The 55895-nt window shown below is 41.6% G+C and overlaps 5 protein-coding genes across 5 annotated transcripts; 4 read left to right on the forward strand and 1 right to left on the reverse strand.

The window, feature by feature from the left end:
• The first annotated feature begins 6980 nt into the window (after positions 1–6980).
• cnn1b (calponin 1, basic, smooth muscle, b) lies at positions 6981–17400 on the forward strand. The gene is made up of 7 exons (XM_075454274.1): positions 6981–7261; positions 11423–11544; positions 11654–11720; positions 12167–12304; positions 14045–14161; positions 14368–14514; positions 15096–17400. Exons 1-7 carry the CDS (start codon positions 7202–7204, stop codon positions 15339–15341), a joined length of 897 nt encoding a protein of 298 aa, XP_075310389.1. The 5' UTR covers positions 6981–7201; the 3' UTR covers positions 15342–17400.
• On the reverse strand, positions 17395–19822 carry elof1 (elongation factor 1). Its single transcript, XM_075454275.1, has 4 exons — positions 19747–19822; positions 18929–19051; positions 18780–18850; positions 17395–18062 (listed from the first exon to the last, which is right to left on the reverse strand). The coding sequence occupies exons 2-4, from the start codon at positions 19042–19044 to the stop codon at positions 17998–18000; spliced, it is 252 nt and encodes an 83-aa protein (XP_075310390.1). The 5' UTR covers positions 19045–19051; positions 19747–19822; the 3' UTR covers positions 17395–17997.
• An 897-nt stretch (positions 19823–20719) lies between these two features.
• On the forward strand, positions 20720–24071 carry tmem205 (transmembrane protein 205). The gene is made up of 4 exons (XM_075454317.1): positions 20720–20836; positions 22084–22190; positions 22285–22448; positions 22604–24071. The coding sequence occupies exons 2-4, from the start codon at positions 22091–22093 to the stop codon at positions 22904–22906; spliced, it is 567 nt and encodes a 188-aa protein (XP_075310432.1). The 5' UTR covers positions 20720–20836; positions 22084–22090; the 3' UTR covers positions 22907–24071.
• Positions 24072–30269: 6198 nt separating this feature from the next.
• On the forward strand, positions 30270–45960 carry rab3db (RAB3D, member RAS oncogene family, b). The gene is made up of 5 exons (XM_075454316.1): positions 30270–30631; positions 36706–36942; positions 42167–42285; positions 42658–42782; positions 42879–45960. Exons 2-5 carry the CDS (start codon positions 36706–36708, stop codon positions 43064–43066), a joined length of 669 nt encoding a protein of 222 aa, XP_075310431.1. The 5' UTR covers positions 30270–30631; the 3' UTR covers positions 43067–45960.
• Positions 45961–47830: 1870 nt separating this feature from the next.
• Positions 47831–53159, forward strand: epor (erythropoietin receptor). Its single transcript, XM_075453587.1, has 8 exons — positions 47831–48111; positions 48347–48482; positions 48633–48799; positions 49545–49696; positions 49806–49962; positions 50097–50184; positions 50331–50418; positions 50533–53159. The coding sequence occupies exons 1-8, from the start codon at positions 48012–48014 to the stop codon at positions 51271–51273; spliced, it is 1629 nt and encodes a 542-aa protein (XP_075309702.1). The 5' UTR covers positions 47831–48011; the 3' UTR covers positions 51274–53159.
• Positions 53160–55895: the final 2736 nt, after the last annotated feature.

Consider the following 55895-nt stretch of genomic DNA (forward strand, 5'->3'; position numbering starts at 1 on the left):
AATACAGCCTCTAAATAAGGCATTATCTGTCTTTATTTCACCAATACTTTAAGATGAATGAATGAATGAACTTGTAACTATTGCACTGTTAGTTCAGAGCTGACCGTGTTTCTTGTTATTGTGGGCTATCGGGGGTTTATGGGGGCTTTCTACACATGCGTCTACTTGGATGACGTCATCGACGCGCCTCGCTGCACGGTCGGCTAACTTCACACGGAGTTTGCTACTGCTCATTTTTTGCAACATGGCAGGATATTTATCAGATTTTGACGAAAACTTTGAGTACGATAGACGTCCTTACTGGAGTGAATGAGCTGTGCTGCGTCGATGACGTCATCCCATTAGACGCATGTGTAGAAAGCCCCCCATAGCCCTCAATAACAACAACACGGCAGCTCTGAACTAACCGTGCAATAGTACACGTTCATTCGGCTTAAAATTAAGACAGATAATGCCTTATTTCGAGGCTTTACTGTCTATGCCCTGTTCTCTCCCGTTATATACACGGATCTCGAGTAATCTAAATATCTTTCGAAGGGCGCCGACTTTCACCAAACTGTTATCGGTGAGTAGATGAACGTAAATTATGGCAGAAATGAGGTCCAGGTTTAAAAAATACGAACTTCTCCTTTAAGTGGTCTGTACTATATAACACATTTACGACCTGGCCAGGGATTAAACTGTCAACCTTGTACCTAATGGACAGCCCACTCTCATATCTGAGCCATACTTGCTCTGTTAAGTAATGCACTTTGATCTAAATCAAACTTCAAACATGTTTGTGAGTCATACGTGATCAAAATCAGTTTTAATCATTCTGAAAAAAAAAAATCAAGATTTAGGTAAGCGGACATGGAATGACCCCACATTTCCCCAGGAGACCAGAGGATATCACTTTTTTGATGATAATGATCTTGACTCAACAGATCTTTGCTTAAATTCCACAAGGGCACCAAAATTGAAATAAAAGTTGAACTGAAACACAGTCTACAATTTTATTGAGGTATTTCTGTATTTGTTATGGTAAATGGAGTGATAGCCTAAACGCAGGTTGTGTGACATGAGGTGTGACAATGATCTGGCAAAAAACAAAGGAAACGGAAGTTTATATTCGGAAGAAATAACAGCTGACAAAATGCAGATGTGTGGCAATCAGAGGTTCAAGAAACACAGCTAAACAGTGCACAAGGGAAGCAAATTGCACAAAATAAAACGGGAAGTAAAGCCCACCAAACTGCAGAGGAAAATCTTTTTCTTTCTTTTTTTTTAAACATAAATAACGCAGCACATGGAAATGAGGCAAATACGAACTAAAAGCTGAACGGGAACTTTACAAAAACAATTAAACTTAAGTAATCCAAGTCTAAACTGCCAAAACATCAGAACCCACAATGGCACTATTACAAGCTAAAAGTAGTGAGTGACAAAGGGCTCATTGCGGCAAAGATTGGAGAATTTCTATTTACTAATGACATTCAAGTGCAGTCCCAGTAAAGTGGCTTATATCTTAAAGGTAATTTGTAATGAAAGGTAACTGATAACCACACCAATACCTTCTAGAAACTGTCTCTGATGTTGACTTATCTTTCACTAGCCCATAAATGGTGAAATGCTTGTTGATATTCCAGTGAGTTTCAAGAACACTATGTGTGTTTTGACCAAATATAGCTGTCATGTTATAAATGTCCATTGAAAAAAATAAAAAACTTTGGAAGGAGTGTGACATCAAATTCTATATGTGGGAATTATAAAGCAGTGGTGATTGAGGAAATGAGTTAAAACAGCCGATCTTAGTGGACACGATGTGGCCTGAAGCTTTGGGTGTGTTCTAGTTTCCCCAGTGGTTCCTTGTGAAGTGGACTACACATGGTATTCAATGTTGAGAAAGAATCCAAACCACATGGAGCAGAAAAAGCTCAGGTCAAAGGGAACAGAGAGCTGTGACGAACTGTTCATCACTTCACAATAAGTTCAGTAGTAACGCTAACCATCAGTCATTAAGACTCATTTGAGTTACAGAGTTGAAACTAAGAAAGACTGTAAGCTATCAGCTGAAATGGTCAGAAATGCAAAAAACACTATAAGGTTGTATGTGATTTCCATTGTTGAAAGATGATCTTAAAGTGTTTGTCACTCAGAAGTGAGGCACAAAAAGTAAAACGTGGCGTTTCAGTTAATAATGTTGAATGGTAAAAAACTGTAAAAAGAACCTGACTGGACCTAGTGACTGCATAGGTCTGAGTGTAGTTTCACTGACCGAATCCAGGTTTGTTTGAAGCTTCCTGTCCTACTGTAGCTACAGGTTAGAATTATGATGCCATGAACTCAGCCTTCAGAACTCCTCTGAGTTGCGTAGGATCATGAGGTCTTCTACCATAAATAGCCAGAGTGGAGTGAGGAGAGGGGCTGGTGGGTGGAGGGACAAATGGCTCACGGGCAGTTTCTCAAACTGCACAAATCTCCTTCACTCCCCTTCATTCCTGTGTTTTTGTCCTTCAAATTGTCTGAATGGATGTATTATATTCAACCTGAAGCATGCTACATGTTTGTCTCATTGCGTGTCTGTTTACTTTAAAATGCGCTCTCTGAGATGAGTCAAGCGTTCAGTATGCCTCAGCCCCATTAGAAACTGCGCTGTAAATCAATGTACACTTAAAATGCTGCTGTTTGGATTGATGGATTGCATAGGATTTAGAGACTTGAATCAAAGTTTTTCAAAGGACATTTGCATGAAACATGATCATCTAGAATATTCATAATATTTTAAATGCAAAGGTCCTTTTTTTCTAAATTTCTCCTCCCAGTTGATCAAACCTTGACATACTGGCATTATTTCTTTACTCATCTGCTACCATCTGGATGGCATTTTGCACCACAATAGAATTGCCCTGACGGGGTCCATTTAGCCCGAGTGTGAGATGAGCGTGGAGCCAACGTAAACAGTAAAGTCCACCATGCAGTAAATGTCTGAGTGTAGTCTGTTATTTTTAGTGTGAGGGATTCCTCCTTCGAAAGACATTACATCTCAAGTCCAGTCAGCTTAAGCCCTTCCCTTCTCCCATATTGCCCAAATAAAGTGTCCAAATTCCATGTGTGTGCTTCTTCCCTCAGTGAGATGTTTATAAGACCCTTGCTTGGTTTGTGTGTGTCTGCCTGCGAGAGTATGTGTGTGTGTGTGTGTGTGTGTGTTTGGGGGGGGGGGGGGGTGTTGGGGGGGGGGGCAACCATGCATAAATGAGTACGTCTCCAGGAGTGCAAAACTAATGCAGAATTCTTTACTCCTGTGGGCTGTTTTTGATGATCAGCTGAGTTTTTTGTTTTTTTTTGGTGGCTCTCTGTAATCCAGTTTGACCCCAGAAATGACAAAAATAAATATTTTACCGTGATGGAATAGAAGTGTGGATTTGACCAGTTTATAATATTCTTCATGAAATAGTAAGATGTCTTGCCTTCAACAATTGATGTGTTTTCAGTGTTGGGTTTTTCTATAAAAGATTAGCTTACAAGATTTAGAAATCATTGCATTCTGGTTTCATTGACATTTTACACCACGCTCCAACCCGGAGTTTGCGTGTTCTCCCCGTGTATGCGTGGGTTCTCTCCGGGTGCTCCGGCTTCCTCCCACCGTCCAAAAACATGCATGTTGGGTTAATTGGTGACTCTAAATTGTCCCTAGGAGTGGCTGTCTCTGTTGTTTGTCTCTGTGTGGCCCTGTGATGGGCTGGTGACCTGTCCAGGGTGTACGATTCGCCCAATGACAGCTGGATTCGGCTCCAGCCCCCCCGCACAACCTATAGAAAAATCGATGGATGGTTGGACAACACTCCAAGCTTTTTGTAAGTGGGGTTTTAAACTGCTGACATTGTCAACACACCAACTGACATTTCACCTCTTATCAGCTCTCACTTATCAGCTGTCTCAGTGCCAATACAGTTTAGGATTAAAAGTCTAACATCACAACCTCAGTGACTGTCGGGATCTTGGATCCTACTGGGATATTTGAAGTTAAACCTCTCTGTAACTGCCTTACAGGCTTATATTTTTTTTATCATAAATCTATCTATTAGTGGACAAACCCTGGGAACTTTACTATTTAGACTTGCTACTTTTCCTTTATTACATTTGTCTTTCATCCTATAAGCTCCATCATGAATTTGATGGTGGGATGGGTGTTAATCAGGTGCTGAACTCCTGAAACTGAAAAAGATCTCACATGCACTATGATCCTGCAGAGAAGGTCTTGTAATGTGCCATTTTGTTCTCCGGTCACCTGGCATTTGTTACTCCTTGAGTACAAGTGACGTATCACAGCTGCAGTATGCCGCATTGTGAAAATAACTCGATTGTTGTGGTTAGTGAAAGCCTATCGTGCTGACTTGTACCGCCGTAATGAATTGTGGCTGTGTGCATACAAATCCACCACCGGCTGAATGGAGCCCGCTGCATTGCTGCAGAGTAAGAGTGGACGTCCAGTTATCGTTTCACTCATTCAGTGTGCATCCCCCACCACTGCAGCTAGATATCACATGCTGTAACGGTTTTCACTGTACCTTCCTCTTTCATCAATCCACATACTCTCCAGAATGTTCCCCTTTGGCTATAATATCATGGCTGCTGTGACACAGAAACATTCAGAAAAGAAAGAGCAGAAGATGAATCACGCTGTCCAGGAAGCTGCCCCTGCAATCCCCCCACCGACACACACACACGATCTCTTCTAGACAGACCCCCCAAACCCGTTACATTCCTTTCCTTGTCAGAGGATTGAATATGGAGGAAAAGAGGAGAAACATGCTGGGGTAAAAGAGGAAAACCACCTCATTGTTCCCAGAGTGACGTCAGGCATTCTACAGTAGCTTTCATGCACAGTCAAACAAAACACATGTCAGACACGCTGCCATCAGTCCCACAGCTGTGTGGGTGTACACACTATGTAATTTGGATATAACTGAGTACTATTTTCAGAGCTTATCATCCATGTTACCCTGACAACAAAAACCAAAACAATCAAATGACAAACGCTTTGGAACAGCTACCAAAAGCTACTCTTTCTTTTAGCTTGATTTAGCCTTTGAAGTGCTAGGAAGAGTGGAAGCTAACAATCATCAATCCTGCTGGGCCAGACTGTGGAATAACTCTTTAACCAACCTTGTAGTGAGGTAGCTTTGGTCAGATTTATACCTTTGGAATTTGAAGCAACTTTTCCCAGGATTGGTTTTAGCAAATTTTTAAGGAGTGCCATTTAAGTTAAAAATGATCGGCTCAGTAAGAAAACACTCTCTTTGGGCATAGTGTAATAATAATTCATTGCAGTAAAGACCAGAGATTTAGAGATACAAGTGCAATTTGATTAACTGTGACTGATATGTATTTTTTGTATACTATAACACCTTGGATGGATTGTTAGTTGTGAGCCTCACATATGTCTCTACTCTCTGTCTGAACTGAAATATTTTAACAACTATTCCCATAAAATCTTGCACATAAGGACCTATGTAGCTAAGTGCTACCTGACCAAGCTAGGTAATGGAAGCTGAGTGATACAAGCTAACAACAAAGCATTCTTTCTGTTTTGTTCATACAAATACCAAAGCAATGTGTTCACTGATAGCTGTTGGACAGTATGTGGGTTATGGTTTAAAAGAAGCATAAACTGACAGACAAACATAATTTCACATGAAAGTATATCTTCTGTAAGTCTGTGGTGGAAAGCGCAATCTGTTGGGGCAGCCGTATCAGAGCTAGTGACTCAAAGAAACTCATCAAACCGATAAAGAATGCCGGCTATGTGCCAGGGATTGCCCTGGAGCCTCTGCAGCTGACTGCCCAGAAAAAATAATGCTGCACAGGTTGATGAACATAATGGACATCACTGCTCATCCTCTACACAATGCAGTGACGAAACCGGGGAGTGTGCTCAGTCAGAGGCTGCAACAAAGAACGGTGCAGGAAGTCATTTCTGGCTGCAACAATAACCAATACACATTTGACTACTCGTGATGGATTGGTGGGGGGAATAAAGGTTCGATAACATTATAATTTCCCTTTTTTTTTTAAATTCATACTAATAAACTATTAATTACTCCAGCTATCATCACTTTTTTTGTTTCATGCTGCCAAATTGGATTTTGAGGTGGGAGCTGGTGGGGTTACTTCAACTTTCTGAGGTGGAAAATCTGACTTGGGGTAGCGTCCCAGTTGAATTTTGCTGCTGTGGATTTCTGAGTTCAAATGGAACACACTTTAACCAAACTAGGGCTAAGTCTACCAAACTAGGCTAGGTCTTTGTGTTGAATGCTAGTTAGCAAATGCTAACACGTAAAAGGCTTTACTGTACACGGTCGGCCTAAATGTAATCTATAAAACTTTGTTTTCTTTGTGAATGTTATATTTCAGAGTTCATCACAGGGCTTTGCTTAGCTGCCAAGTCTTTGAGTTTTTATTTTAAAAGCTGATGATTAGCTGAGTAACTAACTAGCAACAGTTAGTAGTAGTGTATATGAGGCACACCAACATAGATTATCATAAGCACCAGAGCTACTCCTTTTCATGTCAAAATTGTTAGTATTTTCTTTCAGAAAATATGACAGTAATATTTCTGTTATACTGAAAATAAATTTCTCTATATAGATTTCATGAATATTTGGTGATTCACAGGACAGATTGGACTACAATATGAAGCCAAACAAACATTTGTCAGTGTTCATATAAAGTATGTGAAAACCATGAATAATAACAGAACCCCGGCTGAACATGACAGTGACATAACTTCAGCAAATCACATCTTTACACAAGCCAGAATCATCCCTGCCTGGACGGAAGGTGGAAAAAGTGACACTGATTAAACCTTAATGCCCGAGCGGTGACATCACTCCCCCCAGATGAGGACGCTACGTCCGGATTGGACGACGGCCTCGTCCAATCAGAGAGCACACACATGGGAAGAGTTTAAAAAGATTCAGAAAAGTGTTGGAAAATTGTCCGAAACCCTCACCAGCTGGCCCGAGCACGACTGCGACTAATTACACAGGCTGTATATTTAAAGAGAAAAATAAAATATCGACGGAATTCCTGGGGACTTTCTATCCGCGTTTCTCCTACCTCGGAAAGAGTGCTGCAACCTGCTTCTCCATTTTTCAAAGCTCTCTCCCAGCTCCTCTGTAAATAGACCCAAAAAAAACAAACAAAAAAACCCTCCAGAATGACAACACATTTCAGGAGCGGCCCAGCCTTTGGACTTTCTGCCGAGGTTAAGAGCAAGGTAGGTTCTCATTCATCTTGTCGTTAAGAAGTGTTACAGGATGTAGACACGCAGCAGTTGGAGTATTGACTCCTCAGGTGGAGTCAGGGGCCCACCAAGGGTCAGTGAGGAAACACTGTATAAACACCCCAAATGTGGCTGCATCGAATATTTTGGGAACTTAAGGGAACGGAGTCCTGCACACTGGGTGTACTGTTGTTGTTGTTGTTGTTGTTGTTGTTGTTGTTGTTGTTATGATATATCATAACAGCTGCATAAACTCTTAAAGCAGCCTTTATGCTAAAGCAGCATGATGCATTAGCTGTGATGAAGTCTCATTCCAGCTCAGGTGACGCTCTCCTGTCTTTTGGTAACAGATCACACGGTGAAGGAGGTGATTGTTTTGGAGCTGAAAGTAGGTCTTAGTGGCCAAATTATTCATGCGATTATAGAAGGGTCAGGGCATTTGGTCTGTGGGAGTGCGACACAAGCAGGTTCTGCTACCTGGCTCATTCATTTTCATGGAAAAATGAAACCAACCAAACGTGGAAAAAATGGATGAGTATTGGGGATGAGTGTGGTTCAAGTTCTGTCAGTAAACCCTTGTGTAAAAATGCATCAGATGTCATACGCATTCGATGGGTTTGTCCCTTATTAGTAGTCTGCAAAGTAGCTGGTACTAACTAAAATCAGGGGAAGAAGTTGCAAGCAACATAAAATGAAAACAGCGAGGGGAAAGTAGGGCAAATTTGGACTTTTATTCACAAGTAAAGATGCTTGATTCTAAATGGGGCTGTACCCAGCGAAACATAAAACCTGTACTGTGACATATCCCAGCATCGAAGCATCAGATAGTTGTGTATTGTTCAAACTGTTCTCGTGTGTTTTACTGTCTCTGTGCGGATGAGTCGGAGCTGCTGACAGTCTGTGTTCAGGATGAAAAAGGTCAGCTTGTGACTTTTCCAGCATGCAGATCATCATCATCATCATTGTCCTGAAGGGATGTGACCGCTCCTCTGAATAGTTCCATCTCTCAGCAGTGCTTTAATTTCACTCCGCTGCTCTCTGTGAAGCTCACATTCCTTTCATTACTTCTATTCAGCAGTCAGCCGGCTCCTCGCGTCCAAGGCTGGCTGTTGCTTTGCTACCGTCACCGAGCCGATCAAGTGGAAGTTTAGGAGTTAAACGGAGGTGGGAGGGGGGGGGATTGAATTTTCACGTGGGCCGATGGGCTTCTTGGGCGATCCCGGGATGGGTCGTTCCAGAGGGATGACATCAGCGAGGAGCAGGGATGCGGCACAAAGATCGACAGGTACATAAGCATCATCTGATGGCCTTTTAAGGAGTGGCCGGGATGTGGCCTGGAACATGAGAAAGTGTCCTTACTCTAAACAGTTTACATGGGAGTCAAGAATGATAAAACACTGTCTTGACAGAACACAGGAGGATGGGAGCGAGATGATGCAGACCGAGAAATTTAAAAAAATAAAATAAAATCAATGGAAGTATTTCTTTGTGTATGTACATCGGATAAAAACGGATGGAAAATGTTTCCACTCGTTCTGTTTGTGGACCAGTTCTGGTGAGACAGTGCAGTGAATGGCTGCCCAACGATTTGCTTTTTAGATAATCTCTCTCTTACATACTTAACTCTGCATTCAGAATATACAATCGTTCAATCGCTCAGTCACCGGCGTCAGCTCACAGTGACATTTGCCTTACTTGGTCTGGTATGGGCAGAACAGGTAGCTCATGGTGGCCATTTATATATTCTGAAAGTATGGGGGGCAAAAAACAACATAAGGATGAAAAAAAACAGAATCTCACAGCGACCAGCTACTCGCCTTCAAGTTTCCGGAGCATTCCCAAGGTCACGAATTTCCGGCAAAGCAAGAAATGACCTCCAAACTTAATGAAATTGAACGGATTTCAGTGAAGACGTGCAGACTGTTGTTTGCTTTCTTGCTTTGTGTAAAGGGTGCGCTGTGTTGTCCACTGCACAATGTAGAACTATTAACCTAATTTGGAGACCACGGCGGATTTTATGGCCCCGTCTGTGTGTAAAGTCGGTCACACTAGCTCCATTTTCATCCAGCTACAACAACTGAGTGCCTGATGATGTTTTGCTATCGAATTTTTACTTTCAAGTTCATTTAGCAAGGCATCTTTATTTATTTAGCGCATTTCATACCACAGGCAACTCAATGTGCTTTACATAAAGACAAGGCATTTATAAGAACAGCATAAAAACAAGCAATTTAAAGAGAATAAAAAATAGAATAAAAATTAAAATGCAGTTAAAAGCAATCAAAGAAGAGGGGAAAAAGAAAAATATAAACCTTACCCAATAATCCTTAAAAAAAAAAAAAATGTAGGTTTTATTTTTGAGTCAGCTGAAGTATTTTAAACACTTTTATGCAACCTGTTCAAGACGAAATACAAATGTGCTCAAACAAAAAGGGCAGAAGCATGTAGCATGGCTCAGTTGAGTAGACTCCGGAGTTTTATTGCCAGCCTTACTTGGTCTGGTATGACCAGTAGTTTATGATGGCTATTTTGAGTGAATACTGGCAAACTTCAGACAACCAAAGATTGCTAATGTACTGATAGTCAAATATTTCTCTTTTGCTTTTTTTTTAAATCAGGTTTACCAGTCTGAGCCACACTCAAACACAACATGGTCTCATGATGTTAAATGATTTGAGCACTTGTTTCACAACTGGCTACTTTGACAAGTTTTGGTTATGGTTTGATACCTGACAAAAACAGCATGTCTGTGTTTTGAGTCAAAGTGATGTTGCTCTTATATTCATGCTCCATTTGTTTGTGCTTCACGTGTTCTTATAAAAAATTTTAAAAAAGCACAGAAAACAACAGGTTCTGACCATGTCCCTGAGCTCTGCAAGAAACGACACGCCTGATTAAAACTCTGTGAAACCACCTCATGGAAGCAGGACCCATTGATCTTGGCCTGCCTTTATCAGCGCTGGGCTGCCTGAATAGTCAGCTCGCTTTAAAAGGGCAGATTCTGGAAAACCCACAGGGAGAGGGGAAGAAGAGAGTGTTTGAGAGTGAGAAATGTGAGCTGAGCCAATAGGAGAAGGGCAGCGAGAAAGTCAGAAGGAGGAGTGTTTAGGAAAGCGGTTTCTCCCAAGTTTGGTGTGATGAACTGGAAGCCACTCTATCCTTGCTGCTTTGAAAGACTTGTTTGTGTTGGCTGCTGATCCCAGACTGGGAAGACTTATCTGCAGAACATTCAGGAAAAGGGGATGAGAACGTGCAGGAGTGTGTGTATGTTTGCGCACGCGTGGGGAGACGGGGGGGGGGGGGGGGGGGGGCTTAAACCCCATGCCAGAATTCAAAGTATTAGGGCAGCGTGTTAGTGCCAGTAAGGAAATACATGGAGAGAAGAGAGGGAGGCCGGTGTGGTTGTGCATGCAGGAATGTCCACAGGCCTTTTTCATTTTCATTCTTCTTCCTCTTCTGTTTATACTCCTCATCTCAAAGTGCTTTTTATTACACAGTAAGACTCTCAGTTATGGTGCGCTATCCTTTATGAGAAAAGAATAGATGAAACCAAAGTTATTTAAGAGACTGAATGCTGTAAAAGCAGATACTTGTGTTTGCGTAAGATTTAAGACTTACCCCATCGTCCATGCCTTTGTTCCATTTCATATATTTTTGCCCAAAATGTATGCCACTGATATTCAAAAAGATATTCTGTAGGTTATTGGTTCCCTGGGAAGGACGGAAGGAGATGGGGACAGGAAGTTTGGAACATATTACATTGATTATTGCAGAGAAATTCATGGTGTGATGACATTTCGATTGAAATTGAACTTTTTTTATTTTTTATTTTTTTTTTTTTTTTGCTGGAAGATCCAAAAATATTCTATACTTATGCTGTAAAGGCGGGAATAAAGCAGAATGGACGGGTGATGTAATTGTGTCATGAATAGGCAAATTACTGTATGACACCATCTTGTGATATTTAGCTGTTTTTTAAATGAAACATTTTTTCAGCAGACTTTGGCAACATTACATTAAAAAAAAAAAAAAAAAAAAACTTGGCAATACTGGTTCAAAGACGATGTGTTTTGATTGCTTAAAGAGGGGACTATATTATTTTAAATGCTAATACTAATAATGTGGCTGTGTCTTTCTTTTATCTGTGCTCCTCAGCTGGCCGGCAAGTATGACCCACATAAGGAAGAGGAGCTGAGGCTGTGGATTGAGGATGTGACTGGCAAAAGAATTGGGGAGAACTTTATGGAGAGTCTGAAGGATGGAGTCTTGTTGTGCGAGTGAGTGGATAGCCACTGGTTCTCACAGCTCAGACACTCATCAGTCATTATCAGAAATTCACTTGCAAACTTGACATTGCTTGAAAATCTTCCTGTCTGTCTTTTGCAGACTCATTAATGTCCTCCAGCCAGGTTCGGTGAGGAAGGTCAACGGCTCCAGTCAAAACTGGCACCAGGTAATGCGCTAGCTCAAACTCGGTGTACCAGTCAAGCTTTAGCATTAGCACTGACGGCAAACAGTTTTGTTTGCATTCCATAAAACACCTGAGGCCATATCTTTGTCTACATTTTACTGGAGTGAAAAAAAAACAAACAAAAACAAAGCTCCTATGGGTTGATTAATGCACCCTTCAAAAAGGAATTTACCCTGTCAGAGTCATAAACTTTAAGGACAATGCATAGATTGATGGGAAAACGTCCTGTGACTGATCAGGTGTGATTTATCATGGCTGTAATTTCCCAAAGTATAACCTACTGTGTGAAGACAAAATGCATAACAGATTGTAAAACTGTATTCACGGTGACTCACGAAGAAATGACTTTAACTCCATCTATGCCTCTTCTCGACTAATTCAACTTTCCTTTTTTTTTTTTTTTTTTTCCATCCTGCTGTCTTCCGCAGATGGAAAACATAGGGAATTTTGTCCGTGCCATCACAGAGTATGGTCTGAAGCCACATGACCTCTTTGAGGCCAACGATCTGTTTGAGAATTGCAACCACACTCAGGTCCAGTCCACACTCATTGCTCTGGCTGGAATGGTGAGAACAGCTTTACACACACACACACACACACACACACACACACACACACACACACACTTTACTCTGCTGACATCAACAGAAAAACAAATTACAGTTTGTGTTCACTTTTCATTGATTTACAGTCATTAGAAATTGGAACGTACACCCACTGTCAATGCTAAGGTTTTGCGGTTCCGTACATAATGGATCATTTGGTACATTTAATTACAGCAGAGCTGGCAGACATCTTCACAGCTTGAGGCTTGTAATTCTGATGAATTACAGTTACAGTCTGAATGCCAGTTACGCGGATGCACTGCGCGCGAAGATACATGTTTAGAATGTTCAGTAACTATTGTGTGATTGGTTATCAAGGTCTTAGAATCTAGAATCTTCGATGGGCGGTGTTTTAAAGTGACTCGGCCGAGTCCAACAGCTATGTTTGGCGAGACCAGTAGGGGAGTCCGAGACAAGTCCAAGTCCAAGTACTAGCGAGTCCGAGACCATTCCAAGACCATCAAAAACACGTCTCGAGACGGACTCGAGTACTACAGCCCTGATTTCAACCAAGTTGAGGTCTGGACTTTGACCGAACACTTGCAACACCTTTATTATTTTCTTTTTCAGTCATTCTGTTGTAGGTTTGCTGCTGTGTTTGGGATCATTGTCCTGTTGATGACCCAGTTTCAGCCAAGCTTTAGCTGACGGACAGATGGCCTCATATTTGACTCAATGACTGCAAGGTGTGCAGGTCCTGTGGCTGAAAAACAAACTCAAATCATCATACTTCCACCACTGTGCTTGACAGTTGGTATGAGGTGTTTGTGCTGATATGCTGTGTTTGGTTTTCTCCAAACGGGCTGCTGTGCATTATGACCAAACATCTCCACGCTGGGCTTGTTTTTCCAGAAGAAATTGTTCCAGTCGTGTGGTTTGGTCAGATGTCACTTTCCAAACCTAAGCTGTGCTGCCATGTTCTCTTTAGAGAGAAGAGGCTTTCTCCTGCAACCCTTCCAAACAAGCCATACTTGTTAAGTCTTTTTCTAACTGTACTGTCTATACTTTAGCTTTTAACATGCTAACTGAGGCCCGTAGAGTGAGATGTAGCTCTTGTTTGTTTGTTTGTTTGTTTGTTGGGGTGAACTTGCTGGGATGTCCACTCCTGGGGAGACTGACAACTGTGTTGTATGTTTTCCCCTTGTGAAGAATCTTTATCTCTGTAGAATGATGGACTCCAGGTAGTTTGAAATGTCCTTATAACCCTTCTCAGATTGATGGGCTTCTCTAAGGTCATTGCTGATGTCTTTCCTCCTTGGCATTGTGTCAACACACACCTGAATGCTCCATACCAGCAAACTGACGAAACATCTCCTTTTAATGGAAGCGCTCACACTGATGATCAGTTAATCAAGTCCATTTCATTAGAAGCACCTGGCTGCTACTTACATTTAAATTCCTATGGAAGCAGCAAGGGTGGACTCTTCCCATGCTGTTTCTGCTTTTTGACTTAGTTTTTGCTGAATAAACGACAGTTTAATATATCATATGTTGTTGTTAAAATTAGGTTGTATTTAACAGATTTTAAAAAGCTGCTAAGGATCAAATATTCTTTCTATTAATTGATTTGTTTTTTAATTGATTGAACTGTACCTGTGTGGACTAGGACTACAGAACTGCAGGGGTATGATAAAAAATATTTAGATGTGGAAAAACTCACACATTTTCCTCGGCCTCTGCGCCACTTTTTTTCCCCTTCAGGCCAAGTCTAAAGGTTTCCACTCTAAGTACGATTTAGGGGTGAAGTATGCTGAGAAACACCAGCGACGCTTCGCTCCCGAGAAGCTCAGGGAGGGACGGAACATCATCGGCTTGCAGGTTAGAAAAGCTGAAATGTATCACTCTGTGGTCAGACTTTCACACTGAATTGTGGACTGGCTGCTCTGATTTCTCAGATGTGAGCTAGGAACAATGGGATAATGGATAGATTTCCAATTTTTCTGTCACCTTAGATTTAATCTTAGATGATTCATATAAGATAAAACTTGGCAAATTCATCTCCTTCCATTTCGTTCCGTCTTTAGATGGGCACCAACAAGCTTGCCAGCCAAAAGGGGATGACCTCTTACGGGACACGTCGCCATCTGTACGACGCAAAGATAGGCATGGACAACCCAATGGACCAGTCGACCATCAGCCTACAGATGGGCACGAACAAGGGAGCCAGCCAGGTTGGAGAGTGTTCTTATTTCAATCCTCATGCCTTTTACACTGTGATGCAGATAAGGTTCTGGATATTAGATGGACAGTCTTACTACTACTTCTTTTTTTTTCTTTTCTTTAATCCACTTATTTTAACATCATTTAGTCACTACATTTAATTAAAAATGGAACAAGGAAAATGTTTCCCTCATGTTTTGCTTGGTTATTCGATTCTGGTTCTCTCCTAAGGGTCAAATATAAATGGCATAAAACATTTAAAGGATGATAATCAGTTGTTCCCAAGAAAGAAAATGAGATGACATGTGGCTCTTTGAGTTGGCCAGTTAAGTTGAAAATTATATGAATTAAATTAGAATAAATCCAGTAGGAGCTGTTTTTTTTTTTGTTTGTTTGTTTTTTCACTGCACTAATACATGGGAATTGTTTAAAAGGTTTCCGTTATTTTTCTAGTCGGAGATAAGTGGCTGACTCGCCAAACTGCTATGCTCATTTTTAACACTTTTTGATATACCTGTACCATGTCGCCATTCTCCTGTTCTAATTGAACCGAAGTACACCTTTTTAAAACGACTTGCTCCATGTCCCTCAGGCCGGCATGACGGCTCCAGGAACTAGGAGGCACATCTTTGACAAGAACCTGGGGCTGGAGACGTGTGACACAACCACCATCTCTCTTCAGATGGGCACCAACAAAGTGGCCTCCCAGCAGGGCATGACCAGCTACGGCCTCCCCCGCCAGGTCTTCGACAACAAATACTGCAGCAACCCCACTGAGGCCTGCTTTGACAACGGGGACGAGGTGGAGTTTGATGGCTACAACCAGTATTCTGACTAAAGAAGTAAATAAATTTTAAAAAATAGGAAAAAAAAAACAAAAAACACCATGGACAGATCCCCCCCCCCCTTCCCCCTCTTTGCTTTGACTTCAGACGACCAGCCACAGCCGCTTTTGTGACGAGCAAACCCTTTCAGACTGATATTTAATTCTGACTGACGTCTTTTTGTCGTCTTCATTCCCCTTCTTTACTGAACATGTTTTCAGTCTTAGGAATTTACTGTTTGCCTTTCCATGAGCAAAAAGAAAATGTCGTGCTGTGGCCAACTTCTGTCCCCTCAGTTAATGTTTTTACTGCTAGAAAATACCCACACGATGCTCAGACGTTGCTATTTATATAGATATTTTCCCGACAGCTTTTTATACTTGTAATTTAGAGATTTTTAGCTCCTCATCCCTCTAACCTCGCATCCTTACCCTTCCGAAGCAGCATGAACACTGAGGCAGAACCTGAAAGATCCTCGAGAGGAAGCGAGCGGCCGTGTTGGTGCTATTGAACTTTGGCCCAGTTGGAACGGGGCCCGCGTGCACATTAGAGCTCTGCGGGCCCGAGGATTTTTCAGCCCTTTTGGGGATGACACGGACGCTCCGGGTCCACGGACTGACCAGAGCGCAGGAGGACATGTAGCTTTGTGCGGACATTTGCTTCGTTTGATGAGCACCTGCACTGACGGTTATAAATGACCGTCTTTTTTTTTTTTTTTATAAAATTTTTTTATTATTTGTTTTGTTTTTGCCATTTCACAGGACTGCTTGACATGGTTTGTTTGGAGCGTGCGAGTCTTTGGTTTGTGGGAAAGTATTTTCCAACGGTAGGTTTGCGTGACGTACAGTTCGCTGCTTTTATAAAGGAGCAAATGTAGGTGTAGTGGTACCCAGCTTAGAGGTCGGTATAAGCGTTTTTAATTAGTTTTTGAACTGCAAGTTTTAATCTTTTTGGCAAGTTTTTTTTTTCGCCTCAGTTGACTTTGGCTTTATGGTTGTTGCTCTTTTGCACTTTACCTGGCTGCACCTGTTTGTTTGTTTTAATTTTACGCCACTTATACTTCTACTGTACTAAAATTTGAGTGGTAATACTGTTACTGTCTGTCAGTTGGTGGACTAGAACATAAATAAAATGTTACACTTGCAGTGGGCACTTTTTCAAAAGCAGGATTCTTAAGGCCAGTTTGTGGTAACTGCACCTGTGTAGTATAACCAACTGGGATTCAGCTGGGACTCAGCATCACCATCTTTGGGGTCTGCTGTAGCACACCTCCCCGACCATGTGCATGTTCTCAGTTTACATTGTTGCACGACTGTGGACTACAGTAACTCTCCTGCAAAGATTTTCCTCAGAATAAGCCCCCCATGGTGCTGTTCTAATGCCGTCTCTTCATTCTGGCGTGCATTTTCCGAATGAGAGGTCAACTATCTGTTAGAAATATCTGGGTAGTACGCAGGCAGCTGCAGAGGGACCTGGTGGACCCTCACAAAACATGGTGCACATAACCAAATTAAGTTAAACGGGGCTCAAGTGCAGCTAGAAACCATAAATTGGCTTGAAAAGACTTCTACACTGTTGCATTGCTCATTAAATGACAGTAAGGTGAATCATGCCAAATGTGGATAAATGCCATTTAAAAATGACTACATCATACTGTACACCCACCGAATGTCCTGTTAGTTTAAGGTTGGATCCCTCCCACTGTTAGAGGACACACAGCTGTAATAATGAGCAGAGGCGGCTGGAGCAAACGGCCTTTCTGAATGCAGCTGCCTCTCTGCAGAAGCCACACAGAACTAGCAGAAGTGCGCCCTCTAGTGTTGCTTACATCAGTTTCTCATTGGGATTTCATTTGCCCTACGATCAGTTCACCAAATTAAAAAATAGGAATGTAGGATTTATGATAATTACCATCCCTCCGTTACTCCGAAAAGAACTGATGGGCGAAATGTAAAGGACCAGTTCACGCTTAACGTGTCAGTTTGTTTCTAACCCTTTTTTCCTTATACACCTTTCACTAAACATGACATTTGTGCAATAAAAAATTTTAAAAAAAAAAACACATCAAAACGGGTAGTGTGATTTTTATTTCTCTAATCATTGCCAGCACCTCAAGGTACACAAATGTGACAAGAGAAGGGATAGAAATTACATGGTTGTGATTTTCTTCTCACAGTACAAATATAGATATATACACGAGTCCATACCAACAGAAAGTCTTCGGTGCAGTCGGGGTAGAAAAGAATAAAAATAAAAGACACAGCACATCAGCAACATTATCTTATTAGTGTCTGGTAATAAGATTTTCTTTGTCTAGAAACCAAAAAACTACCATCAGAGGATGGGGACTTATGCGATAATTTGGTCCAAAACAGGGAGAAAGAAAAAAAAAATAATAATAATTCAGCACTAAAAATATACAAATCACTGACGTGAATACATTTAAATAAAGGGCTGCAATGCAGACGGTCTGCTGTGAATACGGCGACTCTGACCCAGCCAGAGGAATGTGTCACAGTCTGCAGGTCACACTGTAGCTGAGCTAAAACAAGGTATGTGACACACTTCTGAGAAGAATGACATGCTTTGCTGTTTTGTGTTAACTCGACAGGAACTTGTTCACCGAGAACAAAAGTGAAGTTACAAAGAAGGTGTGTTGCGCAAACGTGACTACTGATTGGCTGCTTCGCAGGCGTCGATCCAGTCACTGTAGACGTCCACTGGCTCAGACAGATCTGTGGAGAAAAGGTTGAGGAACACCACCGTTGTATACCTTTGCATTTGCCCTCAGAAATTCATTTACAGTCATTTAATTCAACCAGGTCAATACAAGCTCGATGAACAACATCGCAAGACATGTTAAACTGGAGAAAACCAAACACAGCATATACCAACTGTCAAGCACGGTGGTGGAGGGCTGATGATTTGGGCTTGTTTTGCAGCCATGGACCTGTACACCTTGCAGTCAGTGAGTCCACCATTAACTCCTCTGTATACCAGAGTATACCAGAGCTAAATGCGAGGCCATCTGTCTGCCAGCTAAAGCCTGGCTGAAACTGGGTCACCAACAGGACAATGATCCCAAACACAGCAGCAAATCTACAACAGAATGTCTGAAAAACTAAAGAATCGAGGTGTTGCAAAGGTCCAGTCAAAGTCCAGACCTCAACCTGGTTGAAATGCTGTGTTGGGACTTTAAGAGAGCTGTGCATAAACCAATGCTGGGGTTTTCTTTTTTTTTTTAAACACTCTTTTACATTTTTTTGTTAAACGAATAATAACACTGTAATATGCCATGTGCTGCTGTTCATCTGAGGTTGTACTCACCTAATTCTAAGATCTGGTGAGAACCCCATGATATTTTTATTACGATCAAATCAGCTCCATCTTCCACACCCACGTTCAGCCGAAGTGGCAACAGTTCTGCCGTCTTTTGTTGTTTCAAAGGATACAGGTGATAGGAGTCTGGAACTCCTCCAGGCAGACGCTGCAGGATATAATCCCCGTGTTGCGGGTCCGCTCCCTGGAAAACAGTGACTTCAAATCACGCTGCCTGTGATGCATGCATTTCAAGAGCAGCTAGACAAAACGAGTTACTCACATTTTGACGTCACAAGATTTCTCGTGGTTACAGAACGGACAGGTGAACTGAGTGTCCAGGTTACCAGTCATTTTCTTTTTGGGAGGCGGCTTTCTCTTTGACTTTCTGCGCCCCATTTTGTCTCTGCAATAAAAAGAAACACTGTGGGGGCGTTTTGTTCTTATCTGCCACACACACTTCCAACAGCTTAGAGACTTTTAAACTCTTTTGCATAGAGATTTTGTTAAGTTTATTGCTGACTTAACGTGTTTTTTCATGCATCAAAAAGAGCAAAGTGCCTGCCACAGAAAACACGACACGTTTATATATATATATATATATATATATATATCAATGTACTTAACCAATTAAAGATGAGATTTTATCTGTTATGTTGTTGTTGTTTTTTTTTGTTGGTGGTTTTTAAATATTGCTCATTTTTATTTGACCATGACCTGTTTCACAGACAGTAAATGTCTCGAGGTCTAAACCGACAACAACACATTTCATCGCCACCTTCTAAATAGTAATGCAGCACACGGACTCTAGAATAACACTTAAATTGGTACTAATTTCACCGTGAATCCTGTCCGAAGCTCACATTTCTTCCACAGAGCTCAAACTTGTCAGGTGGCGTCAGAACGTTTGCACTCGGGCACCAAAAGCTTCCACTGGTCGCTAAAAGCTAACAGCTGCTAGCATGTGTACAACAACCTGACCTAAAAAAAAGGCTTTTCGAGTTTATCTTTCACGTGAATAACGGAGCCGAAATGCCCCGAGTCTGTGTCGATATGTCGCCGTTTTTCGGCACCTGAATAACAATTTAACGGTATTCTTACCTAAAGGATGCTTCGCAGCGAAGGATGCTCGTGAGATTCGTTTGCAAATTGATCCGGATGCTGCATCTCACCGAACGCTTCTGATAAGTTGCGTGAGAATTTGAGCGCGCTCTGGTTGGTTCAAAAGCATCCAATCACCGATCCCGTTGTCTAACTCCCGCCCCCATTGAGACAATAGACAGACCTGCTTCAGATGAGATGAAAAATACTCCTAACGGTGCACATGCTATGACTTTCCATAAAAAAGACCATTAGAACAAAACAAAAAAGAAGAGAAATGACAGGCAGTTTACAGATTTATGTGTCAAAAAGGTCTGAAAAGATTTATTCATAGATTCGCAGATATGTGCTTCATATTATTCAATAAAATATATAATTTGTAATTTATTACTGCATTACAAGACAGAAAACAGTTCAGGCGAGACTCTGTTAGCAGCATTGGTCATTACACTGTGTCCAGGATTCAAAAAGAGCCAAAATTAGGCAAATGAAACGCAAGTGTCCTGCTGGAAAACAAACAAAAAAATATTTTCTGATCACTCATCTATAACCAAAAATGTAGCATACGACCCTCACCCTGCATGTACTTATGGGAAAGTGCTGAATGAAACACTTGCCAACATGTTCATTGGCCAACTTTAAAAAACTTAATTTCAAGAAAAGTTGGGATTTTTTTTTCTGAAATGCAATAAATACTTGAATCCCCAATCAGACACATGTCCAAGAAATTATTTTCATTGTCTTCATTGACCAACGTCATCGTATTGAAAAAACAAAATTGACATTTGGTCAACATCACAACACAAAGCTGATGTTCACCTGTGTGTACATTTTAATAACGCAACTGTGTGCTCTCTAAAACTACGGGAGGGGTTGTGAATGTAAATATTGCAAATGATGAACCAATTAAAAATTACATAACAATAAAGTTTTAACTATCAAAGACTCCCATTGGTCTCTCTTTAGTCGAGGGGCGGGGCGTGTGGACACAGTTGTATGACAGAGGAAGAGCCAGGCAGCTGCCTCGCCTTCTGAACCTTACGCACGTTGAGAAGTGGAAGTTCATTCAGAATTACGCGCTGAAAAAAAGGTAAGCAATGTGACTGAAGGCAGGTGTAACGTGTTGTGGTTGCAATTATCCAGCTGAAGTCGTAAATGAAGCCAGCACCGCTGCTGACATTATGTAACTGTCATAGCTGAGGGGCTATAGCTGGTTAGCTTGACGAGCAAAGTGTCAGCGGCTGGTGTCCCCGGAGAGGTCTGCCTGCCTCCACTCTCTTTTGCTTTTACCGTTTTTTTGCCGATATGTTGCCTACAGGATGCTTCTATTCTTAATGAACACTGACGTGAAGTTCGCGCTCTAACTTTGGTCTTATCTCATGCTGGGAACTTTATCAGGTCTGCTACATAAGTGGACAACCACTCACAGTGCGTTTATCTCTGTGGACCTTGTTTATGCTGATATGAAATACATGCAGTGCTGTGCAGGCTTCATCCTCCCCTCATCTCTTTATATTTCGGCTTCCAAGGAGCCAGACTCTCTTGTAGTGTTTTTAATGTGGTCTTGAGCCATAGTTCTCGAGACTGTTAACGTTTTTCTTTTGACATTGGCTGCCTGTCCTTGTCACTGACCATTTTCTGGGGCATGTGAATCATATAGCTCAAGGCATGAGCCAGTGTTGTGTCTACACATAACGGACTACTTAACAGAAAGCCTATTAAAACTTGAGTTTGAACTTGATCACTTGTCCACAGTGAAAAGTTTACAAAACATACATTTTAAGTACTGACTTATTTGGTTTCTTGGTATTAGAGTTCAATATTAAATTTGACTACAAACAAGTGGAACAAACTGCCAGTGGAGATTAACTTTCACCAAATGTAGACATTTTTAAATCCAGGTTAAAAACATTTCTTTTCTCATGTGTCTATGCATGAAATCTGCACGACATCTTTTAATTTATCTGGACTGTTGCTTGTTTTTAAATTCATTTAAATTATTTTATTTGTTTCTCCTTATATTCTTTTATGTATTTTTAATGCTTCTTCCACTCCCTGCTGCAATGCTTTTATTTTATGTGAAGCACTTTGAATTGTTTTGTACATGAAATGTGCTATACAAATAAATTTGATTTGATTTTGAACATATAATAAGCATTATTATATTTATTTAAGAGACAACTCAACATAAAACAACACAAAAAGTTTACTTTAGATTTAGTTAATAGTTGTAATTCCTGTAACTTTTGCACATGCTCGCATAGCAATCGGATCTGTGAACCTCAAACAATGACAAGTTACCAGGATCATGTAGGCTGACCGTATTTTTTTCTCAAGCGACGCCATGGCAACAGAAGGGGAGCCAACAGATTTGGTCAAAGTGTTGCACCTGATGGTGCTTTCCTTCACCTGGGGCATGCAGGTCTGGGTCTCCTTCATTGCAGGTAAGAGTCGCACAAACAGAGGAGCCAAGGCTCCGACATAGTGAATGCGTTTCTGTTTCACCTCTGATTTAGACTTCTTTTTTTGGGCCTGCAGGGTTTGCACTGATACTGCAGGTCACGCTGCACACCTTCGGCCTGGTACAAAGTAAGCTATTTCCTGTGTACTTCTACTGTCTGCTGGGAAGTAACTTTGTCAGCCTGGCTGTGTATGCTGTGTACCACCCCAGAGAGCTGCTGGACTGGCACGAAAGTCTGCAGGTTTGAACATGGATTCCATCTGAACATTTAGAAAGAGCTGTTAGCATAGAAGCGCCAACAATACCACACTGTGCCGTTCGTCATGTGGGTGATTTTGGTCAAAGTGAGCGTCGTGAGCAATGACGTCGTTTTTCTGTGCTCTTTTCAACTTCCAGATGGTTCTGTTCTTTGTGGCGCTGATCATGTCGGGTCTGAATGCCCAGTGGTTCGGTCCAGCGGCCACTGAGGTGATGCTCCAGATGAGGGAGGTGGAGGAGGAGCATGGCTTGGGGAACCAGGTCGGTCTGAGCAGCCAGAAGGAGCAGTATGCCAAGCTTAAAGAGCAGGACCCCAAGTACAGAGCTTACAAGAGCAAATTTGGGCGTTACCACGGGGTGTCCAACCTCTGCAACCTGATAGGCTTCATCTGCACCACTACTAATTTGGTCTACACAGCTTTGAGTTTATCCACCATTTAGAGAAGGTAGAAGTCGCAGTGTTTCAGGTCCTCTGACCTTCATCAGCTAAAAGTCCTGTCGTTGTGGATGGGGTTTGGACGACCACAAGAGTGACTGAAAAAAGTAATTAAAAGTTGTCAAAAAATGTGCAAGATCATTTTTGCAAAGACATGGACTCAAATGAAAGTGTGAATGGCATTAAATAATTTTTAGTTTTGCATCGCTTCATCCTCCCAAAGTGTCTCAGTGTGCCTGTAAGTGAGCGAATTCAGCAATATGGAAAAGAAAGTACACCCTCTTTTATTTCTAAGGGTGCACACGTCAGGATTTAATAAGATATCAGCCGGTCCTCAACAGTTTTTTAGATGAGGTAAATACAACCTTTGATTTAAAAAAAAAAGAAAAGAAAAAAAGACGACACCTGATTGTGCCGTCATCTGTTCAACAAAAGCAAAGTCAAAATGCAGAAATAAGTGTTCAACAACTGAGTAACCCCATGATTCGTGACTTGTAGAGCCACCTTTAGCATCAATAACTTGAATTAATTGTTTTCTGGATGATGTTTATCAGTTTCTAACATCACTGTGGAGGAATTAAATCTCCGAATAGTTTGGAAAATGGCCCTTCCCAGCAATGATCTTTCTAAGATCAAATGTTGTTAATCACCTTATTATAAGGCCTGGTAAGGACCAGATTTTATTTATTTATTTTCAGTTATGTCCTGATGCATGACACCTTAGAACATGACTGTGTGTGTACTCTCTTTTTCACATGACTCTTAAGTGCTGCTCACTTACCTGGCTGGCAGTAGGGAAATTGTGACTTTGTTGGTCCTTGTTTGAATAATGGGTCTCGCAAAAAGGATTTTGTTTTTGTTTTTGCTTTTTCATGTTTTTTATTTTTATTTTTTTAATCTACATGACATAGTGAATCACTTTGCTCCCATTTGAAAAATGTTTTTTAAAAAACATACAATGAAATAAACCACCAAACTTCTGCATTATGCATATCGTTTCCTGTCGTCTCCAGCAGGGGGTGACATTTAGACATATTTTCAGGCCCATTGCTGAACACAGCATGGCAGACTTAATTTCTACGATGTTGTGCCTTTTTATATTGTAACAGAAATGTGTTTTATTATTGTTGACACTGTTGAATTAACACGATAAATGAGAGATTAAACGGAGTGTTGTTGTATCTTTTTAATCGCACTCACTGGTATCACTTTAAATGTTCCGACCTATTGCTTTTGTGTTAACTGATGCATGTGATTTGGATCCATATATGCTCAAACCAAACACCTGTGTTACCAGAATGCGTTTGGATGGACGCTGTCCTTTTAATCCTTTTTGTTTCATACCATTGAGTGGAGCCAGACCCAACAGACTGTGCCTGGCTTCAGAATAGACAGGATTTAATGTAATTAATGGTGATGCACATCAGGTTTTTCAGAGGAGCAGCCTTGAAGGCAGAGAACAGTGCTTTGTTTGCAAGCCACAGGATCATTGAGCTGCTATCCTCTTCAGTTATAGCAGCACTAATGGTTTGTAATGGAGTAATTTCAATATGAAAAGCATGAACTCAAAGTAAATGGTTTTACTAATGCTACCAAATGCTAATTAATGTTTTTTTGCTTTGAGCCTGTGATTGTGATTTCCCTCATAGCCACTAAACACACTGCACGGTATGAACAGAAAGAATTCCCTATGGACATAGTGTAAGTTTTTTTTTTACCTTTCTGGCATGTCGGTGCACGTTTTGTCTGGTCACATACACTACAAGGAAGTTAAATCAGGTGTCTTGAGGAAGCAGATCAGGGTGCCTGGCGTTGTGGCATCCGGAAATACGCCATGTTTAACCAGGGAACAAGTTTATCCACTCTGCTGTCAGTGGCATGGAAGGGAGATTTCAGATCAACTGTTAACACCTTCAATACAGCTTGAAAAGTAACAAAACTGTTGGCTAGACTAAGGTGCTGTTTACACATACCCGGGTATTTTGATAGACGAAGACCTTTCCCTTCGTTTGTGCCTTTCGTTTATACACAAACGGAGTTTTTTCCTCCGAAAACGAAGCTAAAAAAAAACTCCGGCAAAAGTGGAGATTTTTTAAAACTCCGTTTAGCGTTTGTGTGTAAACTGGTTGAAAGAGACAAAAACGGAGTTTTGGGAATGGAATGAGGAGTTGTCGTCATAGTACAGAGCCCCGCCCCTATCCGCCATGTTGGCAGGATGCTAGCGTGAAAACGCCATTCTCTCCGTCCATTGTTTATCTGGCAAGCATGGAGGTGCTAGCAGCATTTCTGTTGTTGAGAGCTATACTCGCTTGTGTGATTTTGAAAATTACAGTCATACAATGTATTGAACAACAAAGACATTTTTCACGGCTTTAGCAGTTTTATAGTCCAGCGCAACGTGTAAAAGTAGCTCAGTCTCGCTATCAGTCCACACACATGAGCCTGGCGCCATATTTTCTTCTTGAAAAGGATCCGGAAGTTCTTCCTGTCAGCGGTTCTCTATTAGGCTTCTGATTGGCTTGTGTGGAATTCTCATTGTTCTAACACTGCCACCGTCAGGCTTGGCGTAATTTAACAGCTCTTGATAGTGTATTTATGCGGATCAATATAGACGTGTTTTTTTTTAAAAACGGGGCTGTGTGCACCTAGTTTTTTTTGCAAACGAAGGTTAGAAAATATGCGTTTATCAAAATACCCGGGTATGTGTAAACAGCACCTAACTAACCCCCCCCCCCAAAAAAAAGAAAACACAACTAAAACATGGACGTGATAATAGATCGTGAAAAGAGTACTTTGTGTGCTGCTAATATTCTTCATCTCCAAAATCAAAACACGAGGAAGTGTGAGAGCAAAAGGAAGTGTTAGCAACTCACAGCAGACAAGTTTGACTATTCATCCCTCATGCCTGACTCACACAAGGAAGTGAATTCCTAATTTTTGTGAGCAGGTGAAAATTAAAGACGCAGTTGTACACTTCCAGCAGATTGCTGCTTGTTCAAGGTCTGTTGTTTGGAACTGTAGTGATACTGCAAAGCAAGCCTACAGCAATCTGTTGTGTTAAATTTATTTTATTCAATTGTCCATAATGAGGAAACGTGGACTAATAACAATTGTCTGGTTTAAGTGATGGATGAAGGACCTGTGCAACATTTAAACACAGAATAAATCAGGAGAGGACTACTTTCCTCAGACTGACTGAAAATGTTAAACATACTTATTGGGATCTTTTTTTCTAAGGTAAACTGATACCAAGTTTCTTCTGTGGTGCTAAAACTTGAGGTGCAGCCTAGCTTGACTAAAGGAAAGTGCAGAGGCCTCGCTGTTTGGCATTAAGTTAATGTTTATTCAAGGGATTCTGTGGTGTGTGTGTGTGTGTGTTTGCACTCGGGATTACATGATGGGAATAGTTGCATAAGAAAAGAAGACTGATTTTCTATCGAGGGTAAACATGTACGGCTAGCAGCAGTGACTTGTTAGCTGGCTTAGCATAACGAATGGAAACAGCAAACCAGGCCCTGTTAAATCTCTTTCATTTCCATCCATCCATCCATCTCAAAGTAAATGCTTAATCCGTCGGTCGGGTCGGGTCGGGTCCCAGCAGTCATAGGGCAAGAGGCAGGGTACACCCTGGACAGGTTGCCAGTCCATCACAGGGACAAACAATCACTCCTAAGGACAGTTTTAGAGACACCAATTAACATAACATTTGGACAGTGGGAGGAAGCCAGAGTGCCCAGAGAGAACCCACACATACACAGGGAGAACATGCAAACTCAACACAGAAAGGCCCCAGCTGGGAGTTGAACCTGGAACCTTCTTGCTGTGAGCCGACAGTACTAACCACCGTGCAGCCCTCTAGTGGAATTCTAGTGGAAGTTGTAGAAAATATAGGTCAGTTTAAATGTTGCATAGGATTATTTTGGAACAAAGACTCCGACAGAAAATCCGACGGATTGGGAAGAATAAAAGTGGCAGCCACGATAAGAGCTGTTAGAATTCGCTAAATGTGAAAGGGATACACGTTTTTTCTTTTTAAGCGGGTTGTGGGAATCATGAGCAGTTAGTGTCCAGCCTGCAGTAGAGAGCAGTGTGGGTTTCCAATGTATCCTTCCGCTGATCAGCTGTGATCAACAATTCAGCTAGCCTAATCCCAAAATACCAACTGTGAGATTGTAAAAAGGAATGAAAAGTTTGGGAAAACATAATTACCATCTTTTGAACAAAAGCAAAAGCAATGTCTAAAGTCTGACCTGACTCCTCACGAACTCCGCTGATCTGTGGCCGGATAGGTTGGCCAGTCACCAAGCAATGACATTAAATAACATGGACATTCTTCAGTTGAAAAAAATAATGACAAAGTAAGCAACTGTCTGATCTGTTTGCCTCAACAGCTATGAAAATGTTTAAGTTTGTGTTGTTTTGGATGGAAAAAAATTCACTCTTTTGTGGTGCCATGAGTAGCTCTTCGCTTTGCTCTGCTGCCAGATTTCCTCTCAGAATTCTCCACATTCAATCTCCATTTTATTTGGACCATCGTCCTTGTAACACCTTGCATGCGCGAGAGGTGAAGTTATCCACTGATGTATGTTGGATGCCACAATCCTATGGATTGTGTGAGAAAACGCTTTGGACATTCTGTCACTTTCTCTGTGGGAGATCATTCACTGCACAGATGCTGTCTTCAACTCACCTGAATGATGTTTGTGTCAGATAATGCTGTGGTTATAAACATATAGATTTTACTAGAGCAGAGCAACGGTCTGGAAATACTTCAAGTGACCACAAGTTGATACTTTGTCTTAATGGGCTACTTTTCAGTCACAATTTCTGACATGTTTAGCCATCTGACAGCTCTTATCATGGCCACCACATCTGACAGAAACTGAAAAAAGGTGTGAATGACAGCAGCATTATTGGGAATCTAGCTGCATCAAGATACGGCAATAAAGATGTTGGAACAGCCTGGAAAGCACAAATATGTACCACCTTGTAAATCTTTGAGCAAGTAATGCCCAGGAGGAGGATATCCAACAGGTCTGATACAACTTCTGGGATATGCTAGGTACGCAGCGACACAGAACAATGTGGAAGTTGTTCGGTTGAGAAAATAATAGACAACGGTCTGAGGCGATAGTGATGCAGAGTAAAAAAAATCTAAAATGCAGCGTTCACTGAACTGCTATGACGTTTTTGAGGTTTAAGTTGTTTTGGGTAGTAAAAATGTATTTTGTTCCTGCTGTTAGCTGTTAGCTTGGCTCCCTCATGAGAATTCCTCCCAGCTTCTCCAAACATAGAGCGCTCTGACCCCTTCCGTATGGTACTAACGACACATAAGTACTTAACACAACCCCACTACCAAAAACCTTAACCATCCCTTTAAATATGTTGTTTATCCATTCACTTTTTGTGTACCTTCTGGATGTTGCCAATGCACAGGTTGATTTGGTATATAGAATTACTTCTTGCAGTACTATGTTAAATGCAAAACATGCAGTAGGTTTCCTGCTGTGCACTGTAATTTGTTGTTCCGTGCATGTAATAGCATGTGCATGTATGTGTGTGAAGCACTGTGGATAAATAGAAATAACTGACATTTATTTACATTTATTAAAACATGATAACACAACCTATACAGGTAATATAAGCTTTGGAAAGTTAACCAAATGCCCCCTTGTCAAAGCTGTTTTCTCATCCATTGCTGATGTTCTGGCACCAACCTGTAAACAGGTTTCAATAATCGGGAGGTAATCCAGTGTGCCAGGGTTGTGTGACTCTAATTTTGGCATTTGCCGCAGTTTGTGAAGTCGAGTTTGACAAACTTTCTATGGGGGCTTAAAGTGCAGCCAGCAGTGGCTTTACGCATAGAGAATTTGGCAGCCTCCTTGAATCCTTTCACTATATTATGCACTGTGGATGTTGAAAGACCAGTTAGGATTGAGTTTTTATTGTTGCAGGCAACCATTTGAAATGCATTTTATATATTTTCTAAATACTATTAAGTTGGTCAGCGAAAAAAACTAAAACATATTTCCTTTGAATTTGTGTCTGTATGTAAAGGTTAAAACCAATTAACAAATAAGAGATTAAAGACTTCATTGCATTTTGGAAATTTTGTCTGATTTTCTTGGAATGAGGTTTGACTGATTATGAATATATATGGACTCGCATTTGTTTAAGCCAAGTGCGGCCTCTCTTAAAATCTTTTGAAAGATATCATTATCTTGAAATGACTAAGTTTGTTTTGTGTAATATTTGGTTAATTATGCAACTATCTTGAGAAGGCTTGCTTTTAAATAGGTTCATATATTTTGTTGATTTGTTTTCCTGTCTCAGCAAATATTGGGATTGCCTTTATGGCACCTGCCTGAAGCATAATCTGCCCGCATTTAAGAGCAGACATTTGCTAAACCTAAGGCCGCAAAACAGAATTACACATGTCTTGACTTAATGCTATAGATCCTCCCCAACTGTCATCACAGCAATAATGAACTTTGAAATTAGGTGGGGACTTGGGAACCACATATTTTGGAGCTTCTGTTCTTAGAGAAACTAAAGCTTGTTTTCTCATAACAGGTTACTTTATGTCATGATCTAGAGAAAAACAAAAGGCTGAGTTCCAGAGACAATAAGATCAATTAACTTGTTGTCATGTGAAAAGGAGCTTTCGATAAGAGTCTATCTCAGTAATAATCTACTCATAATCTCGAAATAGCATCAAGATAAATAAATACAGGCAATGCTGCTCTCAGTTTACATAGTCTACATGTATGTGTGAACTTTAATTTTAAAGTATCTGTAAAATGCCCCTTTTCCTTTGAACTAACTACATTTATGGCCTACTTTTATATGCTCTCCCTGATGGTTGCCACTTTTCAATGTTCTATTTACGTTATTGATCCTTTGTTATTCTCTTTTGTTGTACATAAAGATAGGGGGGGGGGGAAGGAAAAAGTAGTTATTGCACTTACCTCTGAACAAGTGCTCCGTCCATCTTTTATATGCAGTTTAAGGTAGTAGGCCTAACAGCCATGGACGTAAGTGATATGAATGTTACTAAAAAAAAAAAAACGAGAGATAAGTAAAGGGAAAATTTCAAAATGGGAATTGTTCTATGGGGTTAGTGCAAAATTAGGGAGGAACCCAGTTAGTCCCCAGGACTAAACTGAAAACTCACCTTAGGCATAATGTGGTAAATTATGTGTAACTAAATCTATAGTGGAAAGAGAGGTAAAACAAACATAATATACTTAAACCTAATATCCTGAACACACACCTGAAGTATTTACAATATATGCTCATGGTTTTTGCTTAGGGTGTGTGCGTTAGTGGCGCTCGCACGCACACGTACAGTACGCCCCGCGGACAGCCCTCTCTTGCCCTCGCGCTGCTGACGGTTTGGCAGCTTGGTAACCTTTAACGGCCGCGTCACTGTCCGCATCCACTGTGCCTCAGAGGGAAGCCCGGCTCCGGTACCAGCTTTGTACACAAACCGCGAGCCGCTCCGGTCCGCCAAACTCTGGCTTACAAGTAGCCTCTTACGGAAGAGAAGCAAGTCGGCAACTGCGGCTTTAACTCTGGAGCAGGAAGGATTTTTTTTTCTTTCCAAGAAGCGCTCTGAGAACAGTTTCTGATAAGCTAGTTCTCCTGGCACCTTACGGTTGGACGGAAGATAGAGTCGAGAGTCGACAGGGCACCGAGTTGGACCGAGTTTGTTTCCCCACCACAAGAAGGTAAGTTTCTGGGTTCAGCGAGGTTTTTTTTTTTCTTCACACTTCCTTCATGTCTGACTGCTTCTAAAAGCCTCAGTCAAACTCACATTTTGTCCATTTTCTTTATTTTTATCTATATTTTAATGCCAGTAGGTCTGTCTCGATGCAATAAAACATGTTTGGGTTTAACCCGGGTCACTTATTATTCTTTACATTGTTGTTTTTGTATTTTACCACAACCCACACAGCAGTCATGTCTGAGTCCTGATGGTAAACCTATGCTGATGATGTCTCAATCCTCCTAATTACAAAACAGATGTGACAACTGTCAACTAATCGATAGTGGTCATTTCCTGTTGCTTCAGACAGCCTGCTGGCTCCTGGCGCTGCAAACAGTGCCAGCTGAAGGACCTGAATCTACCACCATTAAACTCTATACACTGCAATGGCCCGTATTTGTTTTATGGGAGATACTGTTGCCGCCTTGTGCCATAAAAGAGTTCCCATTCTCATCCATTCTGCTTCCCGGCAAATGGAGAGGCTCACTACACCGAGCATGTCTGCCTCCTCGGAGATGACTGGTGCTGATGTGGGACTCCTTATCAAAGCCTGCCGCAGGTGCCCAGTGTAATCTGTTCAGCCAGTTTTGTTTCTGTGTTTGAAAAATAGATGCAGTTGTTGCCAGTGTCCCCATATGTCCCCGTAAACATATATGCTTCTACTTCTTTGCCGGCAGACACCCCGAGCGGCGCAGTAGACCTAAAGGACACATGATTTGGTTTTGATTTGGTATCTGATCTGAAAGCACATACAGAAGTGCCTCGGGGACCCTCAGGGAGTGAAGGCATCATGTGATTTGGGGATTTCAAATCCAGTGTCTTGAGAGATTATAAAGGCGCCAGAGTTCTGGCTGGCGTGCAGGCCTTTGTGTAATACCTAGAGAAAACTTTTCAGTCTAAAAGGCGTTGTGTTTAGAGCAAATGCGGCTGGGCAAGGTTGTGAAAGGGCATTGTGTCATTTTTACCACTGTCAGGCAGTGTTTCAACATGACCTAGCAAACAAGATAGCGCAGGTTGATGTGTAATGATGAAATGCCTGGATCTCATGGCTTTCAGTGGGTCTTAAAGTTTTTATACATCCATCACACTATAATATGCGTTTTGGAAAGTATACATGAGATCATTTTGGCTTTGACATTTGTCATTTTTTGACACCAAACTGGACTATTACTGTACTATTATTCTGTCGGCAGTAGATATTACAGACACTAATGATCCTCTCCTTTAATCTTTGTAGCAGTGAGATCATAGATATATCTATCGCACCCCCATCAGGCCATTTAAAAGCTGAAACAACTGCCTGCCCTGACCGCTAATGGGTCTTGTAGGCAGCTGAGTCCCACTCTGGTCTCCACGGAGACGGGTCTCGCCAGACAGAGGCAATGCTCCGACGGATCGGCTTTGTGGTTGAAAGGATACACACGACCAGCTCACTTCTCTCCTTTTCACACCCAAAGCTGTGCAGCTGCTCCTCTCCTCCCACTGTTTGGATGAGTGACAATGAAAGGTAATCTCATACCTGCCCCCCCCCCCCTCCCCCCAGGAGAGATAACAGAGATTAAGGGTTCAAATGGAGCAGATGGACAGATGACATAACTTCCTGTAACTTTACAAGTCACAATTTAAAGACTTTAGTTAAAAAAACAAACAAAAAGACAATAACAAATCTTTAATCTATGCGTTACCTATCCTTGCTGACACACTTATGTGTCTTTGTGTGTTACTAACACTTCATAAAAGCATTATCCTCTGACAACTCAAGTGGTCAAACACCACAGGACAGCAGTCATATGAACAGCTACATCCGTCCAGGGGCCATCGCTTCTTTGCAAAGCAAAGCAAAGCATTGCCATACAACAGTTTTGTAATAGAAATGGCGCCATTTCTGATGGTCGGTGTCAAGTTTCAGATTTTAACCAGCTAAACACGCCGTCGCCCACTCGCTAAAACCCAGAAAGACCTTTTTCCAAAACCAGTGTTCGGTTTGTCCGTTCTGAGCTACCGTACGGACCGTACGGTGGACCTGCACCCAGTAGCGGCTCGTGGTCTGGAAAATAGGCGGGGCAGATGATCTGCATTATCAAAATGCAAGCTTTTATGGAGCATACGCAATAGGCCAATAGTCTATGCAACTATACGCAGGGGGAGATGTGCGCACTCGCATAAAAGTCTGCCATACAACAAACACAAAAGCCCCATGAAAATGAGCGAAGAGAAAGTTTGTGAAAGGAAATAATACTGCCTACATTTCAACTAGAGGGAAACTTGTCGCAAAGCATTACCTAGCATGGCTAATTTCATGGCACAATTCAGATGCGCCTTCCTGGACTCGTGTTTTTTTTGCCTTTTCCGAAAAATGCTTCATGTCACACACACCGACAGTGCTCCACATATCCCCTTGTCCCCCGTGCCAGGCGATTGGAAGAGCAAGCATGGGAAAACAGAACATTTTATTCCTATTGGAACAACCAGAGAGCCAGGGCTTTTTGTCATACCACGCACGGGAAAACGTCCGATTGAAAGACCTACCCTTATCCATTGTTTGCTGAACTATATTAATATCAGGTTTATGGGGGCCGAGGTTTTTAATAGCCAATTTTGTTCCCAAATCTAGTTCTCCAAGAGAAACTCAACGCCATTGAGTACAGGTTCGATGCTAGCAGCCATGGTTAAAACTTCACTCACTGTAGCCTACTATCAGACTGACTCGCTCCTGAACTTGTGCAGAGTAATATAGCAGTAGGCGGGACAGTGTGTAGCAACGTTTTTAGCTAGTCTTGGGGAAACCTAAGCTAGCAGACAAGTGACCTTCTGTACATGTACGAAGCTGTCAACACATTGTTTACTGTCTCAACATTGCTTTGCTCATCAAGCAAAGATATTTCATTAAATCACTCCCAGTTTCCCATTTTGCAAAGACTTCGTTCACAATCACTTAAACTTTGTAAGATAGCAACTATAAAGTAAAATCTTTACCTACCACAAACGTGAATCCGGATTAAACAGCCAATATCCATCATCAAATCCGACATAGTTATCCGTTTTATCCAACAAGTTTGTAGGGGAATTTGGCAGCACTGAAGTTCCCACTGGCTAGATGGGGGGAGTAATATATTTCTTAAACTCTTTGAGTCCTTTCCATGTCCAGGGCAGATCATACACCTGCCCCAATAGCATCTATACAGGCGCGCTAAATGTTACACTATATTATGCTACGTAGGAGCCTACAGTGATTCTGATTGGTAGAATGTGCTCGAGAGTTCGGCGGGGCCGGGCTTAGCTGAGAGCAGCCAGGCATCTGCCCTGGCCAGTGGCCATAGATCTAACGTTAAGCAGCCACACTGGAGGTAGGCTATATTTCAGCGAAAATAAAAACAGATTCCACTCGCAAAGTCCGTCACAAGCCACAATATGGTGTAATACGATTCCCACTGTGATTGAAGTTGAAATAAATATTTTATCTATAATTTATAATTATCTATATTTTATCTATAAAAGAAAGGTTGGGGTGTAGAAGGCGGGGCTCTGCCCATCCTGCCCAAATACAGCGGCCGCGGCTGCCTGCACCGTATATGGATTTGAATGTCTTTTTTTTTTTCTCCATTTAATTTGAAATAAATTAACTTTATATTTGTGTCAATGGATTTTCCTACATTTTCAAGTCATTTATGGAGAGAGAGAAAAAGGGGGCGTGGCCTAGTTGCAGCCATGGCCACAATGGAAATAAGGCGTGCCACCCCTCATTGAAAGATATGCCTTTGTAATAAATCCTGAAACAAATGAATTGTCTTTATTTGTTTTAATGGACAAATTTAACGGATTTCATAAGACTTGTATGTTATAATACTGCCTTTAATTATCTCCCGGCACTTTTTATTCTCATTGCTTATTATAAAATAAGAAGTTGTGGTTGTGTCAAACTGCTGCTTCATTCATCTTGTGTACGTTAAATGTAAAATTCTCGTGACTTTTATCAGCAATTCACATAGCACAACATAAGAAACTGCTCCTGATCCCATGATCCCATTTGATTTATCGGGGCTTACACAAACATGTCGATAAGAGTGATCAAAGCAAAGAATATTACACCCTACAGCTACTGTATGCGCCACAGGGGAAGCACAATAAGAGTAATGTGAGTGTGAGAGTAATGGGCTCAGGCTGGCCACACCTACAAACATTTTCAAGCTCTGCTGCTGCTCAGATGTGAGGAGGGATTTGCTGCTTTTCTCAATTTAATGTAGTTTAAAACAGAAGAATTCCTTTTTTTTTTTTTTGTCTTAGTTGGGCACATTTCAATTGTTGCTGGGATGAGATGCAGTTTTATGCCAGGTGTCTCTGCACTGAGTTTTCCCTTTTATGTACTCTAGGATCTCGTAGTGGCGCTGAGCAGTCACAGAGTAAATTATGCTGAACAACATTCCTCAGTAAATGTATTCAGGTGTTTGACTAACTGGTCTGTAAAATACTTACTCATGGCAACATTAGGTAAAGACTTTATTCACAGGTCACGAGGGCAGCAGTGCGTTTTACTCGATTGGCATTGATCTAGCTTGCAAGTGGACTCAGTAGTTACGTTTACATGGTCAAATTTTGATCAGATTATTCATCCAATCAGAATTAAAGTGCCTTATCTAAACATCTTAATCAGATTAGACTGAACCAGTTTGGCTCAGTCAGAATACAAGTTTGATCAGATCAAGTGCAGTGGTGCAAAACTTCTACAGTGCTCCATTCACGAGGGGTAAATTCGGGGAAGACTGAACGAGGCACGGTAAAATGAGCCGCGGAGGCCCATTTTCAAACTTCACATTTGTAGACGGCAGCAGAAGGAGGCCTGCTTCTTTCCTGTTTAGGTTGAGGGAGCAGCAGAAACACAAAAAACTGCCACTGTGCCCGTCGTCTTCTGCAGAATGACGAATTTAGAGTTCAATCTGCAGAACTGAGAAAACACGTTTTTCAATGTAAACATCATCAGTGATGCTCAGAGGCCCATTCAAACACGTAGTGATTTAATTGTTTGTAAAAATCAGCTTTAAGCGTCGAAGTTGAGTCTTCATCTTTGGATAAGCGCTTGACTAAATAATCCAACTGCATAATCCATTTCCTACATGTCAGAATTCAAAGCTTTTCTCCGTGATGAAAGTTCTTTCACTGATGATGTGAAATGTGGACCAACCCTCATTCTTTCTTTGGCCATCACCATGCACCACCACCTCATACCTGCCTTAGGTTCCATAGGCCGTGTATTAACACTGACTGACACTGACTTGATATTTCTACATCAGACTATCTGGAGATTAAACAATAGTTATTAAGTGGATCGATACTGGGCCCCCATCCCTTTGCAATAAACTCCACCTCCTTGCACCAGGTCACCTCTTGTATCACTGACATTGCAGATAATACCTAACTGTGAATCGCAGCTTCTCTCTCTGACATATCCACGTGGATGGAGAAAAGCCTCCGTCAGCTACACCTCTCTAAGACAGAGTTGCAGGCCATCCCAGCCAATACTCCTTAACTATCTCCCTAGGAAAGTCTCAGTCCAGGCTGTTCTCATTTGTGGTTACATATTGTTGGAACGGTTTACCACATACTACTACTACTGCTAATACTAGTTGGGGCATCACTCTGCCTTCAAGAAGTTTCTTTAAGACTCATCTCTTCAGGGAACATCTCTCTCCTCACACCTTTAGTACCCTAACATACCCAACCTGCACTTACTTGCCTTTATGCACCCTCTTTGATGGCTGTACTTGCTGTGCTTGTGTTTTGTCATTTGAATAGATTTAAATGAATGTAGCACGACACGCATAGACCAGATTTTCCTGCTGCATGTTGTTGAATCGTGAATGTTGGTCGCCACTTGAAAGTCGCTTTGAATGACACGGTCTGCTAAGCAACCGAATGAACATTTGAATCTGAATGATAACTGTTCGACTCCGCCCTTGCTGGGTTTGAGCGGTGTCAGCCATTCTCAGATGTTGTCTGCAGGCGAGGTGTTGAGATTGATTTCTACTCCCCAATATCTAGATGGCGTCAAATGACTCGCGGCTCCAGCAGCAACCCACACAGAAGGATGCGGCCGACCAGAACTTTGATTACATGTTTAAGCTGCTGATCATTGGTAACAGCAGCGTGGGGAAAACCTCCTTTTTGTTCCGCTACGCAGATGACTCCTTCACCTCGGCCTTTGTCAGCACCGTGGGCATCGACTTTAAGGTCAAGACTGTCTTCCGCAATGACAAGAGGATCAAGCTGCAGATTTGGGTGAGTGGATCAAAGATGTTTCTGTTTTTTTAATTCTCTGTATTACGGTTGATCGCTGCACTGCTATTTGTAGGCCAACAGAAAAGCATAATCAGCCAGTGTTGCTTGTCAGATTACAGCCTTAGTTAATAAACTTCCTCATGCTTGGTAGATTTAAAAGGAAAAAGAAAGAAAATGAGCATGTTAAATACGTGTTAGGACCAGGATCATTTTACTGATCAACTGTGCTGTGAGATGGAAGGATTAAAAGACAGCTCTCGAAGACAGTGTTTGTCTTTGTGAGGTTTGGCCATTGTGCAAGTGCAAAAAAAGCATGACTTCCTCATGTTTTCGTACACACTCTGCCTCCACGGGTTACATCTATGTCACAAAGCTTAATGTGAGGCTGGGTCAAAGAGATGCCCTTTGGGAATTTATTCATTCACATTTGATTTCTTTCCATAGATCTTCAGGGAACTGTGGATTACATGATTCTGAGTATTGCTAACAGAAATCCCTTTCATGTACAAGCAGCTGTGACATCCATCCTGCATAGAGATACCATTTAGAAGCTCCATAAATGCATGGCTGTGTTATTTGAGTAGCTAATACTTGTGGTTACCTAGTTTTGGTAAACCAAGTTGCACATTATAAAAAGGTTGGAGTTGCCTCGAGGCAATCTATATTTGCATGTCAGTGTGATCTGTTGGCTTCCTTGGCGAGGCTATTTTTTCATGAATTGGCATTATATGAATACAACTGTAATGAATTGGGCTGATTTGCATTGAATTAATTTAGATTCTAATTGGATTTCAATTAATTGGATCATGGACTTGTACTGGGCTTGTTTATTCTGTATTTAAAGGGACACTATGTAATTTCTTCCCCCATCTAGTGGTGCAATTTTATTTTGCAAAGTTGAATGAATTTGCTCTCTAGCGCCTCACGTTTTCAAATGTGCGCTGCAACTTCTTGAACTACGGCAAGCGGAATGTGTCAAGATTCAAGAAGCTATAGCTTCAGACTCAAGGTCCATACAAACAAAAATAAATCAAGACACACAGTACAAAGGATTACATAACACACATACAACAACACTATGAATACAGATGACAGATAACATGTCAGATAACATAACATCTCCTTTGGTGTGCAAGCAATGCAATTAGTCATATTCCGGGAGTTACCGGAAGTGACGTCGACGCAGCGTTAGCATTAGCCTGCGTTAGCAATAAATAAAAAATAAATAAACTCCCGGTAAACTTACAAACTTTCTAATGCCTCGTTTTGTGAGTTAAGAGCCTATGTATACTACGGCAGAAGTTTGGTAACAATCAGTGCATTATTAGTGGGATAATTTATGAGATAAAATCTATTTAGCATTTTTTTTTTTTTTTAAACTTTATTAGTGAATCAACAAAATAACAGTTTACAAATGTGAGCATAACGCCAAAAAGAAGATATGCAGGGGGAGCATAGGAATAATAATAAAAAGAAGAAGATGATGCACTTACAAAAAGAAAGCTAATGAACACAAAGACATATGTGCCAAGGAATAAAATCTATTTAGCATTAGCGGCTGTAAGCCATTTGGCGGAAATGACGTCACAATGACGTCATTTCCGCTTGCAGGCCTGGCGTTGGGGAAATCGCGATTCGAAGTGCTTTATGTCCCTCTCGGCACTTCGTCATTTTTCATAGACCGGAAGGACATGGCAGCCTCCATAGAGCTTACCTGCTCTATGTAGATACAGACAAGTTATTCTTCACTCAGGAGGATAAGTGAGATTTTTGACAGAGATCATTTTACACCAATGAGGACTAACTTATGAATGACTATGTTGATTTGAGCTAATAAATGACTTAATTTATTACATAGTGTCCCTTTAAAGTGCCTTGAGATGAAATGTTGCGAATTTGCTCTATATGAATAAACTGAATGGAATTTAATCGTCAAAAGTTAACTCGGTCTCGAGATAGTGTGAAATGTTTGTTGCACACGGCCATGCAGTGAACAAGACAGAGGCCGAGGTCCTTCTGTAAGCACGATGAGCCTCGGGTGGTTATTCTACTGTTGTAAGTGACAGTAATTTGACTAAAGACTGATGTTCCTCTTTTCTAATTCAGTTTCTCATTTCTTTTGAGCTGCAAACATCAGGATTTTTCCGAATTTGTCATTGTGGCATAAGATGGCAGCACTCACACAGCATTGTGGTGCTTGAGGCTTCCCACAGTGATCCCTTGTCCATGTGCTCATGTCACCTAATGATGAGTGATGGTTTTTTGCTGCTGTGGCGTCTCAGGGGATGAAAAAAAATCATGGGTGTCCAGCTTAGGCTTGCTCCTTTTTATGAATAAAAATTCCACCAGATTCTTTGAATTGTTTAATGATACTATGCACCGTAGAGGACGGCACATTTAAATCCCTTCCACTCTTTCTTTGTGGAACATCACATTTGGAGATCCTCTGCCCATCAGTGCTTCTCAAACTACTAATCCTTACTTCGATTTATTACATTACAGTAAAAAAAGACTATCTTTGGTTCGTGCTGTCTGCATTTGAATAAAAGTCAGAGTAAATGTAAGATAAATGTCATTCCAAACCGGAAAAAAAATCAGCTTATCAGAATCTCTGCTGTTTCCGTGTTGTTTTTAAATCTATAACCACTTACATGAGGGTGGCATGTGGCGCAGTAACACAGTTTATACAACGTGTTAACGTGTATCAGTCCTCGTAGCACACTACAAATCCTATTGTATGCAACTGCTCAAACAGATGATTCATTTGAACTAACAATCTGTTAGCCACTGTATGATAAACAAACACTGACCAGAATTCATCAGCAGCTAAGAAGCCCACACCAAAACACACACGCGGTTACCTACCTGACCAAACATGTGTCACTCATAAATGACATGCAGTGTTGGTGGTGTGTGATATCCTCCAACAGCTGAGAAGGAGGGTGAAAGAACGAACCCTTCTAAGCTTATATTGAGTTTTTAGAATTAGAATTAGAGAAGTTGTGAGAAGGTGGGCATATTGTGTGTGCCTGGCCCTGACGTCGCCACAGACGGCGCGGTTGAATGACAAAGAAACCTGGTATTTCCGAACCTCAGGAAGCAGAGGAAGTACCCTATCAGCATCTGACAGAGGCACAATGAAGATTTACTGCAGCGCTAGAGTAGCAGTGTGTTTAAAGGGTGTGGGAGCAGCAGCCATGTCTTAGTATGAACTCTCTCTCATGTGCTGTTACTGATCAACTCGGAAATTTCCTGACTGTTAAATTCACGTTAGCTACCATCTGTGAGTGGGTTCACCAGATCCTTAGGCAAAGAGTATTATTGATGAGCCCACTGTGGCAGCTGCCAGCCTCACTCTGTGTGTCATGGAAACAGGCTTGCCTGATACCACGCCGCCGTGGCCCTTACAGAGTTTACAGAGCTCAAGCATATGCCCAGTGTGTTCGCACTGTGTACTCGTATCGCTCGTCTCGCCTTTTTGTCAATGGAAGTGTGTTTCTGATCTTTAAGCAAACATGCACACACCTTTTGCACACTTAGCATGAACGCATCCACACATCTGTTGTGTGTGTGTGTGTGTGTGTGGAGTCCCAGGGGATGTGCTCCACTGCTTTGCGTCGGCAGCTGATACGAACCCCCGGTGACGCATGTTTAAAGAACAGGGGCCCAGTGACGTCAGAATATCTGACTGCGCAGAAAGCTGATTTAAACTCTTTCCTATCTGTCATCGCTCATGCACACATTAGTGTTTGGGCCTGTTTGGAGCTCCCTTGGAGACTGTCTGTTTGGTTAGACATCCCATTATGCTGCCAAATATTTGACCGCTTCTGCATGGATGAGATAAAGATGGAAGTGGAATGATTTAAACTGTACAAAAAACTAAAATAAAACCTGCAAGGCAGCCGGCATTGCCGTCTCCGCTGGGAGGATTTACACAGCAGACTACTCCGTCTTGTCCATTTTTTAGTTAAGTGAAATAGGATGATTTGAGCTTTCTGCCCAAGCGCAGTCCTCGCTGTAATGGAACATTCATGACCCTTATTGGCCTCCGGTTACCCGGACAACCCATTCCTGCTCCTCTTCAAAATGAGGGAAACATCAGAGAAACACTGAAACACACAGGCCGGAGATGCAAATGAAGGAGTCCGACGGGTTACCAGGTTACCACGACACAGGAGGACGGTTAGTCCACCATCTCAGTCCACCTGTTTGATCTTTTTGACGTAGAAGTTACGGCAGTTGCCTTTGAAGGGAATGATTGCAGGAAGCTTTCACTGATACTTTGCTTTTTTAAGACTCATTAGAAAATAAACCAAAATGCCAAATGCTTTTTTAATTTACATGGCCTCAAAGAACCCATGACTTCATCATCACCAAACCCTCTTTTGCTTGATGATATGGGAGAAACGTCCCACTTCTTACAGTTTGGTCACCCAACACTGACTCTTCCCTTTAGTTTTTCATTTCTTTAGTTGGCCATTTCTTTATTTTCAGGCATTTTGCTTTGAGTTTTCTGTCTTTGGCGTCTTCCTCGGTCGACCTTTATGTTTCCCTTTTACAGCCTGGGAACAACCAGCGTCCTTTGCCACACACTGAGTTGAATGACCTTCTTGAGGAAGTTTTAGAATCCTTTTCATAGTTTTCACTCACAGCTCTCCTGTCGGGGCCATGCTTCCTGCCAATCAGACAGGTTCCACGTCACCTTAAGCTCCAAAAGCACTCTCTTTTAACCGCAGATTCATTTTTTTATATTTAGACCGGTGCAGGTCTTTTTGCTTGTTTTAGAAAGGCAAATTACAAGAGGATTCCTTTATTTTTTTCTCTCTACTCAATTTAAAGAAATTCAATTATTCACAATAATTGAATGAAAAAGGACTTATAGGAACCAGCGAACTGGACCGCTTTATTCTCCCAGTCCACCTATATTCTGCCAGATGTTTCTGAATTCTAGCGTGACATTGGAGTAATTTGAATCGCTCCTTCTTTGGCCTAACTTTTTGCTCTACCTGAACTGTATCAGTGGCAACTCAAGGCTGCCATGTACCATAGCAGCAAAAGGTCACGGGTATATTTTGGACATCATGGCCCCCTTGTGGTGTACAACTGTGACTGAACAGAAATGAGGGATTTTACTTGTTTTTGTTGACTTTAATAAATATAAAGTGCATTAGACATCTCATCATTTTTAAATGTGTTCTATTCTTTTTCTTGTATGTACTTGCAGGATACAGCAGGGCAGGAGCGCTATCGTACCATCACTACAGCCTATTACAGGGGAGCCATGGGCTTCCTGCTCATGTATGATGTCACTAACCAGGACTCCTTCAACGCAGTGCAGGACTGGTGAGCAGCTATGTTTCCAAAGGTTTTTTGTCTGTTACTAAACACTCTAAGAGCAGATATAGTTGGTGTGAGTAGCCCCACCGTGTGGCCTGATAAGAAGTGTCACGTGTTGACATAAGTTGTCTGTTCTTCTTTTGGATTCACTGGTCCTCTTTGTGCCTCTCCATGTGAGCCGTGTCCATTCATTTCTCTATGTTTCTGCCATATGTGCTTTTACTCCCCAACCCCAGCAGATTTAAGATCTAAGCCGATCTTTACCAAATCTTCTGCTTAATTTATCCAGATCTGGAACTGGTACCGACTCTACTGTTCATGCATCTGTTGAAACCTTTCAATTGTGTGTCCTTCGGTGAATATGTTTCTGTCTCCCAGGGCAACACAGATCAAGACATACTCATGGGACAACGCTCAGGTGATCCTGGTTGGTAACAAGTGTGACTTGGAGGATGACCGGCTTATACCTACAGAGGATGGCCAACGGCTGGCAGAGGATCTGGGTAAGACCTGTTATTCACGCATCCGTGCACGCGTGTGTTCACTGCAAATCAACTGAAATCACACGCAGCTTCTCTCGCCCTCTTGCTCGCACCTAGGCTTTCAGTATTTCGAGGCCAGCGCTAAGGACAACATCAACGTGAAGCAGGTGTTTGAACGTCTGGTGGACGTCATCTGCGACAAGATGAACGAGAGCATTGAAGGAGAGGCCAACCTCATGTCCAACCACAGGAACCAGGGTTTTAAAGACTCACCTCCAGAGAGCCACGGGAGCTGTGCTTGTTAGGCCTTTTTATCGAGTCTCCCAACACACACACACACACACGCACGCACACGCACACGCACACACACACACGCTGTTACGCATCTGAAGAGAAAAAAATTCTTCTCTGTGCCCCAACCATGGAAAGTGCTGCACCTCTTCCTCTATCTTCTGCTTTGTACAGCTGGTTGAGATAATCTTGATGAGCTCCGTCAGATCCCTCGACTCCCCAGGCCCGGCTTAGGAGGAGGCGCTCCGTCTCCTTCTGTCTCTGTGTTCTCAGGCCTTCGCCTCTTTGGTGTAATGACTGTCCACTAAAACCTGCCCCCTACTCTGTCCCCACATCAACCTCCTTGACAGCTGCCGCTTCCTCCTGCGTTTGATATTTACAAAACATGAAAATATTTGTTTGCAGATGTATATTTATGTGACAAATATCTCTACAGATAGCTATAGATGGCTGGGGATCATACAGAGCTACTTCAGCTCTTTATGAATCCCTTTGTTTGGAAAGATTTAGTAGTTTTACACAGATGTTGGCAGTTGCAGCCTCACTCATGTGAGCTACATATGTATTTTAACAGCTGTTTTAGAATAGAAATAGAAATAGAAAAATACTTTATTCATCCCCCAATGGGGGAAATTCAAAGTGTAGGAATGAAATGTGTACCAAACTGACAGTAGCAGAGTGGTGCTGTATCTGGGATGCTCTGTTCTTGTTGATAATTATAGGAGGGAAGCATTATGTGAATTTGTATCCTCTGGATGCAGCAGTCGAGCTGTTTCCAATGTAAATGTGAGGCCAAGCTGACAGCTGCTGATGACGGCGTCGTGTTTACTGACCATTCCTTTAAGCCCAGTTTCAATTAGCTGTTGGCCTCCTTTTAAAGGGATTTTCTTTGTATGAAGTACGTATGATAATCCAGCAAGTAGTAGACAGATGTCAGAGCGACTCAGACAGGACTACTGATGGGGGAGCAAGCTAAGAGCTACTCATAAGGGAGTCACAAAAAAAGAGCAAAATGTAACCTTTAAACTTTAGAAGCAGTTCAAGGGAAAGCTATATAGACTGAATTTTGCTCCATGTCACTATTTTCTTAAATGAAGAAGGTCCATGTTGCTGTGAGTCATTGTACACACGTTAGCTGCCCAACGCATCCTGCTGCTAATCAGTGATGTTTGACTTGGTGGGCAGCTTACTGCTGGGCATAACATTTTATCGTCTTGTAGTCGGTATTTTGGGAATGGAGCGGCAGGATTGTGAGTCACAGCCGATCAGTGGCAGGAAACGCCGGGCGTGCAACGACATGGAGCAACATGGATGAAAAAAAAAGATTGCGATAATGTAAACAACTGTCTGATGCAAAAGCGACACGGCGTAATGTTCACCATATTCAGCGTTTGCGTGAACTGCTTTGAATTATTTTAAGTTGAAGTTATTTTTGGGGGGGACAAAACGAGTTCTTCTGTGGGCACGTGGTGAGAAGCTCTTCGCTTAAGCTCCCCTGTCAGAGTTCCTCTCTGCTGCTGGCAAGATGCTGTATGAAAAAACTGCTTGTCACGTAACCTGCCTCACATGCTCAATCATCCCACCGTACCATTCAAGGCTTTTTCTCCTGGACACACACTCTCAACACGACACACACATTGCTCCCCTTACTGCAGCATGGAAGAACTGTGGGCACGACGAGCATGTTGTTTGTAATAACCGAGTATTTACAAAGTGGTAAATAATCTTGTTTAATTTGTTCCCGACATAATGCTGTTCTGTTGCAGCATGGTGTGTGTGTGTGTGTGTGTGTGTGTGTGTGTGTGTGTACACTCAGAAAGGGAAGAACACTGATTTCTCAGACTGATAAGTTGAGGCCTCAAATGTGAAGGAGACTTTTGGAGACACACACAAACTCCTCCTGCTATCAGGAGGAGTTTATTCACTTTATACTCACTTTATTGTTGTAATATTTGTTATCTATCCTTGGAAGAGAATAAAATGAGGTTTTATGTCCATTCCACGTGTTTGCCACAATTTGATTGTACATAAATAGCTTTTGTTTTCCTTCATGATATCTTTGACTTTTCGGCAGTGGAATGTCAACCTTCTCCTCCCTGAAGTCTGAAACAGATTTCTTCGGACCGCTCCGTCAGTATGATTTGCAATACCATTTGACAAACTGTTATCATTGCCCATGTGCAGACCGCTAACTGTCAGTGTCGACCATAGCGACTGTGTAGTGATAGCACAGTGTGATGATATGTCCAAGCCCTTCACTCTGAGCAGGGGTTGGGGCACAGCCAGTGGTCAGCCCTCTCCCTGCTGTCACTGTGGTCGCATATCTCTCCTGTCAGTGTCTGCTGCTGAGTGGCGATGTGGTCTTTGCAGATATCAGATGGCTGCTGTGATGTCACCTGCACCACTCTGTGCTCTGATGCAGGGATCTCACACGGGTCATATACTCATCACACTACCTGTGTTACATAATCTGTGCGCCTCTGCGCTGTATTAAAACAACGAAGAGGCGCCTCAGAGCGTTGTCTGCGACCAAAGGAGCTTTTAAAGGTGGCCACTGCTTGAATAAAAACCGAATGTGCTAAGACTCATAAACAGTTACTGAATTTCGAACCACTTGGTTTGGTATGAGTAAAATTCTGAGAAACGAATGACTCTGATGGTCTCGTGTGAACACATTTGCAGCATCCAGAGCTGTTAGTTCTGGATCTGCTCTTTCTTTCTTATGCTTATGATCTTTGTTTTAATGTGTTTTATTGATAGTTGGTAGCTTTCTAACAGATGGGAGATCAGACCACTTGCTCCCTATTGTTTTAGGTCCTGTTGGATAAAAGCATTGTTAACAAGGATAAATGGAATATGTTGACATGTGTATGAAAATAAAGAGTATATTCATTAAAAAAGGGAGTCATTCTGTATCCAGCGTGTTTTATAAATCAGTCACCATGGGTGTAAAACCTGAAGCGTGCACACGTGGTTGGTTAATCTTTGTGGTCATGGCAACATCAGAAGTATAATTCATACTTCCTAACCCCAAACATCAGGCCCGGGCTTTCACATTTTATCTGAACAGCCAGAGAACCCCCTTCTAATACATGTTTCCTCATCGTCTTCTTCCTGTCACCGTGTGAAACACAACTTCCTCCCCTGTGCAGCATCTCGGCTGTCAACTCAAATGTTTCATTTGTCACTTAACGGTCTCAGAAGATGTGGACTTTAACATAGTCGTGTGAAAAACAACGTAGGCTGTCTCTCGATGTTAAGGCTTTACACATCAGGACAAAAATAAAATCTGATCAAAAAACCAAATGAAATCTGATCTGATGAAAAACCTAATCTGAAATTAGGTAAACACAACCTATGATGAAGAACACATATGACACAATGTCATCACTGATTTAACAAAAACTAAGAAAAAAAAAGCTGCGTTTGAAGAATTAAGCCCATCCTTCCAGCTTTAATAGGAATTAAAAGGCCAGGTGCTGCTGATCAAATGCAATTAACTGATCATTACCAACGATAGAGAAGCAATTTTTGCCACTCATATCTTCGAAGGGTTACAAGGTCCTTTACAAACTATTTTGAGTCCATCATTCTACAGAGAGAAAGATTATTCACAAGTGGAAAACATTCGAGACAGCTGTCTTCACAGGAGCCCAGGAGCAGCCGTCCCAGCAAGTTCGTCCCAAGGTCAGACCGTGCAACGCTCAGAGAAACCTAAAAAAAAAACGACGAGCTACATCTCAGACTCTACGGGCCTCAGTTAACATGTTAAATGTTAAAGTTCATGACAGTACAGTTAGAAAAAGACTGAACAAAGAAGACTGAAGAAAGAAAGACTGATAAAAAAGACTGATGGCTTGTTTGGACTGGTTGCAGGAAAAAATGACAAGTTGTTTACGGTCAACTGTTTGAGGCGAGAGAAGAAAGAAGCTCTGCTTTTGGACAGTCACTTTTCACAGGGGAGTATGTGTATGTGTTCTGGAACAATGTCCTTTCATTAGACGAGACCAAAGTGGAGATGTGTGGTCATAATGCACAGCAGCACGTTTGGAGGAAAACAAACACAGCATATCAGCACAAACACCTCGTGCCAACTGTCAAGCACGGTGGTGGAGGGCTGATGCTTGGGGCTTGTTTTGCAGCCACGGGACCTGGACACCTTGCAGTCATTGGGTCCACCGTGAACTCCTCTGTGTACCAAAGTATTCTAGAGTTGAATGTGAGGCCATTTGTGTCTCAAATGTATCATCTTTAAATGCAAGCCTTTATGTCCACTCAATCCCACTGTTCCTTACATCAGAACTTCTTTCAGACCAAGTGATGTAAAGAAGCGCTGAATTGGACAGGCAGGGATGGGCCGCTACGCCCCCCAGGGCTATGAAACGTGGTTGTCTGGAGTACTGATAATGCTGGTCAAACGATGAAAACATGCAAGTGCAGAAAGGAGATAAGAAACCGTTTAGGTCTGCCTAGTGCAGACTGAGCGCGCGCATGCGGTTTCAGTTAAGGCCCACAGCCGCATGCAGGGATTAAGTTGACCCCTGTTAAGTTTAACTCTATCTATCTATCTATCTATCTATCTATCTATCTATCTATCTATCTATCCATTTGCGTTTTTCGCAAACCCAGTTTGCTCGCTTTCTCACACACGTCAAACAGTCGTAAACATCAATGAGCGCGTGATTCCCGCCTACAAGGAGTAGAGTAAAAAGCTCTCTTTTTGTTTTTTGCTCCACCTCCTCTTCACTGAGTGGAGAAAGTAAACAGCTTCACTGCGCACCTTATCGCTCTCCAGCAGGCGCGTAACCGCGTTGCGCCATCCGTGATAACTAAAACAACAAAAACAAGCTTCACTCCTGGCAAAGAGCTGCGGCGGGCGTGTTTGTGGCAGGTCGTTGGTCCAGTGATGCAGGTGGACAGCAAAGGGTCCAAGTCTTTGGTCACAGAGAGGACAAAAGGATGACATGTGATCAATTCAACCTTCTGTTGGCACTGCACCTGGTATTCTGCGCCATGGGGACGGCTTCCCCTCAAGGCGCAGGAGATTTCGCAAAAAAAGGTAGGATAACTTTTGTTTTCTTTTTTTTTCTTCTTTGTCCTGGGTGGCAATAAAAACCCAAACTTATTCCAACAAATGGGCAAACTGCCGGTAATTGTACAAAAGCATTTGTAAAAGAAAGTCATTTTTATTTGATATTTCAACAAAACAACAGCAACCAAAGGCTTTAGACTGATCATGATTCTACATGGTGAGCTCACGCTTTCCTGATGCCATCCCTGTTTCATCTAATCAGCCTCCATACTCCTGAAAGAGGAACCAGAAAATCCCAAGTGCTTTACTGAGGGCAGGAATAACTTTGTTTGTTTCTGGGAGGAAGATGAGGAGAGGGCTGGTTCCCTGGATCAATACTCCTTCACATACACCTACCAGTAAGTCAAACAGGTCCCTTTTCAGTCTTTTGGACCAATATTACAAAAAAAGGACATAGATTGTGCCATCCAGTATCTGAATGATGGAAGTGCAATATCCTTTCACTCAACCCACAATCTCCCACCGTGTCTGCCTCTGTTCCTGACCAGAAACGAAAACGGCAGCATGTGCCCGCTGAGAGTCGTCCCTGCAGCAGGCGGGAAAAGGTTGTTCGTCTGCCATCTGAACCGGGTTCAGATGTTTGTCGAGATGGACATCCAGGTTCGTCGGGACGGAAGGCTGATTCACAATCGCAGTCTCCTCGTCGAGCTTGTTTGTGAGTGATTTTACTGCTATTACCGTACAACGTCCCTCATCTTTCAATAAATAGTACGGCTAAATTATCATATCTGGATTATTTGATTCAGCATCAATAGTTTTTCCAAAAATCTGCTACATATCATGTTATATTTTGTGTTGAAAACTAATCAAATAACTGTGTCTGATGTGGTTGTTTCTGCCAACAAACTCACTTGAGAATCATCCGACCCTCCTCTCAGAAGCATTCTAGCATCTTTAAGCTCATTGTTTTGGTTTTTCGACCATGACTTTAATTTTTGGGCTTGGCCATCAGCGTTGAATTCGACCACAGCAGCTAGGTATGAAAATCTGTAAAGCAGCCAGTTCTCAACAGATTGTGAAGGGTAAAACTATGCCGTAATTGTTTATTCTAATTCTCGGTAATTCTCCTTTTTTTCCCCTTGTAATTCGCTTTGGATAAAAGCGTCTGCTAAATGCATAAATCTTAGTGTTGAACAGCGAAAACAGGAGCTTCAATGCACAATTCAGATGTACTGAGTGGACACGTACACTCTTCAAAATGAATGCTAATCCTTCCATGTGTCTGATGAAAAAGAAACGCCAGAAATGTTCGCTAGATTATGCTGTAATCAGCAAACCAGCCTGGAAGTGATATCAGGGTATCTACACATAGAGGAACTACTGTTTGTTTCAGGATATGACAAACTTCCCTCACCTGCCACCACAGTCTTCCCTAACACGATTCTTTGTTGGTCCGGCAGTTCTTCTGGACCCTCCTGCTAACGTAACGGTGAGCAGCACTGGTCATAAAGGCCAGCTGAATGTTAGCTGGGTGCCGCCTCCTCTCAAGTACATGGATGACAGCATGATATATGAGGTGATCTACGCTCCAGCGGACAATCACCTTGGGCAGGTATGGCTTTTATTTTAGTGGCTTCACCAATATCATGAAGGTTGCTAACTTCAGGTAGCAGATTTAGGCTACAGTTGGGGTGCTGACGAGTTGGGGGATCTTTAAACAGGTGGAGGTGGCACGAGCCTGCTCTGAGTTGATTCTGACGGGCCTTCAGCCGGGTACAAAGTACAGCGTGCAAGTCCGTGTAAAGCTGGACGGGATCACCTACAATGGCTATTGGAGTGCCTTGAGTGACCCCGTGTTTGTGGAAACTCTCCCTGCAGGTGGATATGCATACACTGTACTTGTGTCATCCTGCATTACCAGAAGTACAGCAATACCATGGAATGGGCACAGTATATGTTGTGCCACATTTTTACTTGATGTTCACATATTCATCTTGCTGTGCCTCCTCCAGAATTGGACCCACTCATTGTGTCCCTGACCCTCATCATCGCTTTCGTCCTCATTGTGCTGCTTCTTATCATACTTCTGTCCCATCAGAGGTTGGTGAATCAGGTCTACACAAACATTTTGACTTATTTTCTATCCACCTTGTGTTTGTCGCCCTGGTGAAAATCTTAAGAACTAACAGATAGAAGAGACTTGTTGGACAAATTTGAAAAGTTGTATTCTGCTGTTTTCTTTTCAGGTTCCTTATAAAAAAGATTTGGCCAATCATTCCAACTCCTGACAGCAAATTCCAAGGTCTTTTCACTGTTTATGGTGGGAACTTTGAGGTAAGAACAAGACTATGAGTCTACAGGCCAGTTAGAATCTCTGAGGCCTTACTTTAAACTGAATCTCATGCTCAAAGTTAGAGTGTTCTCATAATCCTTTCTGTTTCTGTACAGGAGTGGTTAGGGCAGACCAGTGGAGGTTTGTGGTTGACTCCAGCTTTCATCTACTCTGAAGAATCCCCTTCTCCCCTAGAAGTACTCTCAGAACTCAGCCTTTGTCCCTCTCTGACCTCTCCACCTCTTCCACCCAAGGCCTCTAAAGCTTTGACCGCCGTCAGAAATGAGGCCACGGATACGAATAAAGTGGCAGCTGGGGGAGAGTTGTTGAATAGGGGTGATTCAGCTCTCACAGATGAGTGGAGAGCCTCACCTCACAACCACTGGATGATGGATCGCTTACGGGTGTTCCACCAGCACCCCCTCCCATGCTCCCACTCTTCTCTGTTGGAATCTCAAGACACTTACGTCACCCTCAGTGCGAATAACCACAGTGAAGATGAGCCCATGGATGACACTCTTGAGGAGACCCTACCCCTTGAGGTGTTTTTTGCCTCTAAAAAACCAGCGTTGTGTGAGTCCCACTCTGACCTGGGGTCCGTTCAGCAGAGCTCTGGGTCGGGTCATCTTTCATCCCAGTCCAGCTTTGAGTACCCAAACCAAGCCTGGACGTCCAAAGGCCCAGGGTACGCTTACATGGCAGTGGCTGACTCTGGAGTATCTATGGATTACAGCCCAATGAGCAGAGTGGATGACATAAGCAAAGTGGTTGTGTATGCCAATGAGTACAAAAATGAGATCCCTGCTCATAGAAGACCCCTCCTGATGAGGCAGTACCCTGTCCATGATGACAGATGAGAGACAGCCAAACTGGACAGGCCGCACACGGATGAAGCTTTAAGCAGATGTGGTGAAGAGTTATGGAATCTCCACCCAGGCTACGTAAAGAGCAAGAAAAGAGCAAACGAGCTAACCGATACCAAAGATTAAGCTAAAGGACTCAAAAGGGTTCACTGGATGTATCAGATCTGTACAGGACACTAAACAGAAAATGTCAGCTGTGATTTACACCAAAAACTGATATTCATTAGTCTGCATGCTGATCCATTAATATTGTATCATTCAGATTAGATTAGTTGTTGTCAATTCAAGTTGAGAGAACAAACTCCTTGAGTGCCTCCACAGTGATGTATTCAAATTTGAGCCAAATGTGCTCTCGTTTTAACTTAACTGACAAAGTTTCTATGAGGTTCAAGTACACAGCCGACATCCTCAAATGAAAATAGTGTAGGTAAAATGCTTTTTCCCTGTTCCTATCTTTTCTTGTGGTCAACCAATTCCTTTACAAGACTGAAACCAGCAATCATATCACAAATACCTTAGTATCCAAAGCTTGATATAGAGTAGCCTGGCACATTTCTCTGCTACACACATGTACATTTTTGTTTTTAGCTAAGTATTAACATGCTCACAATGACAGCGCTTATGTTTGTTAGGTTTTTATACTTGATGTACATCCTTAATTCATTATGTTAGCATGTTAACATTTGGCTCTTGGCTGTTAAAAACTAAAGCTGAGTCTAATGAAAATAGCATTAGCTTTGAAGTTCAGACATAACAAAGTACTCAGCAAAAGATTTTCTTCTGTTGTTCGTGCCAGAGCAAAAGTGTGATTTATTACAGTTTAACGTTAAATGTAGGGTCATTTATGTCTGTATAAAGAGTAACAGCAATTTGTCCATTCACTATTAAGATGTTCTAACCTGGACCAAAGTGATGGACCATTCTAAGTAAAGCTAACCCACACTAGAGTAAAACTAGACTTTAAACTATTTGTGACCCATACATATTTGAGTCAGAGATTCATTTCACAAGTGGGAACCGACAAACTTGGTGTTCAAAGCCACAAATAGTAAAGCCTGAAAGTACGTACAGAGGAACCAACAAAATGTTTTTAGTCTCTTCATGGGATTTGTTGACTTCAACAAAAATATAGAACAGCGGAAGTCTAATCATTTGAATAACCTTTAATTGTACTCAAAAAACAGCCACGTCAGTGTCAGTTCGAACTCTGAATATCACCGTATCTGTAGATAATACAAGGTTCTTTTAACGTTTTATCACAATTGTGTAGAGTTTTAGATCAAACCAGTAAGTTGTATTAATTTCTATGACAGAATTATTATTAAGTCAGATTAAATTACTTTTACTGTAGGCTGTGCTGCAAGCTTTTAAGTTCATATCCATTCTCTGGTAACTGTAGCACTTTGTAAGTTTCTTTCTTGTCAGGTCTTTTTTTCTTCTTTTCCCGAGGTAACACTGCCACCCAAAGAGCAAAATGTGCATGACATTTCAAAACATAGAAAACGACCAGATCTTCCTTTTTATAACGCTTGTTTGCTTTTGTGGTGTAGGAAAAATATGTAGTACTGACATTGTAAATACTTTGTAAGTATATCGGTATATTTCTAAGCATTGTTGATTTATCTTTTAGTAACGTGACACATTACGGACACAAAGATTTTTATAGAAAAAACAAAATCCTTCCTTTAAATTTCTGGCAGTTTTTAATAGCCATTTCCTTAAACATAAATACATACTACATTCAGAATATATTTTCATATCCTACCGTACACTTTCAAATATGTCTTTGTCACGGTGAAATGGCGTCTACCTCCTTGCTGAGATGAACATTTCAATTTTGTATTTCCCTTAAACTTGTAAAATAAAAACAAAGAGTAATATTTTTCTTCTCATGTTTTTAATTTTGCAAAATATTCCACGTAGAATTTTTGCTTGTTGATAACTTACAAAATAAGCGTTTTCAATAAAAATTAAAAAATTAAAAAAACACATCTACAAAGTCTTCCTTCACACTTAATAGAGCAGAAAAACACGTAGAAAGACGAAGGTAACTCATCTTCAGTGTTGTTGTTGTATTCTTGGAGCAGATGGGCAAAGCCATTATGACTCCTGGGCTTCATCAGACTTTAGGGTCGGTCAGCCTTTTAGACTCGACGCACATTGGTTTGTTTGTTTATATGCTGGCAGAATAAATGAATGATTACTGCACCATGTTTCCACGGTTGTCTGCACTATTTGGTGCCAGGGAAGACTTCTGTAGCTCCTCCTTCTTTTCTAATAAGTATCTATTCTCAATACTTTTCTTAATTGTGAAATACTTTATATGCGATATCCAGTGAAGTCAAACATTTTGAAAATGTTAATTAAAGACATGAAGACAAACAGGAACCTGCTAAAGAAAATGTGCCTTGTTATATAGAGTGTCATTTTCAGGCTTTTTTTTATTTCTTTCATCTCCTTCTTAGGAGTGTCACAAGGAGACTTGGTCTCATTTTCATTTTCAATCTAATACGAACTAATACACTCGTCTTCTGAATGTGTTAGACACGGTTTGATACAGTTCAACGTGTTTACACAGACTTCATTTTTCAAGGGAGAAACTGGCGAGAATTTATCAGGGGGCTGATCCGACTTGCCCTAGATGTAAACAGGTGCCAGCTAACATGCCATATGTTCTGGACCTGTCCCAGACTGAAAGACTTCTGGACTGAAATTTTCAGAACTTACTCATCCATTTATAAGAAAAAATGTAGAGCCTGACCCTCTGGCAGCCATCTTTGGTGTGGCACCAGGAGAAGCACAACTAACGATCACTCAAGGGAAAGCAGTTGCATTCTCTTCATTGTTGGCCAGGAGATTGATCTTATTTAACTGAACAAAAACATCAAACTATTAAATGTGGTTTGCTGAATATCAGATCTCTCCTTTCGAAGTCTCTGTTAGTGAATGAGTTGATTTGTGATCATCATATTGATATATTTTGTCTTACAGAAACCTGGCTGCAGCAGGAGGATCATGTCAGCATTAATGAAGCAACTCCCTCTGACTGTTTAAATGTTCACGTTCCTCGAACCACAGGCAGAGGAGGAGGAGTGGCAGCTATTTTCAGATCAGGGTTACTCATCAGTCCCAGACCCAAGATTAGTTTGAGCTCTTTTGAATCTCTGATTCTCAGTTTTTCCCACGCAAAGTGGAAATCCCAGAAACCTCTTGTGTTTGTTGTTGTGTATCGTCCACCTGGCCCTTATTCTGAGTTTCTGTCTGAATTCTCAGAGTTTTTATCCCAGTTAGTGCTGAGTACAGATAAAGTCATTGTAGTGGGTGACTTTAATATTCATGTAGATGTTGAAAATGACAGCCTGAATATGAACTTTAATTCTATAATGGACTCTATTGGATTTTCTCAGAGTGTTCACAGACCGACTCACTGCCTTAATCACACCCTTGATCTTGTGCTGACTTATGGCATTGAGAGTGAACAGTTAACAGTGTTCCCTCATAACCCTGTCTTATCTGACCATTTTCTGATAACCTTTGAGTTTACATTACTTGACTATACAGTTTCTGAGAAGAAATTTATATATAGAAGGTGTCTATCAGAGGATGCTGTAACCAGATTTAAAGAATTAATTCCATCATCCTTTTCTTCACTGCCATGTGCAGATATGACAGAGGACGACTACCTAAACTTTACTCCAGCAACACTTGACTCTCTTGTTGACAGCACTATAGTTTCAATGCGTACAGCACTGGACAATGTTGCCCCTCTGAAAAGGAAGGTAATCAGTCAGAAGAGGTTGGCTCCTTGGTAGAATTCACAGCTGCGTGCTTTAAAGCAGACTGCAAGAAAGCTGGAGAGACAGTGGCGTTCCTCTAATTTAGAAGAGTCTCAGTTAGTCTGGAAAGATAGTTTAACAATGTATAAGAAAGCCCTTCGTAAAGCTAGAACTGCTTATTATTCATCATTGATAGAAGAGAATAAGAATAATCCCAGGTTTCTTTTCAGCACTGTAGCCAGTCCGACTAAGAGTCCGAGCTCTGCTGAGCCAGTTATTCCTTTAACTCTCAGCAGTGATGATTTCATGAGCTTCTTTATTAATAAAATTGTTTCTATCAGAGAGAAGATTGATGGAGTCCTTCCCACTATTATCAGTGATGTATCATCAAGTACAGCAGCTTTAGAAGTATCTTTAGAACCTGATTTGTATTTAGACGGCTTCTGCTCAGTTGATCTCTCTGAGCTAACAACAGCAATAGTCTCTTCTAAACCATCAACTTGTGTTTTAGACCCAATCCCAACCAGACTGTTCAAGGAGGTTTTCCCATTAATTGACACTTCCATATTGGATTTGATCAATCTGTCTTTGTTGACAGGATATGTACCTCAGACTTTTAAGGTTGCTGTAATTAAACCTTTACTTAAAAAACCTACTCTTGATTCAGAAGTGTTGGCTCATTATAGACCTATATCCAATCTCCCTTTTATGTGTAAAGTTCTTGAAAAAATAGTTGCAGCTCAGCTTTGTGATCACTTACACAGAAATAATCTGTTTGAAGAGTTTCAGTCAGGATTCAGAGTGCATCATAGCACAGAAACTGCACTGCTGAAAGTTACC

Source organism: Odontesthes bonariensis, chromosome 21 (genome assembly GCF_027942865.1).
Source record: "Odontesthes bonariensis isolate fOdoBon6 chromosome 21, fOdoBon6.hap1, whole genome shotgun sequence".
Taxonomy (NCBI): Eukaryota; Metazoa; Chordata; class Actinopteri; order Atheriniformes; family Atherinopsidae; genus Odontesthes; species Odontesthes bonariensis.

Coding starts and splice junctions, on each gene's coding strand:
- cnn1b (XM_075454274.1), top strand. CDS start 7,202: ATGACAACACATTTCAGGAGCGGCCCAGCCTTTGGACTTTCTGCCGAG. Junction 7,262..11,422: donor CTGCCGAGGTTAAGAGCAAG/GTAGGTTCTCAT, acceptor TGTGCTCCTCAG/CTGGCCGGCAAGTATGACCC. Junction 11,721..12,166: donor CCAGTCAAAACTGGCACCAG/GTAATGCGCTAG, acceptor TGTCTTCCGCAG/ATGGAAAACATAGGGAATTT.
- elof1 (XM_075454275.1), bottom strand. CDS start 19,044: ATGGGGCGCAGAAAGTCAAAGAGAAAGCCGCCTCCCAAAAAGAAAATG. Junction 18,851..18,928: donor AAATCTTGTGACGTCAAAAT/GTGAGTAACTCG, acceptor ACTGTTTTCCAG/GGAGCGGACCCGCAACACGG. Junction 18,063..18,779: donor GTTCCAGACTCCTATCACCT/GTATCCTTTGAA, acceptor TTTTCTCCACAG/ATCTGTCTGAGCCAGTGGAC.
- tmem205 (XM_075454317.1), top strand. CDS start 22,091: ATGGCAACAGAAGGGGAGCCAACAGATTTGGTCAAAGTGTTGCACCTG. Junction 22,191..22,284: donor CTGGGTCTCCTTCATTGCAG/GTAAGAGTCGCA, acceptor TTGGGCCTGCAG/GGTTTGCACTGATACTGCAG. Junction 22,449..22,603: donor ACTGGCACGAAAGTCTGCAG/GTTTGAACATGG, acceptor TTCAACTTCCAG/ATGGTTCTGTTCTTTGTGGC.
- rab3db (XM_075454316.1), top strand. CDS start 36,706: ATGGCGTCAAATGACTCGCGGCTCCAGCAGCAACCCACACAGAAGGAT. Junction 42,286..42,657: donor TTCAACGCAGTGCAGGACTG/GTGAGCAGCTAT, acceptor TCTGTCTCCCAG/GGCAACACAGATCAAGACAT. Junction 42,783..42,878: donor ACGGCTGGCAGAGGATCTGG/GTAAGACCTGTT, acceptor GCTCGCACCTAG/GCTTTCAGTATTTCGAGGCC.
- epor (XM_075453587.1), top strand. CDS start 48,012: ATGACATGTGATCAATTCAACCTTCTGTTGGCACTGCACCTGGTATTC. Junction 48,800..49,544: donor TCTCCTCGTCGAGCTTGTTT/GTGAGTGATTTT, acceptor TTGGTCCGGCAG/TTCTTCTGGACCCTCCTGCT. Junction 50,185..50,330: donor ATACTTCTGTCCCATCAGAG/GTTGGTGAATCA, acceptor TTTTCTTTTCAG/GTTCCTTATAAAAAAGATTT.